General features: G+C 31.7%; 1 protein-coding gene across 2 annotated transcripts; it reads right to left on the bottom strand.

The window, feature by feature from the left end:
- Positions 1-14,316: 14,316 nt before the first annotated feature.
- On the bottom strand, positions 14,317-71,654 carry LOC118070045 (ETS domain-containing transcription factor ets-5-like). 2 transcript variants are annotated; one of them, XM_035088460.1, is made up of 4 exons: positions 71,399-71,654; positions 70,491-70,730; positions 15,284-15,563; positions 14,317-15,199 (listed from the first exon to the last, which is right to left on the bottom strand). In XM_035088460.1, the coding sequence occupies exons 1-4, from the start codon at positions 71,475-71,477 to the stop codon at positions 14,914-14,916; spliced, it is 885 nt and encodes a 294-aa protein (XP_034944351.1). In that variant the 5' UTR covers positions 71,478-71,654; the 3' UTR covers positions 14,317-14,913. The 2 variants fall into 2 exon arrangements, with proteins under 2 accessions (XP_034944351.1, XP_034944352.1); XM_035088461.1 differs by having other exon boundaries at positions 15,284-15,548.
- Positions 71,655-72,089: the final 435 nt, after the last annotated feature.

Here is a 72,089-nt window from a genome sequence, read left to right as displayed (position 1 = left end):
AATAATATGCGTAGATCTTTTTGAATGGGACGACATAGAGACGTTGATAGTTTTTATTTCTGTCAAACTTATGCACGTATTCCGAGACATTTAGTACGAGATGATACAAATTTTCTCGTTCTATTCCGTCAAGATGATATGAATCTGAAGCATATTTATGATGATCGTGTAAATACAGACATGTCATTTACAGCATTTCATAGTTATAGACAAAGATAGTAAAAAAAATTGTGGACGTTATAGAAACGGATTTGATTGCTTCATCAACATATGAATTAATCAACAGAAAGGAAACAAGAACATTCACGTAGAGATCATTAAAGTAGCAATATGAAGTCAACAAAAGTCCAGAAGTGAGCCGTTATTTTGCATCAAATTGCTGAAGCTAGTGATGCAATACGGCGAAAACATTAAACGATGAAACATGGTCAAGAAAATACCAAACGGGCTATGAATGAAATGTTCAAACCCGTTATGACTTCTCTTCAAAAATTAGTCGCGAAAACACTAATTAAAAAGGAGTTTGATGCAAGTGTTAGAAAAGAATAACCCATGAGTTTTCAAGTCGATGACAATGCTGTTAATTATAGTATGTATGGAGATCTTATAGCTGGAGATGAATCTTTTACATCTGCTCAGAGTATGCCAATGAAAGAAATATCAGCTCATCAAAGTGCACCAATTGAAGAAACATCGATTCCAAACGTGAAGTCAAGGAATTGGATACGAAATTTGGAATGAAAAAATTAAAAAATAACCAATGAGTGGTTGGTAATGCTGGAACGAGATTTGATGACAAATTCATTTATATCGGCAATAACAAATATGAAAGTACCCCCGGGCTCTTATAATTATCATTCATGGGATCACTCAATCCAACAATCACAACAGAAAGTTATAAGAAAACTTATAGACAGACTTAAGAAAACACTTACGCATACCATAAACATGATTACCCCGATGAAAGTCTCAGAGAAGCTGAATATTTAAAAAAGTATCGTGATATTATTAGCGAATATTTACCGAAACATGGAAAAGGTTTGTCTCGATATATGACAAATCACTATCGACCATTGTATTGTGTTTATTGGGGTGATCCGAATGAACTTGTTGATCGATTACGTTTACTTGTTTCCTCGCGTGCTGCTGGAATTATATATGAATCTAATACTGATCAGAGAAAACTGAGAGATGATGAGTGCTGATATTTTTGGACGTCACTTGAACACAGATGCACAAAAAAGTGCTATCCAAGGTCCACCCGGTATAGGGTTTGAATTAACAATCGACAATCAGTATCATATGAATAAAAGAACATCGTGCAACCTTGCTGAGCCAGTAGATCTGGATAATTCTGTATTATTGAGAGTTATTGAAAAAAAAATTGTACTTTTGAAAAAATTCATTGAAACAGAATTACTTCTTCTAAAAGAATCAATTTAAAATTTAAAAAAATCATTTAAAAGAAATACAGAGAAAATCTAGACTATTGATGTTAGAGTTGAACAGAATATAGAATCATCCCAAGCATATCGAAAAATTTTAAGAGAAGAATTGAATAAAACAATTGAACTTCATGAGCCAGATCGATTGCGTGCATTAAAAAGAGCAAATCGTAAACAAGCTAGTTATAAAAACGTTGGATGAAAATATACAAAAGTTCCTTGCTCAACACTCAATAATAACATGAACAAGGAAAACAGACAAATTGCAGAAGAACTTTATAGACAAGTCAGAAATAATTACCAACGACGCGCTGTGGATATATTCGGACTATTTGTGTCGGTATACAGGAGTTTGGAAGCATCATTTGAAAAATTTTTCTTAATATAATTATTATGAAAATCATATAGAAATAGTTTTGATAGATCTAAAATTGTAAAACCTATGTAAATTGGCTTATTAAAATAAACTTTAAGTCGTCTCATCTCCATTATAACCATATATTTGTCAAAAATCGTAACACTATGAAAATTTGGTTTTTAAATGAGAGCTCTAGCGCCGTATCGGCCATCCCATTTAGTGACTAGTTTGACATCTCTGTACTTTCTTACGTTTTTCATAGTCTTACCGAATACAGCGTTGTTCATGAGTTTATAAAAAATCTTTTCAAAATCATTTCTTGCATTTTTACGACATTCAGTATTTCTATCTATATACGGTTTGAACCATCGAGACTGTTCAAATTCTAATGCTCGATGATTTTTTGTTCATTTTAAACCTAACTCTAAACGCTGTTTGAGATTTTGATTGTTATAGCCTGGATTTGTATTTTTTTTTATATTATTTATATTATTAAAAACTTCAACAAGAAAACGGTGGAAGCAAAGGAATAGAAGTATCAGGAACACAGAGAAGAAGGAAGGTAAGCAGGTAAAGGAAACCTACAAAAAAATCAATAATAAGAAATAGAGACGCAAGGAAAAGGGTCTACGCAATGACAGCTCAGGTAAAAATCATGTGGGGCTCATAGAGCTTCGAGGTACATGCTAAGTAAGCACAGGTAAATCCTGCGTGGGGGAGCACTAGAGCAAAAAAGATGCGCCAGATACTAATCAAAAGGAGAAGGGAAAAATTGTGTAGATGATTGGAGGGTATTAGGGCTAGGCCTAAATAATTAAATTAATTAAAACTTTGGATTGGAGAATGCCAATCTAGAAGCTTCCACAGGATGCGCGAAAAGCACCTTAAAAAGCGCGGACTTGGACACAAGAGACACTCTCTTCCAAATTTTTACTGGGCACGGTGCAAATCCGAACTCAGCTTGAGATATTTTTTTTAAACTGAGAATACTTTTTAATTAATTCTTGATTCAACTCTAAAATTCGAAGATAAATTTTTGGGCTTGAAATATACTCATTTGAGATTAAATAATCCTACTTGGATTTTCTCTCAAATAAATTGCATATTTAAAGTCATTTTTACACGGAGAGAATTCTATAGTAGCGTCAATTATACTTGATTTGTAATTTTTATCATCTGAAATGGTAATTGAATTTGTAAAAGTCGAAATCTTGAATATAATAATCTAATGATTGTAATTAATATCATCATTAGATAGAAATTACAACAATGAAGCAATTGTACGACTTATTATCTGGATAGTAACGTTTACTATCCGAGGTATTAAAAGTTTTCAGAAATAAAAATGACACTACGCGATGAACATGAACAGTACTCTTTTAATAAATATTAAACATTGAAAAATAAATTGTATAGTACACACTTATTTGTTGATAATTTCACGTATTTTTTAACAAGTACGAAGTTTATAACAATTGCAATTTTTATTAATACTTAAAAGAGCTAATGTAATAATTTTTTAACACCTTTTTTAATAATAATTTAAAAAAATTTAATGAAATAATTAACATGAAAATTAATTTTCTAATTGAAATATCCAAATGACTATTTCTTTATTTATATCCACAATTTGGTAATATATGTTTTATCTTTTAAAATATTGAAATAAGTGATTGTACAATGGTCTAAATCAGAATATGATAGAAACTTCCACGAATTCTAGCTGTTATTAATAACTTTAAATGACTGAGTATGGTCATTGAAATAATAATCCTCTAAATATTGGGTGAGAAAAAAAATTTGGTTATCATTGACCATTAATATTTTTTTGACTTTATAAAATAACGGTCCATCTTCTGCTGGTTCCATTATAATTGAATTATTTACAATTCTTGTGTTTTTCAAATTTATCCATGTAATTTCCTGAACAGGATCTTGAATATCTTTTGGTAAAGATCCAGTAAATCCAATAGTGTCTAGAATGTCTTGAATCATGATGTATTTTTTAGAACTAGTATTGCTGTTAAATTCTAAATGGCAACCAACAGTGAAACGATGATGTAAACGTAATTGGTTACGAATTGCCATTGTATGACATACATTGACTCGATTCTTCGAACTACGAGATGATATTTTATTCTCTTGATGCTTACTCTCGTTTCGTATCGATGAAATTTGTGATAAAATAGCAACTTTCTCAAAAATCCTTGGATAATGAATAAGAATATGATGTTTAAAAATCCATAGGTCAGGAAAAAGTTTATTGTGGAGTTGTAAATAACTAGTTATATAGAAACTCAAATAATTATGTGTACCTTTAGATACAACTTTGCTACTAATAATCTCAATTATAATCTTGAGGTATTTCAGCTGATTCCAATATTCATTTTCATCATCAATAAGATCACCCAGAATGATGCATAAATTACGGACCAATGTTAGCATTTCTAGTGATGACATTGCCAAGCATTTATTTTTTGTTAGGTGATTCGGAAAAATTTCAGCAGGCTTATTTTGATTAAAATTACTTCCATAATTGAATCCCTGTATCCGATCATTTAGTTCTTCAATTGTAAATAATTTCTCTTTGTAAATATAATGATGTAATATTAGTGCCAAGTCATGAGGACAAATCCCCTCCAAAAAATCATGCATCGGATCAACTGATAAGTTTTCTGCTACATGAAAGTCAGCAACTTTGTTGAAGATGCTTTCTTTCCGAATTCCACTCTTAGAGATATCGTTCAATGATATTTGAGCTTTATAATTATCAATATCACGCAGAGCACACTGATTTTCGTGTGTAATATTGGAAAAATTAGATCGTTCCGATGTACAAAATCGACAAGAATATTTTGCATGAAAGCTTTCGTTAAATCCAAGAAGAGAATGCAATCCTAAATTATCTCCAAGTACTAATGACAATTGGAAATACACTTGAATGGAACAACTAGTTAGTTGGACAGTAATTCCTTTACTTCTTAAATCATTCAATTCTGTAATGATTTTGTTGAAGAGGATGTCATCACTCACTGCACGTCGATCCAAAGTATTGAACAATACGTAAAGAAAAATATTTTCCAATTTTGATTGGTATTGTGGCGGTATACTTGGTAGGTTGATGTAGACTCCACCGCACTTACTGATATCTTTATGGCTACCCAATGGGTTGTTTGTCTCAAATTCATCAAAGTACAAAAATAGAGGAAAAACTATTTTCCCTGCAAATGAAGATCGCTGTTTTTTCCATAAAGATCCTTGAATAAAATTAGAGATTATTTTTGTTTCGCATTCCAACGAACGCATGTAAACTATTGTTTCCTCTAATATACCAGAAGATTCAAAAAAAACTTTTAGTACTTTAGCCAAAGGAACTTTTTCAGCCGTTATTTTTATAGGAACTAGACGTTTTGTTCCTTCAACATTTTTAAATTCGTATCTTTCACCTATTTCAAAAGTTTCTGGCATAATTAAAGTCCCATTTGCTTTGAAAATTTTGAACTGTTTCCACTCCGATCCCACATGACTGAATGGATTTGACATAATTTTGAAAATTTTGTCAATTTCATATTTGGCTAATTGTAAATTATCAGTACTTGAATCCATTATTTTTCCTATATTTGTAGATGAACAGCTTACAATTTTATTAAATAATTCAGTAGTTAAAGAAATTATAAACTGAATTTAATTTCTTGGAATATCGTTCATTTTATAGAGTTCAGAAATATATAACTGAACTTGATCTTCGATTTCTTCTTGAAATGATAGAAGTTGATCATTTGATAAAGTATAGTTCATTGTCGTTTTATAAAGTTTCCTTTTACAAAATTATGACATTCACACTTATCTTATAAGTCTTTGAGTCTATTGCACAATCACACATTCAAAGGAATTCTTTGATTATATTTTAAAATAAATTTAATGATAACACTTAAACTTATTCAATATCAATATTTTTTATTGTTTCTTATACTGGAAATAAACTTTTCAAATCACTACATAAACCGTACAATGAAGGCGATATTTTTTCTCTATCGATATCATAAAATGTTTTTTGAATAAAGTTCCATATATTTGCAATCGGCAATGGATACTTGCAATCAAGAGTAAAAAATAATTTGAAACATAAGTCAACAGCTTCAACATATGAATTTACTGAATAACTAGTTTCATCTATATAAACTTTTATTGATGTGATATCGTTGATATTATTTTTTATGAAAATAGTTGGCTGTAATGTTTCATTTTTTTTCTTTAATTCCTGATGCAACTGCCGATGCTTACTTTCAATTGTTTTATTTTTGTATTCTTTACGAACGATCCTTGACTAACTTTGTCTTTTTCGATGCACCCTTCTAATGATTGTATGGATGCTTTATTTCGTTTACATCTTCGACCAACGGGAATAAGGTATGGTAATAAATAAAGAATTATCGCAGTTTGGTGATCTGAATAAATTATGCGAATAATTAAAAGTATATTCGTTTAAATAATATCAAGAAATATTACTAAAAATTCTAATGTTAATTATTTAATCGTTGAATATTATTACCGGAATCTAAATGGTGCAATTGAGACAAATAATTTTTATCATTTCCCTTTATATTTTTAAGTTCACTTAAAATTTGAATTAATTTATCCCGTACGTACGGCCAACGTTGAACGAATAAGTTACTCTGCTTCGGGTATAATTGTTCAAAGTCGCTCTTTATCTAAGATTTTAAATGAAAATGTAATTGATTATTTTGAATTATTGTTAAAAAAAATTCAGGAAAGTTACCGAAAATTTTCCGTTGTCAGACTGAAGATGGACAAACTCTTGGAAATAAGAAAAAAGAGATCTGCAAGGATCTTTTAGGTAGGCTCGTCGTGCTGGAAAAGTTTCCAACCAAAGTTTCAGCAAATCTTGCAACTCAAGAGTTATTCCAACCTTTAACCTTTGTAATTTTTTATTTATTTTATCTGTAATAATAATCGTAGAAATTACAAAAATTTTCATCTTGCACTTTAAAAAATCAAGGTTGATCTCCAAATAAATAAATTAAAATAAAATTATAAATCACATAAAAAAGTCCACGCTATTTTAGTATAATTACCCGTTTCAACAACAGTTTGTTGTATACTTCTAATTTCTCCAGCTGTTTTTCTTTCTAACAATCTCTCTTCTTTTAGGCGTCCTTTGGCATTATTATATGCATCCCACAATCTTCCTGATGCTAATAATCGTTTTTTATTTTTTGTGTATGATGGTATAAAGTAGTTCTCGGTTAATTCCGTTGGAAAGTGAAACACTATTAGATCAGTGTACTCCAAAAATTGCTCACTGGTGATACTAGAATGAAAATGATAATTTTCTAGTTGTTTTCGTTAAAATAATTTATTAAACTAAGACCAAAGACAAAAAATGAAATTTACATGAATTCTTTTAATTTGTCTGTGCCCTTGAGTAAAAGTCAAGCATCAAATGTTTAGAACAATTGTACAGAAATATGATGACAGTATCTCATAGGAAAAAAAATTTTTGAAAAACGAAATCAGTAATAAAGAAATTTTAAACTTGTGTTGGGATGGAGAAAATAGCGTTGAGGATAATAAAATAGTCAATGATTATTGTTAATAATAAGAAATTGTGTTCATAACGATTGAACATTGTTCATAACAAATGATTATCGATTATAATAATATTTGAATAAAAAATTTTTTAATTGTTATAAACAATAAAAATAGAGATCTATGCAATATATTTGAATTCTTCTAACGCGTAGTTTTTTCTTTTGCTAAAAACAAGTTACTAACCGTACGACATGAATGGAAACTCATTTTTTTTGTTTATAACAATTAAATCTGTTATAAACAATAAAAATAGAGATCTATGCAATATATTTGAATTCTTCTAACGCGTAATTTTTTCTTTTGCTAAAAAAAAGTTAATAATAAATAAATTCGAAAGCCTATTCTAGAATGAATCGACAGTTTTTACGTGGACGTCTGTGTGTGCGTATGTGCATATGTGCGTACGTACGTTCGAAATTATTTTTCGCCCCGATTATCTCGAGAACAAAAAATGATATCGACGTGGGACCAACTGCATTCGACGCGTAATTACGTAACTTAGAACTGGAAAAGTTTTCAGGAAAATCGGTAAAGCCATTTTTTTGGCAGAATCAAAAAACTGGAAAAAAAGGAAATTACTTGAATTTTGCAATTTATAAATTATACCATTTTTTAGACAAAATTTCAAGATCATTGCAGAAATATGAATATTAAATGATTGGAATACTTGTATGGATATATGATGACAATATTTCATCGAAAAAAAAAAATTTAAAAAACAATATCAGCAATGAAAGAATTTTAAACTCGTGTCAGGATTGAGAAAACAGCATCAAAGACGCTATAATAGTCAATAATAATTGTCAATAATATGGAATTGTGTTTATAACAATTGAACATTGTTACTAACAAGTGATTATTGATCATAGTAATATTTAAATAATAAGTTTTAAATTGTTATAAACAATAAAAATAGGGACCCTTTCTATATATATGAGTACTTTTAACGGATAATTTTTTCGTTTACTAAAAAAATGTTACCAACCGTATGCCATAAATGAAAACATACTTTTTTCGTGTATAACAATGAAATTCGTTGTAAATAATGAAAAAAAGGATCTATGAGGTACATTCGAATTCTTCTAACGCACAATTTTTTCTTTTACTGAAATAAAGTAACTAACCATATCAAATGAATAAAAACAGACTCATTTCGTTTATAACAATTCCATTTGTTATAAAAAAATGGAAACGGGTTCTATTCAAATTGTTTTTTTATTTTTTCCACTGAGAAGTTGGTCGTGTGGACCTTTCGGGTCGCACCCAGACCACTGCAGAGCACTGATATTTTCAAATTGAATAATTAACTTCGCTAACTTTTTTCTCCGTAGCTCATCCAAGCATTTATTTTCATTGAAATAACGAAAAAGACCTTTACCTTCGTATGTCGATTCCAAAATTTCGTCTAATTTCTGCAAAATACAATAGTGATTCTTATCAATATATCTTGAATGAATTTGTACAATTGAATTATTTTTTCACGTGGAGAAAACGACTTCAAAGAAATTACCGTAATTCTTGATGAATCTTTAGTTGGTGCGAGATGATCGTGATTTTGACTTTTTTTTGGAGTAACTTTTGTGTTATTTTATAAAAATTGTTAGTATAAATTAATTGAACAAAAATGAATGAGTTATAATGAAAAATAAATGGAATACAAAATTAAAATTGTTTTGGGACAACATACGAGATTTTTTACACAATTTTTAATGTTGTTGTTTCTCATATCTGTCAATGTATTATCCAATAACGTCACTACATCATTATCGATTAAATCATTATTTACACCGTCAACATTAACAACCGGCAATGCATTTTCTAACGTGGTTAATAAAAAATTGTCAGTATGTTGGAGTTCGAAATCATGTACATCTGAATGATTCAATACTTTTTGTATCTAGAGGAGACATTCATATAATTTCATTATTTAACAAATAAATCGTGAATAAATTGTACTTTAGTAAGTAAATAAACATTATTTGAATTACTTTATTCCGTGACTCAATTCCCTCGAAATCATCACTTCTACTGATTCTCTTTTTTACTCCTTTATCCATCTCTAAATTCTTTTTTCTAACCTGTCACAAAATCATATTATTTCTAGATAATAAAAAAATGGATATTCATAAAAAATAATTCGTTAAAAATACTCGAAAAAAATTTTGTAAGCATTTTTATATAGTTAGTTAGGAGATTTGTACTTAAATTAATAATAAATTCATACTTACGTCGATATAAAATCAAAAATAAATGACACTCTAGGTTATGCTCACAAACACTGTTGAGATTTCAAAAAATTAATTAAACGAATTGACTTAAGATTGCAGCGCCAAACATTAGGGGTAGAAAAAAAAAACAATCTTTGATGGTAATGATTACCATCATTGATCGTAGGATTCATAAATGTAGTTTTTAAAATTTATTATTTTGATCATAAATTTCATTAGAGTCGATCATTAATTGAAATAATAGCATTATAGTAAACAAAACCAAGTTAAGTTGGTTAATTTTATAATAACAAGTATTTATAATTGCAATTCATTAAAATAAAGACTACAATCTCATATTAGCATAAGTGATGATAAAAATGATTACACAAGTAGTAAGTTATTTTATCAACATTGTTGATTTAATAATATAGATTGTATTCGCTATCATTGAAATTCGTTATTGTATTTTTACAATAATCTGATGGTAGTGTTAATCATAAAATTCTCTCCGTGTATTTATCTCTTAACGAATATTATTAAAACAAAAATCGGGAGTGTAAGAAGAAAGAAGATCAGTCAACTAGAAGGCTTCAACGAAGATTTCCAACGAGCCAACGACAACCTTTCACCAAGACAGCCATAAAACCATAAAATCATATACAACCTTCTGCTACCTAGCTACCCGTTAGCCAAGCTGTAAAACAATTTAGTGAGTAAAAAGATGACAGAAATTAAATAAAGAATTGACTATCATAAAAACAAATCTCTATCTCTCTTTGAGAAAATTAAATGCACCAGTGTGGTTTGTAAAGCACTAAGAACCTTTCCTATTTCTTTAATTCTCCATCTAAAGTATATTCTGCGTAGTCTCCGCACCCATGGTAAGTAGAGGACGATTGGGTCTTGACTCGAAAAAGAGACTATTCGGTTACTGAGACGTAACATTGATAATGGATCACATTTCTAGTCTTAGGATAGAGAGTTGTTGCCAATTAAGATTGTTTGCGGTTTGATGGAATGCAATGCTCTGGACACAAGGGCAAATCTTTGTGAAGATCATAAAGCTCTTTCATTTGCTACCAAAATATTTTAAGAATAGCTGGCCTTTTGTAGCTAATTCATTTAAGAGATCTCTATAATTGTCTTGTTAATAAACTTCAGTTATGTGTGATGGCAAAAAAACGTTCACATTCTGGACTTTATCACCAAACATCTAAGAACTGCATATCCATATTTTTTGGTTTTGACCAGTCGTAATTTATAGCCTTTGTAGGTTGTATCGAAAGAAAGTTCATTTATCTTAATAGCTGGTGTGAAACCTTTCAGAGTAGCAGATCGTATTACTTGAAATAGATCCTTTTTTCTACGATCAACAGAAAATTTTCTTGGAAAGCAATTGTTGGCTTTCGATTGAGCGTACTATCTAGTATTATTATTGCTTTATTCATTATATAAGAAATTTAAAAAATAGGTCTAAGCACACTGTGTTTGTGCTAACCAGACGACTTTCCCATTAGTAATTTTTATAAGAAAATCATTGTTATAAATAATTTGTAATTGTTGATAGTCATATCTTGTCATAAATAACATTATTTTGTTAAAAGAATCCAAATTAGTGCGATATACGCATTAGTTAGTCAACAAACACAATTTCTAATTGCTTATAACAAATTCGTATTGTTACAAACAATATGTAATTGATGAAAGTCATATTTGGTTGTGAACAGCAATGTTTAGTCAATATTGACTTTATTTTCGAATAAAATTGTTGTCGTTTCACTTATAAGTATTTTAAACGGTTAATCTTTTCATTTATATATTATTAGTTTCTTTGTTATGAAAAAAAAGACCGCGACTGAATTTGTTTAAATTTCCGAGAAACGTTTATTTGCCAACATCTCTTCTTCCCACATGCCTTGCATTATTATTGAGATAAACTTTTATTTTTTCAAACTCACTCCATTTATGTATACTCCGTCTGGTTTCGATTGGCTACAAATACAGGTCTCTAAACTTTTTCATCGCTATTTCTCCTTACTTCATTTATGTAGTATGAAATCGAGGGATACGGTAGTGTCTCGTGCGCCCGCCATAAATCGCCGCCATCTTGCCCTTACTTCGCGATAAGGCACTACCGTGTCTCAATACAAGTTATGGGATAATCTTAGCCGGTTATAATTTTTAGAATAAAAATATTTTTATTATTATAAAATAAACATGGTCTGTACTATTAAGTATTATTACTGCACTATTCATAATATGAAAAATTAGAAAAAAATTTCGTTCCGCAAAAATTGAGTAAAATGAGAGTTTATTCATGGAGCAATCGTTCGTTTTTTTTTTATTAAGTTCGTGACCTTCCTAACGGATTATAAAGTTGGAAACAAGTTAATTTTGCTCAAGCGCGAATATACGAATAATTAAAATATTTTTTAACAATTTCATTTTTTTTCTTAATATTCCCTTATAGATGATATGTACTAAAAATCGTGTAATCTCATCAAAAACAGCCCCCTCCTTCTGGGCTGTACAAAAATGTGCGCCGAGCATAAATAACGACAACGATGAAATTACAAAAAGTCCTAAAATCATTAAACATCAATTATTTGAATCTAAGAATCAACAACATTTAAAATGAACTGATTTTTTTGTTTTTTTTCTTCTGTTAAGATTTTATAGAAGCATAAAATTTCGATTATATTGAAAATATTCAAGTTAATTAATAAGTATTTTTTTTTATGTCATTCATGAGAAGTGGCAGCCAATAAAATAACTAAAACAACTTTTTTTTTCTCTAATTACTATTATTACTTAATCAGTGTATGTCATATACAAATCTTTATTAGTATTTATAATAGAAATGGTGGACGTGATTTTGTCAGTTAAAAATTTTAAATTATTTAATAGTTCTAAAGGTAAGCATTCTTGAGTTTTCTAATTACAAAAATAAATGGAAGATTCAAAAATATAAAATATTAATTTAAAATATAAATACTAATGCAATTTCGATATTTGCAGACAAAAAAATTAACGAAATGGAGCAGGCTTTTAGTTGTTGGCTACAAGGAGATCCAAGTGATCTTTCAAGTTCATAACAATGATAAAGAGAGTGGACTTTGCTTTGTTTGTCCACCCTCTTGGAATAGAAAATCAAAAACAAAATGTAGTGATTGTATTCGATTTATTTGTTGAAAAGATCACACAATAACTCTTTGCAGAGAATGTCAAGAAAAAATATCAATATATGGAGATGAAGCGGAGTAATTATCTTTTTCTTTTAAATGTTATAATACTCGTCGTGAGCAATATTAACTTTTAGATAAATATGATTTTAATGTTAACTACCCAGAATTCAAAATTTCATTAAAATGTATTTAATGAATATTGAAGTTAATGTGGAATATTGTTATTGTGAAAGACTGGTTATTTAAAACAAATATTATAAAAATTATTTTTTAAAATGTTAAAAACAACTTAATTTATATTATTATTAAAATTTTGTAACAGTTTGATAAAAAAATTTCAAATAAATGTTGAAAAAAATAAATTCTAAATATTTGTTTAATTGTAGTTTTGTTCTACACATCTAGAGTAGCGGTAGATACTCGGCGCCAAGTGCACATTCACCTTTTCCCTCTCTCTCTCTTTCTCACTAGCGCGCTCTTTCCCCCATGAGCGCCAAGGCTACTGACTACTCTATACACGAAAAATTTTGTGTGACGTCATCAACGCATCTTTATATGCAAATATCTTTATAATTGCTACATATTATGATTTCATATTTAATAGGTAGTTATCTTATATCATGAGCTTCCAATTAAACGTTAAACGAGAATTTTTTATTAATTACTAACGGAATTATAAATAAGCCACGCCCCTAACAGCGATATTTCTGCTATTCAAGATTTTTTCGCTCGCTGTTTCACTCTACTTAATCGAGCGCTCTATCATGTGTTCTCTCTTACTGAATGTGTCTTTTGTTACTTTCTTTCACATTGGGCTCCCTACAGTGCCCTCTTTCTTGCGTTACGTATTGTTATCACTCTCTTTCACGTTGAACTCATAATATTTCCTTCTCTCTTGCCTAACCAAGAGACATCTATGTTCTGAATAATGAAAAATGTTTCCCGCGTGTTGTACCGCACAAAACAGGTATCTAGGAATGCCTGTAAAAACTGGCGCCAAGTCCACATTCAAGTAAAATTAGTATAAATGGAAAAAGGTAAGATCAAAAAAACATGTGAAATCAAGTAAAACGCCAAGTTAGCTGCGTCTTTTTTCATAATTTTTTCAAACTAGCAATGTACTATTGACTTATAAAATTTCAGTTAATTTTGAAGTACAAAAAAAAAATCTTCAAAACCAAAAAACTATGAACTGTTGAAAGAATTCAAAAAATTGGGCCAAGTTCCATAGTTTTTTGGTTTTGAAGATTTTTTTTTTTGTACTTCAAAATTAACTGAAATTTTATAAGTCAATAGTACATTGCTAGTTTGAAAAAATTATGAAAAAAGACGCAGCTAACTTGGCGTTTTACTTGATTTCACATGTTTTTTTGATCTTACCTTTTTCCATTTATACTAATTTTACTTGAATGTGGACTTAGCGCCAGTTTTTACAGGCATTCCTAGATGCCTGTTTTGTGCGGATCATTTATTTTACCAGATTTTTTTTATTGATTTTTAAAAATAAGATTTTTCATTTATAGGAAAAATGAAAAACTTTTCTTCTTTTCAATAAGTACTAAAAATTGAAATCAAGTAATATTTAAACTGTGCGCCGAATTGCTATTAAAGGAATTGGCAACGTCGGAAGAAAATTAACCTTACGGCGATTTCCCGCGGCGCGACCGAACAAGGTCGAAATTTGGACGCGACCGACGAAGGGTTAATATTCTGAATGTCACAGTTTTTCTTACCTGGCATGCATCGTGCGTGTGGCTCTTTAGGATGAAGTAGCTTCACTCCTTTTCAATGATTAAAAGGTACTATTGCAAATTTTTTTCGTAGAAAATTCGATTCTATACACAGAAAGTATTCTTATTTTTTCTCCTATTTATCACGGTTTTCACTACATAAGCGGTACAAGGTAAAAAACGCACGTTGCAAAAGTTTGACATTGTCTAAACAATAGTAATAATTGTGTCCGAGTAAACATATTTTGCACAAATGCTCTCCTTGGTGAGTTTTACAATAATCCAGAATCAAATATTTTTTACCTCCATAGAACGATTGGTCCCTAGTAAGATAGGGCTTAAAATTAAAGTGACTAAACTATAAGAAGAAATTTATTTTTTGAATTGAATCGAAGAATATCGTGGATATGACCAGCAATTATATGGGTCTGGAGGTCTAGATGACGTCTGTAGTCCTCCTGAATGCTGTAATGATGATGTGGTGCTATAAACATGATGAGTATGATGATTATGACGTACAGAACTACTTTGAGGTGTCTGAGAATCAATTGTCACTCCAGCTTGAGTTTGGCAAGCTATCATTAGACCATGAAAATCAAATTTGTAAGCATATCGCTTGCCCTGGACTTTGGTCATGATATTTTTATCGTAGTAGTACCTTTATTGATCATACAAACCAATTAATTGATTCCATATATTGACAATGACAGAACGATTCAAGAGATGAAAAAAAAATGTTTACCTGAGAGCTCGAGAAAGTTTGTCATAATTCATATTCGGCTTGCTTTTACGTTGTCCCCATCTTCTGGCGACTTCATCAGGATCAGTAAGTTTAAACTCACCATTAGAATCCCCCCATGCTATGCATGAAGAATTGGACGAATCTGATAGAAGCTCAAGAAGGAATTGCCATAGTTGTACTTGTCCTCCACTAACCGTTCTCGATGTGGCAGAATTATTGGAAGAACCAATCAAAGAGCACGTACGTTGGAGTAGGCTGAAGCTTTCTAGAACACAACCCACTTTGTAGGAATTAATTCAAAATATTCATTTACCGGACTGAAGAGATAAATAAAGGCTATTTTAGAAAATTCTCAAGGTATTTATTATTATTTACTTATTACTTTCAACATTTCATTAGTTGACAAAAAATTTTTTTAACAATTAATTATTAATCTTTTTCAAAATTTCAACTTATAATTCTTGTTTTTACAATCCTACTAATTACAATTATCATTATATCAAATAACTATGAAATCAAGTATTCTGTACAAGGAAATTACGCCAGATTTGGAATAGATTTTTTTCAACTGATAACTAGCTCGAGTAAAATTTAATAGGCCCAATAAAGCCCTCGAATAGAGAAAAAGAGCTTATATATTATTTATGTATATATCACGTATATATCATTATATTATATTATTATTATTATATTATAGCTGATATTAGTATGAAATTAATCGGAGCCTGAAATATTCTCGAAAACTTTTTAGAGTTCGAATAAAACGTTTTGTGGCTCTAAGATATAATTTTCACTTGAATCAGCTAAGTTGTAAGGCTAAAAAATAGTATACACTCAAATCATGCCATCATTAGGCACATCCGAGAAATAATCCTTTTTAATTGGGTATGCATAACATATTGCAACCCAAAGCACAAGTATAGAGAAATTTATCAGACTTGTAAAAACTAAATGTTAAAAAATATTTAAAGACAAATACAAACATTGATAAGATTTTCAAAATATATATATAAGCCATGATATCGATCCTTAATTGGCTATCATTCTTCTTAATTTGTGCGACTGATTTTTTCAGAAAATTAATGGAAACGATGATTTTTTTTTTTGTGTACACAATTTATTTATAGAAAAAAAAAAAAATTACATTTGATTAATATATCATAATATTTATATAATTAGAAAAATATAATATATAAATTTTTCCAATATATTATGTTAGTTTTCTCATTCGCGCACTCAAGGGTTTATATTCTATTATTCGATCATGTAAGATCAAACAATAGGCTGATGTGTTAGCAGGAAAAGCTTTTGATGATTTGAACTCCAGTCGAACATCAACTGGTCCTAATTTTAAGGATTTATTTTGTTTAAAACAATCGATTACTACAAGTGGTGGTATATTAATAAATTTTTTTTCCGTGAGCAAAGGTTCTGCTTCTTTATCATCATATATTGTTTGAAAATCTTTATACATATCATATAATAAGGCAAATTGATTGTGACTTATGTCAAAATTCATGTTACGATATGGATAGCATTGTGAATTGCAGAAAAGTTTTACATCCCTTAAATCACAATGATCAAAATGACTTGCATCTTTCGTAGCATCATTTTTGCGTGTAGTTCGAAATCCTTATATAACATAGCGTGGATTTTCCAGTTAAGTTGATGTTTTTACGACCCATACGTGTTTGGTTGTATTCGGCAGCTTTGGATATTCATATAATTCCCATGATCTGAAACCCACTGAAATCGGGTGGTTTTTTGCAATATAACTTAACAATTATTCTACTTTTCTTATGTCTGCAACAGCGACATAAGGAATTATCCATTCAATTTTTATAAGCGTAATCGTCTCTTCAGGTTCCGCTGCAGCTTGTACAATTGCATTAAGATCGGTATCTGAACGAGTAAGTATCAATTTATGTTTGGTATTGAGAATTATGCGATGATAATCTTCAGCAAATCCCAGTAGCATATGTAACGGTATCGCAACATCATAGTATCCATTATCATTAAATGATCTTTCATTATTAGTATTGTTACAGTTTCACCACGTAAATTAACCAATTGACCGTCTTGATCAACAATGCGCAGTTGTCAATTATGTATTGTCTGTACGGTGATTAGAAGATAAATGATGTTTGATGGAACTTCAATGATCTTATATCCTGGTGGAACTGATGGGAAAAATTTGTGAATCGTATGTATCAACTGATTATTCATGTATGCTCCGGTAGTAATGTCACATTCGATCCTCAATGCATTAATTTTTACGATAGATAATGGTGAATCTGATGTGTGAATCAATTTTGGTGAAATAAGTCGTGGACTAAAGCCGAACAAAATACCAATAGAATCATGCGGTTTGAAATTTATTGTTGCATTTTCACTGTAAACTTCACTGTGTAGTTCATTATTATTGGGCTTAATAGAAATTGATAATTGAGTATCAGCTTTCTTCAAATAATTTTCAATGTCTTCAATTTCATAGCTTCCTGTGGGTATTTTAATACTTTTATCTTTACCATTGAGTGTATAATAAAATGTATTGTTGCCGTTGTCGATGTTTGAAGTGGAATTGAAAGTTAACAATTCCACAAGTCCTAGGTTATATTTTTTCGATGATGATAATTTAATTGGTGGAAAATAGAACGCTTCTAGCATGGACGTTTGTCCAGACAATGTTAACGTGAGTGAATCATCCATGACTGATGCTTATTGGAAAGTTCATATTACTTTTATACTTTCCTACGTAAAAAATTTTAAACACAAGTGTCCGTAATTATCTGTAATGTAATCTTGATTGCTAATTCATTTTTCCACGGTGTAGATTTTGGTAGATTATTCCGCATAAAAATACCACGAAAAAGGGTATTTACATGATTTTTGCATATTTTTGAAGTTCAATATCAGTCAGTGCACGATGAGGTAAATTTAAAAGTTTCGTTTTTGCCGGTTTCAAATACAACCCTAATTCTCTCTTGTGCGATTTTAGATGTAAACCTTTACCCAAAGCTATTGCTTTCATTTTCTCGTTGTGTCGTATAGCTTCTTTTATTTGACGTTTGGCGTCTCTAGCATCATTAATTGCTTTTGCAATGCCAACAGCGCCACCTGCTACAGCACCAACTACACTCAAACCTGCAAATAGAGGTATGAGAGGTAAAATCCCTCTCACTTTTTGCGGCATTGATATAATACATGGAACTTTGATTTTTTCTTTTCCACCAGAATGTTTAACTTCATTGTCCTTTTTGTTTTTCTCTTTCAAACCCATTTCTAATTGCGATATAACTCTCATGACGTTGGTAATTCCTAGAGCAGCAATTCGTTCAGCAACAATATCTGCGTCTCTCGCGAAAACACGTTTCACAGATTTTTTAGCAAGTATTTTATTAGCTGCATCTCTAGCTTTCATGTTATCTCGATTTTGCGAATATAAAATATCGTGTTCTTTACAAGCAGCGTCCAATGGATTGATTCCTGGATCTCCACGTGCTAATCTCTCCTTCAATTTAGTTCGTGGATCATAATAATAATATCCTGGTATATAAAGTTCAAATGGCAGTTTGTTTATAAGTGTGTTAACAATACCAGCACCTCGTTTTTTGATACGTCTTTGCACTATCATTGTTCAAGAACGACTAACTCGACACCCATAAAAGATGTAAATTTATAGCTAGAATGTCATTTTACATCGAGATGGAGTTCAATCAACAAGACATTAAGTTACCTGTAATTAACTTTGACCTATCACGAGACACAAATATCAAACGTCATGGACAACTTTGACCAAATAGTGTCCGTGGTGTTATTTGTGGCCCATCAAATTGTGGAAAGACAAATACTCTTTTAGCACTTATTGTACATCCAAATGGCTTACGATTTGGAAATATTTATTTGTATTCAAAATCATGCCACCAACCTAAATATCAGTTTTTAAAAAAACTAATTGAACCAATTAAAGGTATTAAATTTAATGCTTTTAATGAGCATGAGGAAGTGGTAAAACCAGATAAAGCAAAACCGAACTTAATCATGATTTTCGATGATGTAGCATGCGAAAAACAAGATAATATGGAAATCTATTTTTGTATGGGACGACATAGAGATATTGACTGCTTTTATCTTTGTCAAACTTATTCACGAATTCCAAAAATTTGGTACGTGACGATACAAACTTTCTTGTACTTTTCAGACAAGATTACATGAATTTAAAACACATTTACGATGATCATGTAAATACTGACATGACTTATTCTCATTTTCAAGATATATGTTCAATGTGCTGGAATAATGATAAATATGGCTTCTTGGTAATTGATGAAGACAGTGATCTTAATAATGGGCGATATAGAAGAGGATTTGATTGCTTCATAAGTATAAATTCATCGTGAATACATTAAACTGTACATTATTCATGTGATTGTCGAAGTGTCAACATGAAAACTACGAAGCTGCAACAAGAAATAAAAGTATTACATCAAAAAGCGAAAGCTAGTGATGCAATACGCCAAGAGCATAAGTTGATTAAACTTGTAAGAGATATCACTTAACAAACCATGAGTGAAATATTTAAACCCATGGTGACTCCTCTTAAACAATTAGCTGATAAAACACTGCTTAAAGAGGAACCTCAAGAAAGAAAAATAAAGAAAGAAGAACCTAAAGAAGGAGTTGAAAGCAAGCAAGAAAGCCTCACACCTGATTATGAAATAACTGATGATGAGTCTTATACAACAGCAACAATTACCCATCAAAGTACTCCTATTGAAGACATACCTGTAGTAAAGTATTTAAAGATGTTCGATTCTAAGCTCTTGTCCGAAGACTTAGATACAAAGTGTGGTATAAGAAAGTTAAAAGGTAATCGACTGATGATGGGTGATTCTGAAGTCAGGTTCGACAATAATTTTATTTATATTGGTGATAAAATTATTATTTATGAATCCAACTGATCAATCAAAAGTAACAAAAGAAGATGAAAACATATATGGCATAATTATCAGTATGACAAATGCCTATGGGAAGCATTATCTTCCCGACAACAGCATCAGAGTAGATGAGAATTCAAAAAAATTCACCGACATGATCAGTAAATATATATCAAAAAGTGGAGAAAGTTTACTACAGTATATGATTAAACATAAACAAAATCATCCTATCGATTATATTTATTGGGATGAACTCAATGAACTTGTAGATCGACTTCGTTTACTTATTGCATCTCAAACTGCTGGAAATTTCAGTTATACTAACGAAATTTTATCAGTTTTAGAGGAATTACGTGAAGCTAAAATGATTCATTAATCTGATGTATTTTAGACAGCTACCCATTCTTTGAAGAACTTTTGAAGTGAGAGGTTTAAGAATGAGTGGTGACGTTTTTGGACGACAGTCAGCAAAAAATATTGTGAAAAGTGCTGTTCGTGGGCCTCCTGGTGAAGGATTCAAATTAACTGTGGATCAACAGTTTGAGATGAGTCAGATCGATTACGTTTACTGAAAACGACATATCGTAAACAAACTGAAACTATCAAACAATTGGAAGAAAATATTCGAAAATATCTTGCTCAACAGCATCATAAACAAGGAGAAAAAAAAAATAACTGAAGAGCTACATAGACCGGTTAGGAGAAATTATCAACGACGACATGTTGATAAACGTGGGCTTGATGAAACTTGGCAAAGTTAATCTAGTTGACATGACAGTATATAAAACTTATAAAGGTCATCAGTATTTATTGACTGTTATTGATGTTTTTTCAAAATACTATCAGGCTGTGCCCACAAAATCGAAAAATGGTAAAGATGTCGCTTATGCAATAAAATCTATTCTATCACAAAAAAAAGTGCCAAAATTTTTGCATGTTGATAGAAAAAAGGAATTCTACAACAGAGATTTTGAAGCACTTATAAAACAATATAATATCAAAATGTATTCCACATTTAGTAATCTTAAGGCATCTATATGTGAACGATTTAATCGCACATTAAAAAGTAAAATGTGGAAACAATTTACGTTGCGAGGTAATTACCAGTGGATAGACGTCTCACCACAATTGATTACATCACATAACAATAGCGAACATAGAACCATCAAAATGAAAGTGATTGTTGTTGTTACTTCAGCCAATGAGAAACGATTAAACAATTTTCTGATCAACTGTTTTTGTAAATGCTATGTATTATTCTTTATTGACAGGTAATAATTCCATATGACCTTCAAATAATGTAGCCAATGATTTAATAAAAAAATGTGAGTCATATCCTTAGAGGTTAGGAAGAATGACTGGAATGATGCATGAGTTTTAATAATTTGAATTACAATTAACATGAGCAGCGCCTCGATAATTACCTGTAAAGTGGCAGTGATCATGTACTTTCGTTTCATCGTGTAAAAATAGTTTATTACAAATGTGACAGATTTTTGCATTACGAAAATCGTTTAGTTGTTGGGATGTTAATCGTTTTATTGGTACTACGTTTTCTAGGTAAATTTTGACAGTTTCAGCTTTTTTTTTTAATTCAGTCATGAACCAGTTTATACAATTAACATTACAGTTAAGATTAAATTGACATTTTGAATCATGCGTACAGTGCATACAATAGGCTACACTACATGGAATATGCTTTTAATTACCTTCATTATCAGGTTCAAGAATACTCTCAAGATCGGCATAGACAGCAAATGGCACAGGGTCTTTAAAATTAAAATTTTTAAATTTCATTTTAACACCTTTTTCAGGAAGTAAAATTTGCGTATTGTTTATATTGATACAGTCTTTTTGATGTTTTTCAAATGAAGTTTCAACCTGAAAATGGTTGAGTCATCGATCACATAAAATTACTCGACCGTCATGCTTAGAGGTTCGATTTCCAACTAATCTTGAATGATCCTTCATCAGACAAAAATCGAAAATTGAGTTAATGTTTTCTTTATCATCTTTTTTAACTCGATTCTGAACCATTACCGGATGAATACATAGTTCATCTACTTTATAATGTTTACTTAAATATAATGGAATAATTTTACAATCGTCATCCAAACCGTACACATTTATTGCTAGATTGTTAAGATCTCTGAATTTTGGAACATCATGTAGAGTGATAGGACAGTTAATACCTCCATCTTCTAGCACACTTTTATAATGTGGATATGAACTTGTGCTTGTAGAATTTATGTTAGCTGGAGAAAGTGCTGCAGTAACTGCCCAAAAGAAACAGCATTTATCATTATTTTTAATGTTTAATACTGCTTTTTTTTGTTGTATAAATTTTGGTAGAGGTACAAACGTAGATTGCCCAGCTGATAAAGGTTGATAATGATTAATATTGACTTGCAGATATTCAATTTTTTCAATTGACCAACCAGAATCTCGTTCTTAAAAATCTTCGACTTTTGTGAGTAGTTTGTCAACAAAATTTTCCAAGAAATGTTTTTTTATGTCTGTTGACGGCAAAATTGCTTCATTTTTAACACTAATTTCTACAACTGTTCTATCATTTGTTCGATTACTGAATTTACAAGCAAGGACAACGTGAAAAAGAGATAAAAGTAAGGAAAATATTATGCAGTCGGCCGACTGAGTAAAACGTTAACGTTTCTAAATGAAATAAAATAATTCGATTATTTTTGACACATGGCCCCTTCAACTCTTGCATGAATCACAGCTTCGTAGCGGAGACTAAAATAAAAAGTATAGACAAGATGAGGAAGCGGTAGCATAGCGAGGGTAAAAAAAGATAGCAGAGTTATGAAGAATTTTTTCTTGTTGTCGAATTCTTTTCTCTATCTGTAATTTGATGCTGAGTGATGTAATCAAGGTCTCTCTATATAGATTTAAATCAATGTCGTTAAATGATTTTCCACCATTGGCCTATTCGAAAATTATTAACATTTAGCCATGGTGTAGATGCATAGGACAAAATATTTAGTTCATTTCTGACTGTGAAACCAATCAAACCATACTAAGTAAGTAGTGACTTTTCTTCATTCAAGTATAAAAAGTGTTTCTTTTTTTTAGATTTTATATACATTAATATGATTATTTATTGAGTTTAATTGTGAATTGCATGAATTGTTGAATGATAATTTATCAAGTAGGGAAATTTTTTTAAGTTTAAAAAAAATCTATCATAATCGTTATTACTTTCTAGAAAAAGATGTATACACGGAGGCCTGGTTCGACCTACCGACCAGCCTCCTAGAAATTATGATTTTAATGGCATTAGAAAATCATTGAGAAGCAAAGGGAGAAATGGGGGGGCGTTACCCTCGCATTTTGTGGCGTGACGGCTACCTGCCTAACATTCTGCGGTAACGTCATATGGTTCCGGATGAAAGGAGGCATCTCCGTCGTGCCACTACCTCCAAGCCAGGAAATCATCATTGTCGAAAACAGTGATTGTATCATACCTCCTCCTCCAGCGATTGTGTCATCGGAGGATAGTAAGGTAGAATTTCTACCTCCTTCACCTCAAACAATTGATGATGACGATAATTATGATGATGATAGTTATAATACTGTAAGTCGTGTTTTATGATTAGCTTTTCTAGTTTTACTTGTATGAAAATAGTTATTAAAGAAAATGATTTCGATTCTTGCAGGTAGATTAATGCTACTTAGGAACCATCATTCAAGGGATCATTTCTTTCTATATATATTCTAATTTAGACATTTAACTTGTGAGAGAAATTTTTTTTACTTTGAAACCTTTTCTCATTATTTAACATCCTTAAGATACATCACCGCCATTTTTTGTCTACGGTTATTTTTTTGCTGATAATTGAATTATAAGCGAAGTCTGCAATTTGTCAATATTTTGCAACAGTGCAAAATATAATAAAAAATATATTTAGAGACAGGAATTTTGAAAAATTTACACAGGTGTCGTCGACCACGGAAATTATCACCACGCGAAGAACGTAAAATTGTGTGAAAAGTAGAACAAAACCCCACAATAACTGCATCGGAACTTTCGTCGAGTATGATAAAAAAAAAGTACATCCTAAAACCATTTGTAGAATTATTCAATGAGCCGGGTAGAGCAGTAGAATTGTCAGGAAGAAACCCTACGTCAGTGAGGTGAATAAGAAAAAAAGACTAGCCTTCGCACAGGTGTTCGTAAATTACGATTCAGAATTCTGAAATAATGTGATATTTTCGGATGAGTCAAAATTTAATATTTTTCACTCGGATAGTCGTTTAAAAGTGTGGGGAAAAGCCAACACCGAATTGGATCCAATGCATATTAAGTCACCTATCAAACATGGCGGTGGGAATGTCATGGTATGGGGGTGTAACGCAGCATCAGGCGTTGGAGAATTAGTGATTATTGATAAAATTATGGATAAACAATCGTACCTCTCAATCTTGATAGTAAATTTGGAAAAATCTGCCGATAAACTGGGAATGAAACCGGGTTATTATTTTCAACGTGATCAAGACCCTCAACATACCGCTTATATAGTGCGTCAGTTGCTCGCATATAACGTTCCTTATATTTTGCAGCGTCCTCCACAATCACCAGACTTGAATCCCATAGAGCGTGTGTGTACTAATAATAAGTTTTTGTGAAATTTGCTGAAGTACGAATACTTTTGTCCTAGTGTTAATAACTTTCTTCAATACGTACTATTTGTAACTGAAAGTGAAATGAGACTTTTTGTACATGGTTGATTATGTTAGAGTATAAGTAAAAAATATCACTGCACACATTTGAATAAATCAGTTACCTTGAGATTTTTTTCTTATTTTGTTTAAATTTATTTCCTGTACGAATATTTTTGTCGCTTACTGTATGTGTAAAAATTATGTAACAGGTGATGTACAGACGCCACATATGGCTCAATGCGAAAAAAATCGTTTCCAACAATGCGCTACAGTCCTCTTTTAAAGTCAGATATTCGTACAATAAAAATACATATAAGAGATGAATTCGGACAAGCTTCACCATTTGAACACGGCACGTTGACTGCAACGTTACATTTCAAGAAATTGTGATAAACATGTATCAAGAAATTGCCTATAATATTCCACAAGACGGGTTTGGGCATGGTGGATACAGTGGTATTGGCCAAATTTACATTGAAACAACTAATAAGCGTGGTCATGGCATCGGCAGTTTTTTAGGGGGCTTCTTTAGATCTGTGCTGCTTTTTCTAAAAAGTGGCGAAAAAATTATAGGTGATAAAGCTTTGAAATTAGGTTCAAATACTGCCGACGATTTTCTTGATGATGGCGTATTATCCAAAAAATCCGCTCGAGTTCACCTACAAGAGTCTGGATAGAATTTAAAACGAAAAGCCTATGAAAAAATTGATAGTTTGATAAGAGGCTCAGGCTATATACCGCTAAGTTCATTCCCAAATCAACAGTTGTTAGCTCTTGACAGCCGCTTAAAAAACATCAGTTCTCAAAAGAGACGGCAACGCTCTGTAAGAAAAGTCAAAAAGTCAAAAAAACAGGCCAGTAAAGGAAAAAAGAAAACGAAAAAAAGTAAAGACCTCATGGTTAAAAGAAATAAGACAGAGAAGACAAAAAGGACCACGAAACACTCTTGTTAGATATCACGATCTGTAGCAGATATATTTAAATAATCATAATAGCTTTTCTTCATGTTCACTCATCAATACATTGATCTTGCACATAGTATGTTAAATTTAAGAGTCAAAATTACAGTTCGTAAGGCCTTATAGGCTGATCCAAAAACGACTTTAGATATTAATGTTGGCCCGATAAATACTTTTATGCATCCTATGTTCAATCAAATTGATGTCTATTTTAATCAAAAATGTGTGTCACCACCGAATAATTTATATGCATATAGAGCATCTATCGAAACAGTTTTAAATTATGGTCGCGACGCAAAAAATTATCATCTCAGCACTGTTGGCTGGTTTCAAGACACTTCTGGTAAAATGGATAGTGTTACAGGTGAAAATGAAGGCTTGAAAAAGTATTTTGCTTTTACATGCTCGAGTACCTACAAAAACTACCGCTAAATATCTTCTAACATGTGTGGAAGTTAAGGCTGTTTCTATACATGGAATTGTTCATGGTGAAACTATCGGCAATTTTATTATGGGGGAATTACCACGCCCAATAATCATAAGATTTATTGATAGCAAAGCTCTCAATAGCGATCTAAAATTGAATACTTTTAATTTTTTCCATTATAAAATTCATTATTTATCTTTATGGGTCGATGGCCGTCAAATTTTTTCTCAACCTCTTCAACCAGATTTTACTAAGAATCCTCTGTATGTTGATTGTTATCACACACTGTTCTCTGGAGCAGGCATACATTTTCTCAATAAAGGAAACGACATTAATCGCACAGACTATCCAAATGGCTACTTCTTATTTGCTTTCGATTTGACACCTGATCTTTCTGCAAATAGCAATGCACACTGGAATTTGATCAGACATGGCAGTGTACGTCTAGAAGGATACTTTGATGACGCCTTAGCTTCAACTAAAAACTGTATTATTCATGCTGAATATGAAAATATACTTAAAATTGATTTACCGCGGCAAATTATTGTGGATATTGCTGGCTAAGTATATTTTCCATAAAGAAGAGACATGTTGTTCAACAAAGAGCTCAGTATCGAGCTAACCGTCTGGCGTGTGGCACGTTTCAAGTAGTAAGCATTATTTTTACTCAAGATGAAGTTTGTAATTGATATTCGAGGATTTTTCAATAACGACACTAATTTTCTACCAAAAGAAATTGCCGTGATTATTCCAGAAGCTAATGTTACCGGCCATTGGATAATTGCTCCTTCTGAATGAAAACATCAAGCACTTATCTTATTGATATCACAACATGGTATTCTATAGTAAGAAAGCTCATCATCAATCAAGGCTGTATACAATAATTTATGGGCTATTACACAAAATGCTAAGCAGATTTATGCACGCGGCTTCATGCAAAAACGTCCATTGGAAACGGTTGTGCCTAAAAAAAATTATAAATATTGACGACATGTTTGATAAACCGTCATTACATGTCCCGTCAACCGTGGAGATTATTTTTTCATATCACTCCGCTCTGACGTACGTGTTCACAGGCCACTGTTCACTGACAGCTGCTTATTATTACTGTAGTTGGCTACAAAATAATTCATCAATGTGCAAAATTCAAATTGCGACGATAATAACTGCAAAGTATGTAATAAATACGCTGTAAATTATAGAAGCTCTTCAATACATTCCGGCTTATACAATAGGTGTATATCCCGCAGGCAAGATTCCAAAGGTGTGAACGAAACCGACAGCATTTGTAGTTAATACAGATGGCCACGAACAACCGAGGCAATATTAGGTTGCCGATACTTCCGCCACTCTGTCAAACATCTACAACAGAAAGATTCTCAAGTGTGCTGCCAATATTGTATCATGCTTTTGCATGCTATGTCTATCAATTATCCACTTAGTGACTTTTTATCTTTATTCAGTAAAAAACATTTCGAAAACGATGAAATTGTAGGTGAATAACCTTTATGACAAAAAACGCTTGAAATATAATGAAAATGCATTTATGGGTAAAGGGCTTAAATTTAATCAAATACGTTTGGGTTATAATGAAATTTACTGGCCCGAAATATATGGTCACGCAAGTGCACTAGATGTAGAAACTCTAGCCCTTCAACTTTTCGAAGAATTCTGTGACGAACATCTATCACGAATTTCTAAAAATCTCCAACGAATCAGCATTGATGAGATCAGGAATGCTCTAAGGGGCACAAAGAACTGGGCTGCGCCTGGGCCAGATGCAATCCCCACCTTCTGGTTGAAGAAATTGACATTATCTCACCAGCATCTGGCTCGTATTTTCTGACGAGGAAACCTTACGATGTAGTCACCGTCGATTTAGCTGAGGTTTCTATATCATAATCTACGCCGAAAATTATGAACTACGTATTTTTTTTTTTCGCGGAAAAACGTTTCCAAGAGGTGAAAATTACCCCAAAAGTTGACACCATATAAAGCCGATTTTTATTTTTCACATATTTCTAATCAAAATTTTCCAAAACGACCTGATACGTTCAAAACAACATACAAAATGATGAAAAATACCGTTATTTACATATTTATAAAACTTGCGGATATATATTTTTTTTTTATCAAAAATAATAAAAATTCTATAACTCAGAAACTATTGATTATTTTTTAATGAGACCAATTTCAATCGAAAGATTATAAAAAATTACGAGACACGTGTCTGCAACTCTTAAAATGACATCGAAATTAATGCCAAAAAATATTCCCTTTATTCCTAGATTCGTATCAAAATAGAAAAGATAAATTATTCATTTATTTGTACGTATTATATAAAAAAAGAAAAAAAAAATCATCAATAAATTTAGAAATCCACTTTTAGATTAAGTACTAGATACTAAGACTAAGTGCGAGTCTCTACTCTCTTACTACTCTCTACGCTAGATCTCGTGTTGAGCGTAGATCCGGCAGTAATCCATCTTATATGTATATATTTGTCTATCGGTTACTTTGATACCATTTTTCCCTATATAATATATTGTTTGAGGACATTAGGCTATTTCGGGGACAGTCCTCGTAAATTTTTCCACATTTTGTATACTTCGAGGATTGTCCTTAAAGTATACACCGTCAATAATAAATTTGGTACGTTTGTCCAGTAAAAAATGTTTCCATCATTCGTAACAAATTCACTGTAAAATACAGTAATAATACAAAATATGTAGCACGTGTTACGGCAATTTGTCGTAAGTAAAATTCATCTTTTTTTACTTTTTTTATATATTACTACATTCCTAACTTTATGCTCAATTACTGTAACCTCAAGCTAAAATATTCTTCTTTCTTTTTAGATGATAAGATTATTTTGGCTGAAATAATATCAAATATTTGTGAGGAAGTTGATCATATGCAGGATACATGGGAATTAAAAAATAACTCAGCAACATCGTTTTTACAAGTATCACAGGTATTTTCAAAGGATGTGAAAGAAAATATTCTATTTGTCGATGAAAATCTTTTACAAACATCACAATCAGAAGAGCTTATTCAATGCTTGGCCTTTGATGATGATATCAACATTCCAAAATCTGTTTTGAAACAATCACGGTTCAAGCGGTTCGAAAGAGGTAACTGAAATTTTAATAATAATTTCAATACCCTAAAAATTTCTTAATGACATTATAATTTATAGTGAACAAAGAAGACAAGTCCTAGGAAGCTGCGATGAAGTCAATGATTTTAGATGCACCTTTCAACAAGATTTCACCAATCTCAGCTGATGAATGTTCCCTACTAAATGTTAGAAGTTCAGAAGAACCCATGCTACCTAAGATAACACATATCATCAAGTCAAATGTTGAGCAGGATCAATATGTATCAGTCGCAATCGACGAATCTCTCGATAACAATCCAGAACATTAGGCTTCAGAACAACCAATTTTCAGTAGCACACTAATAGAGAATCTTAGTCCTACTTTTAACAACAAATTACAGGAACTTTATCAAAACTGTAACATAAATTTTCAAAATAAATTAGATATCTTATTCTTGGAACTTGATGGACAACCAATCGACCATTCTCTCCTCGACCTGAATTTAGAAATTTCTCAACTTAGTCAAGTGCAAAAATTAAATCGAGAATTCCCAGAATGTAATTTAATCATAATTAGTAACGTTGATCCATTCAAACATAATGTTCTAGTAGAAACAAAAAATTTTTATGGAGTTAATGAACGAGATATTGTCCAAAGTACAGAAATGACTGATATCTTAAAGAACATCGAGTTTGAGAAAGTCGTGAACAGCGAGAAAACGATGAAGCCAAAGATTGTTGCCGATGAGAAAGTCAGCATTTTATTGCCAAAGAAAAAATGTGATATTGTAAAGTATGATCTTCTACATTTAAGTAAAATAAAGAAGAGAAAGAAGAAGAAAAGACAGAGCAAGTTCAACAAATATTACAAAACTGTGAGAAATTTTTAGTGAACCAGAGAAAGAAAATAATACTGATAGAGAAATTTAATCACCTTTTAGTGAATCAGGAGATGATGGGGACGGTAATGATAGAGATGAGTATGAGCCTGATGGTGATGAGGATTCCTCTGAATCGGAACATGAAGAGAATCGTGAATTTAATGACGATGATGAACTTGACGCAGATTTAAAGACGAAACAAACGTTTTCTAATTCTCTGAATGACACAATTGCTGTTGACCAGAACTTCAAAGCGTCTGCTCCAGATAACAGGGAATTATCAGTAGACTCAACGTCATGTATAACAAAAAAACATTTTTGTGTATTTTGCAAAAAATTTCAGGCTAAAATAGCTCGACACTTGCAATTGAAACATTCTGACCAAGAGAAAGTAAAAAAATTTATAGCACTACCAGTAAACAGCCAAGAAAGATAACAAATTATTTCCGTCATCAGAAGGAATGGTGATCATGTTTATAATAGTGATCGACAATTTAACAATGGAAAATTGATTGTGTGTCGATATCCAGCTGCACATAGAGAAAAAAAAGCTGAAGATTTTATTGCGTGTGGTAATTGTAAGGGTCAATATTTGAAGCTCGTCATTCGCCATCATTGGCGTAAATGTACAAAACAGAATTCAAGAGCACAAAGAATTGTTTAAGTTCAAGGAAAAAAAGTTAGTGCAAGGCTTCATGAAAGAGCAAATGCTGATGTTAGATATGACTTTTTGATTGAAGCTGTTAAAAAAGTTGCAATTTCCGTTTCCAAATGGACTATGATACGACTGACACTTAAGACATAACTCTTTTTCGTTATTACATTCTTTATTAAATTGTAATGTTGAATAGCATAAATATTTTTCAGTTTTTATAAATTTTCAGGAACTATCTTAATTTTAAGGTAATTGCTTCCATTAATTACATAAGCAGTAAGTAGATATGTGGTTCTGGAGTACTCTGCTATTACCGGCGTTATCGGTAATTTACCACAAGAGCCGGCTTACCGACTGTGGGCGTAGTTGCCGATTTTCCGCCCGATCTCGCTGTACCGATATGCGTCACCGATCTAGGTGGCACTGCTGTTTTAGCGGGAAAAATTTGAATTTATTCAAAATTGTTTGCCGGTAATTGTTATTGATCTTAAACGGTAATTATTACCGATCTATTCCACTAGATGGTGCTACTGTGACAGAAAAAAAATTTTTAAGAACTTTTATCGGTAACTATTACTAAGCTTTTTTACTGATGGCGTTGTTATTTTGATAATTTAAATTAAATTATTAAAAATTTACATCTAATTATTATCAATATTTTTCATTGTGTGACACTGCTGTTGTGGTGGGTGAAAGATTTAAATTTTAGCAATTAATTGATCGTGTGTTAGAGCGTGCAATGAGTAAATGCCAGAAAATATTTAAATTGAAAAAATTTTTATTTTCTAATCATTGACAGTATTTTAATTGTATTACATTGATATAATCAAGTGTACTTTTTGTTTGATCAATTACCTTGTTTTGTAGAATCCTCTGGGATGTTGACTTTATGTATTTCGGAGAATTTGAAAGCATGCCAGTCTCCACCAAAGTATTGCAATGCCAATTTATCTTTCTTTATAAACTCCAGTAAAACGTCATAAAAATTTTATCTTCAAATGGTTGTGGTGGCAGAGAAACGTTGAATTCATTATTTAAAGTCACTATGACTGGACCCCCAGTATTTCACCGATATCAACTTTGTCACTTTGTATTTTTTCGATGTGTCTAATTTTGTAATTTCTCTTATAGGTTTTTGAGTATTTTTTGCAGTACTGGCGATAGTATCCATATTCACGTCACTCATCAATTTTTTTACTTAATGTTCTTTAGTTCTACTCGATTGTGTACGCTTAGATTTGTATTCAATGACTTCTGTAGCTGAACTGACTTGTTGGAAATCTGTTCTGTTTATATAGCCCTTACTCTAGCAGTCGATTTTTAAAAGACATTTTTTAACAACGCAATTTTCCTTGTTACTTTTTGAAAAAAAAGTACGTCATATGTTAATTCCCAGAAAAATATCATTCATAAATGTAATTTTTATGTGTTGTTTCATCTCTTTATTAGCTTTTCCAAAACAAATGACGTCATAGAAGTTTCTTTCTTTTGTTTATTGCAATATTAACAAATGAAGAGTTTTTTAGAAAAGATGTGACGTCAGAAATTTATTGCGTTTTAAAAATTAAATAACGTACGTTTTCAAAGTTTTATTATACAGTTCGGAACCCTTGAACTGGTAACATTAAACCTTCATAATAAATATCTTTGTTGATATTCAGAGATCCAAAGCTCCCCCAAATCAATTTGTAGTGAAAAAAGTTGCAGTGATTTTTATCAAGGGAACATTACGAAATCATATGTGTTTGTTTTTCAAAGAACCATTTAATTGGCAATTATTATCGCAAAAATTTCAATGAATCAATCAATGGTATACTCGCAATTACCATGGACTTCGATGGGATTCTGGTGATATATCATATAAAGAGATGCCGAGTGTAATTATTGAAGCGATAGGCAACGCTAATTCATATATGTAAAAGGTCTCGAGAAGAAAAAGTGGATGCATCAATTTGTGAATAACCGGCAAACTGTGATTAACTTGGAAGGTTTGCAATGTCCATCATTACACATGATTCCAGATTTTCCAAGATGGAAATATGATTTCTCACGTCGTAAACCAAGTTTAGCTTCAAATTGTGCATTAAAAATGTACTGAAAATGAAGGTGTGGTTCAAATCCAACTCAATCAACAAATTGCAACCAGTGCTACGAAAGCTCTACATAAATATAAATTTTGATTGCTTATCGCTGAATGAGATTCATATGTTACCAGAAAAGTTTCTTATATATTCAAAAAAAAAAAATTGAAGATATGAAAATTGAAGAATAAAAACATAAAAAACAAATTGAATCATTCATAATCTAATTTTCACGTACATGCATTTTACTACAAATCATATACGTATCATGTCTGATTTTTTAATAAATGTATTCAATTGGATTAACTCTATGTATGTAATTTTTTCTGCGGTTATTTAATAATTAACTAATAATATTTATATAGAAAACTTATCTTAGATTCAAATTTACTTTAAACCACCAAAAGCTCGGGTGAATTAAAGTATTCAATGAACCATTTAATTTTTTAATGTTATCTTATATATTCTGAAGAGTGTGTTTCTAATTAAAAGATATGATATATATATACTATTATAATTAGTTTAAATATTATTTCTATAGTTTGGTATCATTTTCGTTAATTTGAGTTTTTATAAGTTTAATTTTCTATGTTACCTATGTATTCAAAAAGATGTGTTTCTAATAAACAATGTAATTTACTCTAAAAATTACTTTATCATTATTTCAATAGTTTGGTTTAATTTTTATAAGTTTGATTTATGTTATCTTATATACACTAATAAGTGTGTTTCTTATAAATGTTGTAATTCACAGATAATAAATTACTTTTTAGTTTTGTAGAAAGGTAAAATTTAAAAAAAAGGCCTATTACAAATACATTATATTCACATTTATTTTCACAGAGCTTTACATTAATAAAAGTAATTTTTTTTTATTTATTGACCTGCATGTCATTATTAACGTTACTAAAATTTTATATACTGTTTTATTAAGAGTGATTTACTGTCATAAGATAATTGTTCTTTATGAATACATTTTATCCAAGAAATATTTGAAACAAAACACCTCTTATTTTGGATAATGTGCCACTTTATCTATTCTAGTCAATTGACAATGTTTCCCATGATAAAATTTCCACATACTTATAAGTTTCATGATCTTCTCGCGTGATATAGTGTATAATGATTTTAAATTTAGAACAATTCAATACTTCTAGATTAATATAATTTTTAATTCCCAATTTTTTCAATGTAGATTCTTCGCAGTTACCACCTTTATAAGTAATCATCAATCTTTTCTTTTAAGCTTCTTCAGAAATTGTCAATAAAAATTCATCAATGTTTAATTGATCTTCATCATCTTTTCATTACTGAATTCCATTCCGTGAACATTATGATAACAGAATCTCGCTGTTTTTCTATCTTTGGATGATAATTCTTCTTCTTTTATTCCGAGTTTATAAAAATTAAATTGAACTTCGACAGTAGAAGCATTGATTTATCCTAGCTCTTTACACGTAAATTTACCGTTCACCATAAATCTATCCATATCGATGATGTACAGAATTTTTCTTCCCATTTTTTTATTTAAATTCTTATTAAACGCTGAATCTAATTTTATTTAAATAATATTTCACTACGTGTTTTCACAGGAGAATGAATTGATTATTTCCCAAATCACTTCAGAACTTGTCACTTATAAGTAGTTTTTCTTTAATGTTGATGATGTTTATAATCGAACGAGAAAAATATTTCTCAGAAAATGACGTCACATAAAAATAGTTTATCAGATAGCGTTGAGGGGTGGTTTTTATCATGTGTGGTGACGCTTTAAAACAATAAAATAGTTTCTTGGAAATGACGCCACTTAAAAAAAGAACTATAAATTTAGATTGCGTATAAGAGTAGTATTTCATATAAATAAATAACTGGCGGCAATGTTCGTACATTTTTATTTTGAAAGTCACAACGTGAAGATGTGAATTTTAATATACTAGTGAATGAAAAAATCAACAAGATAAACGAATGAATAACGCTGTTTATGGGAAAACTATGGAAAATGTGCGTAATTATAAAGATATAAATTAATTACAAAATGGGAAGGAAGATGGGGTGCACAGAGTCTAATATCACAACCGAATTTCCATAGCAGTATTTTTTTAATGATGAGATGGTTATTATTGAAATGAATCAGCTTGAAATAATGTTTAATAAACCAGTTTGAAGCAGGCTACAGTTACAACCATCACATTTGATGACTACAAAAAATACCTGTTTGATTATACAATTTTAAACAAAATTGAATATCACATTGTTAATAAGAAACATGAAGTATGTACTGTTCCTAGATCAAAAAAAGCTTTGAGTTGGCAAGACAACAAAAGACAGTTATTAGAGGGAACTACTGATACTGAACCATGAGGCTATAAAAAAAGTAATACAAATTTGTAATTTTTATATTCTTTATTACAATAATTACGAGTTATAAAAATATTATAGTCATAAGTTGTAGTCATAAGTTACAATTGTCATAGCTCATGATCTCAATTGTTATTTTCATGAGTTAACCTATCACTATTATAATTTTTCTGATAATTATAAGTTTTTTGTCATCATCATTACAAGTTTAATTTTTGTCAAATAAACTACATATCATTTAAATTCATCCAACTATTGTGTTTATTGCTGAACCCCAACCACTTTACATATGCTTGATTTCCGCGTTTTTTTAGAACTTTTTCAACCAAATATACATCAGGATTGGCTGGTTTCGATAGTCAGTCAATTTGTAAGTCACTGGATGTGTATTTTCAACTTTGTTAATGGTAAAAATTTTAGTGGTCCAATTGGGAGTGTAGCCTTTCTCAAATACATATTCATATTTACTAATTCTAACTTTGTCGCCCACTTTAAACTCATTTTTCTTTTTAATTTTAACAACTTTTAGCTTTCTATAATCAGTATCGAATAATTGCTTCTCATTTGCTGAAGTTACATCCACAGGTTTCATTTCAATTTATTCTGAACGTTCTCCTTCAGCTGTTTTATAATGTCGGTATGTTTTCTATCTGCCTCTTTAAACGTATTCAATTGATCGAATTGATAAAATTCATTTATTTTATCCAATTCAGCCGTCGAATTTTGTTGTGCAGTTTGTAATGATTCCAATCGCTGTTTTACTTGCTCACCGATATTTTCAATTTTTGCTTGGAGATTTTATATCTCTTGTGTTAAAGATGTTATCGTATTACTGATATTAGACTTAACAACTTTCAATGATACAGCATCATTGGGATCTACTGGATCAGCAAGGTTGCACAATATTTTATTATTTATATCATATTGTTTATCGATTGTTAATTTAAAACCATTACCGGGTGGACCACGGACAGCACTTTTTCGTGAATCATTATCTACACTCATCCTCTCTCTTTAAGGGATAATTGATCAATGAGCATTGATATTGAGCGTCTGATTAATATATAATTCCAGCTTCACGCAGTTCCTCAATAATTGACATTATTTCATTGTTATGGCTAAAATTACCAGCAGCACGTAATGAAACAAGTAGACGCAATCGATCAACAAGTTCGTTGGGATCACCCTAATAAACATAGTCCAGTGGTCGATTATGATTTATCATATATGTCGGCAAACCTTTACCACTTTTCGGTAAATATTTGCTGATAATATTTTGATACTTTTTTGAATATTTACTTTCTCTGAGACTTATGTCCGGGTGATAATGTTTATGATAGGCGTAAGTGCTTTTCAAAATTTGTCCATAAGTTTTCTCGTCACTTTCTGTTGTTATATTTTGATTAGGCGATTCCATAAAAATCAATTCTAAGAGCCCAGAAGTACTTTCATATTTTTTATTACCAATGTAAACAAATTTATTATCAAATCTTGCCTCGGAGTTACTAATCATCAGTTTATTTTTTAATTTTCTTACACCAAACTTTGTATCCAATTTCTTCACTTAATGTTTTTAATCGAATTTTTTTAGAAATGTGATACTGCAGGTAACTCTTTTATCGGCGAACTTTGATGAGGAGCAGTAGTAAAAGATTCATTATCAGTTATTGCACTATTATCCAGATCATAATCAACAGTATTATCATGTGTTATTTTAAAGCTTGTAGCTCTTTTTATAGAATCTTTTTTGATTAGCTCTTTTTTTTTCACATTAAATTTTTACTGTTTTTATCGGTGTCTTATTCACTAATTGTTGTAGAGGAGCTACGACAGGTTTAAACATTTCGTTCATAACTTGTTGCGTTGTTTTTCGTTCATGTTTGATAATTTCATGTTAACATCGTATTGCATCACTTGCTTTTGCAATTTGATGCAGAATATCAGCTTGTTTTTGCATTTTGCTCAACTTCTTACTAACACTTTGATGACTGCTACACAAATGTTCTTTATATCTTGTTGTTGTTTAATTTATATATTAAATTAAACAACACGATTAATTTCTCTATCTTTGTCGATAACGACGAATCCATACTTATCATTCCAACATTTAGAACAAAGTTCTCGAAAGTCAGAAAATGACATATCAGTGTTTACATGATCATCATGAATATGCTTCAAATTCATATTATCTTGTCGGAAAAGCACAAAAAAATTTGTATTATCTCGCACCAGATGTTTGGGAATGCGTGCATAAGTTTGACAAAGATAAAAGCTATCAACATCTCTGTGTCATCCCACACAAAAATAAGCACGCATATTATCTGGTTTCTTACAAGCTACGTCATCAAATATCATTATTGAATTAGGTTTTGCTTGATCAGGTTTTACAACTTCTTTATGTTCATTAAAATGAAAATAACTCATACTTTCTACAGGTTCAAGTAATTTTTCTAAAAATTTATATTTTGGCTGATGTATGGATTTCGAATATAAATAAATATTTTCAAATCGTAATCTATTTGAGTGTACAATAAGAGCTAAGAGAGCATTTGTTTTACGGTAATAAATTACCATGACGTTAAATTTTTATAGTTTGTGGCACAACGTTGTCGAAATTCGACACCGGTAATTGAGTTCTTTGTTGCTCGAACTTCATCTTGATGTCAACGGACGAGCTAGAGTATAAATACTTGTCTTTTATAGAAATAATTTCCGGATGGCTCGGGTTATAATACAGTACAGACGTGGCATCGGCTTAGTTAATACAATCATAAATAAATTGCCATTTGAGTTACACATTCCTGGATATCAGTATTGTGGACCAGGAACAAAATTACGAAAACGATTAGGACATGGTGATCCTGCTGTAAATCCATTGGACGCAGTGTGTAAAGAGCATGATATTCCGTATTTGAAAAATCGAGAAAACGTAGAGGCGAGAAACGCAGCTGATAGAGTGAATTTAAGTGAAGGAGCTGCTGCATTAGGAGTTACTAGTATCATGAAAGTTAAATTAAAACTTGGAATGGGTTTGAAGAGAGGATTGGGAAAAGGTTTAAAGAACAAACCCCTGAGACAGATTGTAAATTCTGCAAAATTAATGATAAATTCCGGTGCAGATCCCATAAAATCTGCATTAATAGCTGCACGAAAAGCAGTAAATACGACTAGTGGAAAAAAGAATGTTCGAGTTACTCGTGTATTACCTGAACCTACAAAAGTTGGCGGTGCTTTACCACTCATAACGATATTTGCTGGTCTAAGTGCAATAGGAGATTAAGCTGGTAGAGCTGCAGGTATTGCAAAGGCAGTTAATGATGCTAAAGCTGCTCATCGTCAATTGGATGAAGCAAAACGTCACAATCAGAAAATGGAAGCCATAGCCTTGGGTAGACGTTAACGTTCAAACGTCAAAAACAAGGATATGGTCTATATTTAAAACCGGTGGAAAAAACGTATAGAGCTACCACATCGAGCATCAACAAATATCGATATTTTGAAAAATGCAAAAATTATGGAAATTCCATATTTTCGTGGAGTTTTCATGAGAAATGATTCACCGAAATCTAAACCATGGAAAAATAAGTCAGCTATTATTAACCTTGATGATAAAGATGGACCTGGAACTCACTGGGTAGCATATAAAAAACGAGGAAATGAAGCAATATATTTTGATAGTTTCGATAATTTAAAACCTCCACCTCACTTTCAAAAATATCTCGATGTTAGTAGCATACTATATAATCATACAAAGTAACGAGATCATTAAACAACAAATTGTGGATATTCATGTTTAAAGTTTCTCAGAAAATAAATTGAAGACATCTGGGGACTTGGTATGGAATTTAATCTCAATAGCTATATAATAGGTGAAGATGAGTAAAAGTACTTCAGTCATGGATGATTCGTTCACAATAACGCTGTTTGGGCAGTCCTCCATATTAGAGGCATATTATTTTCCACCTATTGAATTAACAAGGACAAAAAATTATGTACTGGGTCTTGTTGAATTATTAACATTCTATCCCAAATATTGATAATGGAAATAATAAATTTTATTATAATATAAATGAACGAGATAAAATCATTGAAATACCAACGGGAAGCTATGAAATTAAAGATATTGAAAATTATTTGAAGAAAGCTGATCCTAAATTGTCAATTTTCATTAAATCTACAATCTACGATTCGTTTCCATGTGAAGACTGTGAAATAATGGGTATTGTTTATAAAAGGATTGTCGGAAGAAGCTATAAATCTGAGTTACCATGCCAAAAAATTGCCAGTTAACGACGAAATCTCGAACGACTAAGTCGTCAGAATATTTCGTTTTTAAAGAGCTTGGGTCTGAAGCCACGCATACAAAAAAAGTCAAAGTAAAGGGTGCTGTTTTCCATGTTTATTGTTATGGCTGCGGGAAAGGAGACATTAGCTATCAACAGAGAAGTTGTTTTTGATGAGTCTATATCACATTGTGAATTATATGCTCATCAACCTTATGCATCAGCTTCACTCAACAACAATGATGAAATCCGGATTGCTGTTTAACATCAAGATTTGTGCTTATTGCCTTGCAAGAGTTCTCTTCATATTACTGGAAAATTTACGAAAACTCATGACACTGCTGTAGCATCGACAACGAAATTAGTAAATATGGCATTATGTTACTTATTTGAAGAAATACGATATGAATTGAATGGCATTGAGATTGATCGCAATAAAAATGTTGGTCTTACAAGTGTCATTAAAGAATATCTGTCACTTTATCCAAGTCAATTGAATTATTTGAATAATACAAGCTGGATTATAAAATAATATTGCCTAGGATCCGTCAATAACAGTGAGCTTTCGATCATGAGAAACTTATGAATATCCATTGTTACCAAGAACAACAAAAAACGTCTGGATGGTAAAAACATCCACACCAGAATACTATTCGATCATTCATGATCGAATTGTTGAATACAAACCTTTGAGTGGACAATTGAGAAAATTATTATAATAGAACGAAAATCTGTTTAATTCAATCTTCAACCGAAATTAATGTAATGCATGCATGGACTTATGCTTACAGAGCAGTCAGACAAGGATGTTGGGTAGAAGCAGCTCGAGATAGAGAAAGATTCGAATTACGAATAGAAAAATATAATATCATCATTAATCTTGTATTATTGAGAAAAATTAATTGTATAAATAAAATGGAACAAATTATGTAAGAAAAATTGTTTTTTATTTTTGTAACAACACATTTTACAGAAACATTACATTCTTAATTACACATTTTGCAATCCTTAACAAATGGAACAGGGCCATCATTTTGGTCATCTTTTGGTGGTTGATGCTCGTAACATCGTCGATACATTTTAAAATCTTCATCTGATTTCCATTCATTAGGCAGTTCATCCCATGCAGCATCGATATTATTTGCAGCGTCTTCAATGATGAATTCTTTTGTTAAAAGTTTTAAATCTGTTGGATTCCGCTTCAGTAAATTCTTGGTTACTAGGTCAGTTTTTATTAGTCTAGTATCATCATCAAAAATCGAAGTATTCTCAAGAACCCATTAGTTTAGTTTTTTCACATTTATAAGTGTACATTTAAATTGAGGGTGGTATAGATATGGAAGTCTTATATTTATTCCTTTCTTCATAATTCCTTCGTAGTGTTGGTCGTGATGTGGGCACTTGATTTTGATGAAATCATTATAAATTGTAAAATCTTCTGTTTCCAAGTTAATAATTGGAATATCTGTTTTTATCAATGACTCCAGGAAATATTGTACTTCATAATCTCGTACAAAAATATAGCGTACGTTGTTCAATGTCTTTTTGAAGTACTTGTCTAATGTTTCATATAGTGTATCACCAATTTCCCATGAAAGTCAATGATAATATTTTTTACCAACCCCAACGTCCCATACTTCATCAATAGATAATTCACCGTAATCACATGGTGGTTGAAATGAAAAAATTCACAAATTTTTTCCAATTCTAGCCATTTCCATGGAGCTAACTCATTTACAATCATTTTCCGTTAGAAAAACGATGGCCTTTTATAGCAATAACAAGATCCATGGTGATCACTTGTTCTCTCTACGAGACTAACTTTGAACGCACAAGCTCGGTCGTTTATATTAAAATATAAGACGCAACATGCAAGTGGAGAGAGAATGAAATCTATACTTTCGACCGTTAGGTTCTTGACGTCATTATTCTTTTAGAGAGGTTTATCTGATTTAGATGAATAAAAGAATGTTCTTATGACGTAATTTCTCCGAAAAGCTAACAAAGAGGTTCAACTGAAAAGATATGACGTATTATTCTGAGAATCGTAAGACAAAGGAAATTGCGTTGGGCTAGGAAATATGTTTTGGAAATTGACCGCTAGAGTGAGGTTTATATGTAAGACAAAAAAGAGTACCGACAATTCAGTTTAGTTACAGACATCATCGAATTCAAAGCTAAGTGAGCATCTTCAAGTAAAGATACATTTAGTAGTGCATTGTTAAATAAATGTGGATTACATCAAAAGCATCGCTAATAATACACAAAAACCTGAGAAATAAATGGCAGAATTGGAAACAACAAAGCCGTATAGAGTGACAGGGCTAAGAAAAGTAAAAGCAAAGCAGTGTGATGCAGTCATTGCAACATTGGATGACGAATTCATTGTTTTCCCACCGAAAAAACTGGTTGAAGCATTTAAAGATAATGAAACTGCATTCAACATGTTCCTGGGCTTTATCAAATGCGATAAGTGAACACTTTACTACTTTGGTGAAGAATAGAATAACTTCAAATTCATTGAATTATATGAAGACAACGTCTCAGAGGATTCCACAAAGCAAGACAATTGATTTGACAAAAAGTACAATTTATTGCATTCAAAAAAATCGTAAGCAAATTTATAATAATAATTCTAAAATGAATTTTTTTTAAATTTAAATGGTTTTGACATTTACTTGTAGCACCCTATAACACACGACCAATTGATTGCTAAATTTTTTTCTAAAATTCAAATCTTGCACCCGCCACAACAGCAGCGTCACATCATAGAAAATGTTAGTAATAATTAGACGTAAATCTTAAAAAACTTTGTTAAAATTATCAAAACAACAACGCCATGAGGTAAAAAAGCTTAGTAACAGTTACCGATAAAAGATTTTACAAATTTTCAAACACCCCAGTAGCGCCATCTAGTGGAATAGATCGGCAATTGTTACCGCTTAAGATCGATAACAATTACCGGCGAATAATTTTCAATAAATTAAAATTTTTACCCGCCACAATAGCAGCGCCACCTAGATCAGCAAAAATTATCTACTGCAGTACAGTACCATCTGGCAGGAAAATCGAAAACTACGCCCACAGTCGGTAAGTTGCTGGCTCTTGTGGTAAATTACCGACAATGTCGGTAATAGTAGAGTAGTTTAGAACCCCCCCTCGACATTTCTACTACTATGAATATGTTCTTTAAATTAAAACCGTCGGATTATTTTCAAATAGGCTTCTAGGCAATTTCAAAAAAATCCCTATTAATGATTTAATATTGAATGAAATGGCTATGTTATAATGACACAGAAAATGATCGACTTCGTTAACATTCGTTGTCTATCCGCAAGATTCTATTTTTCATTTTAATTTGAAGAAAAATTGAGACAAAACCGAAAAACATTATAGTAAGATTCGAATGAACAATCTGTCGCTCTATAGTCTGAACTACTTATCAGTTATCCAAAGATACTTAAGGATGAAATATTTTTTCTAACATACGTTCATAATTCATTAATAAATTACATATGCATCATTTCTACTTTACATATGAGAAGATATCTATTCAATAGATAAAAAAAACTTGTAATCGTATTATAGCACAGTATTCGTGTTGCTATTGTGTACTTTTTTAAGTACATAGTATTAAAAAGTTTAAAAGAATTGTACATTTACGGGTGATGAGAAAATCTCAACTTGTGAATTAACCTAACCGTTTAAGGATAGGGATGATTGTGCCGGAACAGAGCAAACGGAAGTCAGGTTTTATAACAAAATAAAATATCTTTATTTTCAGCACTAACAGGTACACTAAATACACTGACAAACTTGAGTTGTTCACTAGGAAGACTGAATGTCGCTCAAAATCACTGAATGTCTAATTTTAATTACTGAAGGTGAATTGAATGTCTAAAAAATACTCAACTTGGTGTGTTCAGTATTATTGACCTCCCACACGAGCTCAGCACGCTTCTCAAGTTGAGCAAGAATATGATTGTGCACGTGGCGTTAGCCTATCAATGCAATGCAAAATGAATTTGATGAAATGTCTTGAATTCACAGTGAAATATCGTGAAATATTACTTGATTATGGATTTCGAGTAAAGCCTGAATTTTTCTGATGATTTACACTAGCACTAGTACTGATGATTGACTCAAAATTGTAAGATTTGTTGAGAATGAATGAGAATGGCGTGTACACGTGAACGAGAACAGCGAAAGAATGGCGACAGGGACTTCATTAGTCAAAAGGGACACTCAAAAGTAGTCAAATGAGTGACTAGGTAAAGAATTATTGATTATTAGGTCGATTGGTTATCGACCCAGTCCCAATATGGCCGCCGAAGTTCCTGTCAGCTGGCAAATTCAAAATTGAGAATTAATTAATTCTCAACATGCCGCCCGCCATCAGCAACTGGTTGATGATTGTCTTCTGGTTGATTCTGCTGCTGGGCTTCAGGAGTTGGGTTGATTGGTAGAATAGCTAGCTTGACGATTGGTCTGACCAACGTCGTTGTTGGTGTCTTCACCGTTGCTACTCTTGGAAGCCCATCTTGCCCTGGGTGTAGTTGAATTATCCTCACGAGTGGCCATTTCGTGGGGGGAAATCTTTCATCAGTTAGCAAGGCTAATGCACCAACTTGAATTGTTCTGTTCCTGAAAAACCACTTAGAAATAGCTTGTAATTTTTGTAAGTAAGATTGTGACCACCTGTACCAGAACTGCTGTGATTGTCGTTGAATCATCTGCCATCGATTTTGAATTGAATGTGCAGGTTCTGAGGTTGATGGTTCAGGAACAGTGTCGAGTGCTGACCCAATAAGAAAGTGTCCAGGAGTGAGTGCTTGAATGTCTTCTGGGTCATCACTGATTGGCTCTAGAGGTCTTGAGTTGAGAATGGCTTCTATTTGTGTCAGTAGTGTGGTGATCTCTTCAAACGTGAAGAGTGATTCTTTTACTGTTCTCGTCAAATGAAATTTAAGTAATTTCACTACTGACTCCCACTTGCCACCCATGTGTGGTGCTGCAGGTGGGTTGAATCTAGAGATGACCTCATGTTCTCCGGTGAATTGTGTGAATAATTTCTTGAGTTCTATATCAGCTCCAATGAAATTTCTGCCACAGTCAGAATAGATTGTCTGGCATAATCCTCGTCTAGAGGTGAATCTCCTGTAGGCAGCAATGAATGCTTCAGTTGAATAGTCGCTAACTGCTTCCAAATGAACTGCAGAAGTTGACATGCAGACAAATACACAGACCCAAGCCTTACGAGTCTTGGCTCCTCTGCCTGATGATGTTTTGATTGTGAATGGCCCAGCATAATCTATGCCAGTATGAGAAAATGGCCGTGAAGGAGTGATACGTGATTGTGGCAATTGGCCCATGAGTTGTTGTGCTCTTATGCCTCTTTGTCGAGCACATTCGATGCACCGAAGAATGAATGTTTTTACTGGAGCTTTTCCACCCATGATCCAGTAACGTTGTCTGATTGTTGTGAGTGTAAGTTGAGTGCCACCATGTAGTGTGGCTAAATGATAATGTCTAATAATAAGAGTGGTGAATGGTGAATGTCGAGGGAGAATTGATTGATGTTTTGAATCATGACTCAACTGAGCATGCTGAAGTCGTCCTCCTACTCGTAGAACTCCTTCTGAGTCAACGTATGCTGTGAGTCTGTTGAATGAATGGTTTGGTGGAAGATGTTGATTGTTGGATAAAGTCCTGATTTCTTGGTGAAAATGTGCTGCTTGAGTAGACTTTATCCAGAAGATTCTCGCTTTTTCGATGTCAGCTGTTGTGATTGATGCTAAAGGACTGGTAACTGAAGAATGTCGAAGTCTTGAAGTGAATTTGATGATTAAGGCGGTGATTCTAAGTAGTTTATTGAGTGTTGAATATCTGTTGACCAAGTCCCATTGAATTATTGTATCTTGAATTGCTGCGATGAGTGAAATTCCAGGACGAGCTTCTAAGTTGCAAGCCTCGTCAGCTGGTGGTGAATTTACTGGCCAGTTTTCTTGATTTCCAGCTAACCAGGTGGGTCCCCTCCACCATAGCGAGTAATCTTTTAATTGATTGGCTGTGATGCCTCTTGAAGCACAGTCCGCTGGATTTTCCTTGCCGGAAATGTGGTGCCAGTGCGCGTCCGCAACTAGTTCTTGAATTTGCACTACTCTGTTCCTGACAAAGTCCTTCCAGCGTCCTGTATTTGAATTGATCCATGAATGTGTGATTGAAGAGTCCGTCCATAAGTGAATTGAATGTATGTTCACTCTGTGGAGTGTAGCTCGAACATACTTCGTGAGTTTCGCTAGAATTAACGCAGCAGTTAACTCTAGCCTGGGGATCGTGATTTGTTTGATTGGTGCTACTTTAGTTTTCGCACAGATGAGTGTGATTTTGGGCCCTGTGGACGGTGAATTGAATTTTAAGTAGATTGCTGCAGCCATCGCAAGCTGTGAAGCATCAGAGAATCCATGAATCTCGACAGTTGAGTGTCTGGTTGTGTGAATCCATCGGGGAAGTGAAATCTCATGAAGTTGAGTGAATTCTTCTCTGATGATCAGCCAGCGATTGTTGATTGATTGTGGGACTGGTTCGTCCCAGCTGAGGTTGTGTAACCAGAGTTCTTGAAGAAGCATCTTAGCTCTGATTGTGATTGGTGACACAAGCCCCAAAGGATCATAAATTTGAGCTACTTCTGAAAGAATGAGGCGTTTTGAATATGTTGACTCATGAGTGACTGATTTTGATGTGAATGTGAATGTGTCTGAGCTTGGATTCCATTGAAGTCCAAGAATTTTGTAGTGCAGTCTTCGAAGGTGATTTTTTTGTTGATTGCCTGATGATTGTGACGTTTTTTGAAGAAGTGATTGACTGTTTGATTGCCATTTTGCAAGGGGAAAGCCGCCCCGCCTTGCACAAGTTGATTAATTCCTCAGCAACTTGAATTAGTTCTTCTGGAGAATCTGCTCCTCCAAATATGTCGTCGACATATCTGCCTTTAATGATTGTCTGAGTTGCTTTTGGATATTTATGGCCTTCATCCTCTACTAATTGCAGTAACACACGAACTGCTAGATAAGGAGCTGATCTAGTGCCGTAGGTTACTGTTGTGAGTTGATATGGGATGATTCTGTTGTGATTGTCTAGCCAAAGAATTTGTTGAAGCTTCCAATCTTCATGATGAACCATTATTTGACGATACATTTTTGTTATGTCGGTTGCGAATACGTATTGATGTTGACGAACCCGAAGAAGTACGTCGAAGATGTCTAATTGAATTTTTGCTCCAGTATGAGTGATGTCATTCAATGAGATTCCAGTTGACGTCGGGCTGGATCCATTGAAGACTACTCTGAGCTTGGTGGTAGTGCTACTTGGCCTTAATACCCCATGATGAGGAAGAAAATATGGATGAATGTCTTGAGATTCTGGATTGATTGTTGGAGCAGGTCTCATATGACCGAGTTCTTCGTATTCTTTCATGAATTGTCTGTACAGATTGCTGTATTCAGTCTCGTTGGTTAATCTCCTCAACTGACGCCTCAAACATCGATACGCAGTTGTATAGGAGTCCCCAAGAGCTGAGGGTGAAGAAATGAGTGGGATTCTAACAATATATCGTCCTGATGAATGTCTAGAGTGAGTTGATTTGAAGAAATCTTCACATTGTTGGTCCAAGGATGATAATTGATGTTGATTTGACATAGGAACTTCTTCTTGGACCCAGAATTTTGTTAGCAACTCTTGAATGTCTTCATGGTTCGTGATTGTAGTAGCATGATGAATGTGATAGTGATTGACTGATGAATTTGGTGCTACTGGACCAAGAATTAGCCAACCAAAGATAGAAAGTTGAGCTATAGGAGCTGTTGGAGAATGAAATATGATATTTTGTTTGATGATTTGTCCATAAAAGTCAGCTCCAAGTAGAATGTCTATCGATTGTGGAGTGTTGAATGTTGGATCAGCTAGCGTTAATCCATTGAGATGAGGCCAATGATTGTTGGGATAATTACATGGCACTTTTGGAATTAAAGCTGTCAACTGTTTCATTATGTGAGCTCGAATGTGTACTGAATGATTGGATGATAATGATTGTAGCTCGCAGAATGTTACACCTTTTGTTTAAGTGAGCTTAGAACTGCCCACTCCTCTTATGTTGATTGTCTGATGGTGTTTTCTCAGTTGCAGCAGATTGGCTAGATGAGAAGTGATTAGTGTTAGCTCTGATCCAGGATCTATGAGCACTCGTGCAATGTACCTCCCTGAATGTGAATTGGCTCTGACTTTAGCTGTTGCTAACAGCGTTGAATGATCATGTAGATGACTTGGAATTGTTCGACTCGAGCAGATTGCTCTCGTCGGTGATTGTCTGCTGAGTTGAGTTGATTTAACGTCACTTGATTGATGATTTTGTGTGCTGATAGCACTACTAGTTGAATGTTGATTGATTGTCCTGTGGTCATTCTGACCTTTTGATTGTCCTAGATGATTTTGCTGCTTCTGAACTTGTCTTTTGGACCATTCCAACTGAACCCTCAACCCTCCTGAGGCCGAAACCTCACGTGCTAAGGTCATCCAGTCAGTTTGACCCTCCAGAGCAAGTCCATCAGCAAGCTTGAATGTCTGTGAATTGTTTGAATGTTCTTCGAAGACTGCTTCGCCTCCTCATTGCTGTGAAGTTGAAGGCTGAGTGTCTGATGATGATTGTTGTGATGATTGTGTCCTGGAAGACGCTTGATTGTTGTGGTTTGATGATTGTCTGAATAGTAGTGAATGGAACATTGTATGATGTATAGAGTTGCACTCCTTACATCTGTTCTTGTTGGTGCAAGCTGGTGTGTTGTGTCTTCCAAGACAGTTTCTGCACAGCTTTTTACTGTCTACAGTCCTCAATCTCTGTTCAAGAGGCAAAGCCCTGTATTCTGGGTAGACTACGATGAAATGACCGCCATTGCAGCAGTCACAAATGAATCTACGCTCACTGGTGATTGAATGCGAGGAGCGTTGTTGATTGTCTGATTTGATGCGTGGCTCCAGTTTCTCCAAGGTACGAATCCGAGCCAGCAGAAACTCACGAAACTCTGAGTACGTAGGCATCCGCTCAAGATCATTGTCCTGAGTTTCCCAGAGCTCACGAGAGTGTTGGTCAAGATGTTTGAGAATGTGAAAGATGAGAATTGTATCCCAATTCTCAGTTGATTGTCCCAATAGCTTGAGTGAGTCCAATGAATTGTCTACGATGGTGAGTAAAGATGATATCTTGGCTGAATGAAGAGCAGCTCTTTTAGACTCAGCAAACTGGCTGAAGAGTTTTTCCAGGTGAACATTGATGAGCCTCTTGCGATTCTCGTACCTGGATTTGAGTGTCGACCATGCCTTGGTGAATGATTCCTTCGTGTGAGGAAGGTTCTCTACCAGAGAGAGAGCTGGACCTGAAAGAGCTGATTTGAGATAATTAAACTTGATTACCTCATCCAGACCAGGTTGATTGGCTATCATGAACTCAAACTGATCTCTGAATGACAACCAGGATGCACTGGTTCCATGAAATTTTGGTACTGATAACTTTGGAAGTCGGGCTAATGCTTGTGCTACGTCAGATGCACCACTGGTTGATGTTGATTGTGCTGGAGGCTCCTTGGAAGCTACCTTAGCAGATATCATGAAGAAGTCTGAGACTAATTTGTTGAATGTCTCGAAGACATCATCCGCAATGTATGGATGATGAAGTTGAGATGGTGGCCAAACCTCCTCGAGCACTTGATGTTCTGAATTGAAAGACTCATGTAACGCTGTTAGTTGTTTTTCCAGCGAGAGTCTTTCTTCTTTGGTGATTGTCTGTTGCTGGTCCGTGATTTTTTGAGTGAATGACTGGGCTAAGCGTAGCCGAGCCATTAAAGACTTGATTTTGAACATTAGTTGAATGGGTAGACCTGGATTGGGTGGTGTAACAACCCGAATGATGCTTTCGGTAGCTGATCTTTTACTTGGCTGAGCTAATGGATTATCCATTTGATCGGTTGGACTACCAAACTCCTCTGCACCATCGTCAGGAGTCACGCTGATTGTTGGTTGAGGCTTCGAGGTCGTGGACTCTTGGTCCTCACTCTTCCTGTCTTGATCGGCCATTTTGTGCACTTACACACTTGATTGTCTGAAGCAGTACACTGGTAGCACCAAAAGTTTGTACTTCAAAACCGAGAGCTCTGATCCGGCTCGAAGGACCAAATTAAATGATGAGAAAATCTCAACTTGTGAATTAACCTAACCGTTTAAGGATAGGGATGATTGTGCCGGAACAGAGCAAACGGAAGTCAGGTTTTATAACAAAATAAAATATCTTTATTTTTAGCACTAACAGGTACACTAAATACACTGACAAACTTGAGTTGTTCACTAGGAAGACTGAATGTCGCTCAAAATCACTGAATGTCTAATTTTAATTACTGAAGGTGAATTGAATGTCTAAAAAATACTCAACTTGGTGTGTTCAGTATTATTGACCTCCCACACGAGCTCAGCACGCTTCTCAAGTTGAGCAAGAATATGATTGTGCACGTGGCGTTAGCCTATCAATGCAATGCAAAATGAATTTGATGAAATGTCTTGAATTCACAGTGAAATATCGTGAAATATTACTTGATTATGGATTTCGAGTAAAGCCTGAATTTTTCTGATGATTTACACTAGCACTAGTACTGATGATTGACTCAAAATTGTAAGATTTGTTGAGAATGAATGAGAATGGCGTGTACACGTGAACGAGAACAGCGAAAGAATGGCGACAGGGACTTCATTAGTCAAAAGGGACACTCAAAAGTAGTCAAATGAGTGACTAGGTAAAGAATTATTGATTATTAAGTCGATTGGTTATCGACCCAGTCCCAATATGGCCGCCGAAGTTCCTGTCAGCTGGCAAATTCAAAATTGAGAATTAATTAATTCTCAACAACGGGACATCAAAAAAAATTAAACTGTTGAATTTGTCTAAACAAAAAAATTCTTAATGTTTTATCTGTAACCGCGGAATCAAGAATGCACTATTTAGAAATTCTAGCTCTACAAAGTGATTAAAGACAGAAAAATATGATATAAGGCATAAGGAATCCCCAGTACCTACAACGATCCTCTATGGCGCATGAAATAAACTATGATCGATTTGTTACATTCTTAAACAACATTCATAACACAGTTTACGTCCTAATTTATTTTATGCATCAGACAAGAATGAATAATAGAATATTTTTTTTCAGCACCATGGGATTCGAACGTACGGTCTTTCGCATCGCAGTCTGATTCGTTTAACACTAGTCTACCAGTCCTATGATGTCAAAAGTTATCTCTTATGTGCATTTATCATTCATTAATCACATATATATGCATCATTTCTGCTGTTTTCAGTATAAAAAGATTAGAAAATATATTATCAATAGAAAGTAACATTCGCAATCATACGATATTGGAGTATTTGTGTTGTTATTGTTTATTTCATAAAATACATGATATATAGAAGTTCTGGGGAATTGTAGCTTATGTGACACCTCGACGAGTCATCCCAAATATTGAATCTTGAAAAAAAAAAATTTTTACGTTTTATATGTAACCGCAATATTGTAAACACACATAGTAAATTCCTGCTCTTCAAACAGATTCAATACAGTTCAATGTTATATAAAAATATAAGAAATTTCTAATATCTACAGAGATTTTCTATGTTGTGTGAAAGAAACTATCATTGATTTATAACATTTTTGACCAACATTGATCATACATTTTACGTCCCTTTTTTTTGTATAATAAATAAATAATGAGATATTTTTTCTATAGAAAGGAACCATTCGAAATGATATGATAGCATAGTATCATTGTGGTCGTCGTTTATTTTATAAATTAACTGATGCACAAAAGTTTTGGTGATTTGTACATTTTTGTAACACCATAAAAAAAATTCAAACTGTTGATTTTTATATGTAAAAAAAATCGTGTTACGTCTCTTAAAGAAGAACAGTATTTCTTCAAGCAATTTGTGTATCAAGATCAAATTATTTCTTGCCTTAATTAGTGAAAACAAAAAAAATTGGTAGAAAACATCACGGTGAGATTTGAACGTATGATCTCTACCATCGTAGTTTGACTTACTCAACCCTAATCTACCAGTCCTATAATTTACAATGTTATCTCTCATGTATGCTTATAATTTGTCAATAACATACATATGCATTGTTTCTGCTGTATCCAGCTTAAATAGATTGTGAAATATATTTTTTATAGAAAATAACATTTGCAATCATATGATATCGCAGTATTTGTGTTGTTTTGTTTATTTCATAATGTACATGATATTGAAAAGTTTTTAAGAATTATACATTTTTGTAACACCATAAAAAAATTCAGACTGTTGATTTTTATAAAAAAAATAAAATTCTGTTCTGTCTTTTAAAGAAGAACAGCATCTTGTTTAGCAATCAATGAAAAAACAAATAAAAAAAGTTGAGTGGTGATTGTGGGATTTAATCATAAATACATATTCGTTGTAGCCTGACTTTTTTGCTACTAGTCTATGAATATTATAAGGCAAATAGTTTCTTTGGTACAAATTCATTTTGGTATAATATTTTTAAGGAAAAGAAAAAATGCAAAAAAATCATTTATATGAAAACTTTAACGAAAGTTGGACACAGCACATCTATCATCAGTATTATGATAAAAAAATTTTTTTTTTCATATATAGTCTCTTGGCGTTATCATACTCAAAACAATATGAAGCCATTTTTTTCCATTTTTTAGAATTATGTATAAAATTAGCACGAATTATTCATTTATGTGACTTATATATATGAGTTACATAGATGTACAAATGGAAGAAAAACGCAAATATCCTGCAAACTATTAAGAGTATCTCTATATCCTTTGAAGGACCTTGTAAAAAGATCAAGACACACGTTATAAGCTATCAAAAACATGGTGTCACATAAATATCCAGATGACGTCCATATATTTATATATATTGTAAAATATTTGTGTGTCGGCATCTAATGACTATTAGACTAACAACAGTTTGTTAGCTCATGGAGGTCATGAGAAATGTCTATCACGAATCCACAGCACACTTGATTGTCCTGGTCATTGGCGCCCTCGGAGGGATGAGCGACCGCTTTCTGACAGAGCTTCGAACAATACCAGTCTGCCGTAGTCAGGCTGAGATTCTCGCAGCTCGTATGCAGAAAGCGGTCATCCTCGGTTCTCTCCTAATCTTGAGACGATTGTAAAAATTTTGACTGAACGGCTGCAGCCCCAGCTCACCCTCAGACCTGAGGGAGTCGGGTGTCTGCGGGATAATCTCGTCTGGTCAGGCCCCAGGTGAATCGGAGCCCTGGGATCCCTGGCCAGACACCTTCGACGAATCGCAAGATGATAATAATAATAATAATAATCATAATAATAATAATTTGGAAAATCATAATTTAAAAAATAATTCTAATAATTTTGTTAAATCGGTCTCAACTTCTTCAGTTAATAATAGTTATTTAGCTTTTGCAAAACCGGGAAAATTTGATGGTTCTCAGACGTGGGAATCTTATTTCCGTCAATTTGAGACAATCGCTCGTCTACATAAGTGGACAAATGAAGTTAAAGCATCGATTTTAGTGTCCTGTTCAAAGGACAAAGCTCAAGTTATTTTAGAAAATTTGAGTTGAGAAGTCAATCAAGTGTTGATTATTGCAGAGTCTATAAAATGCCATTTTAAGCAACATTATTATGCATTTAAAATTCGTAAATATACAAACAAATACAAATGTTTGACGTGGAATGAAGTGAGAACTACTTTTGTTATGAATAAGTTACGTAGTGGTAATGAAAACGAATATACATGTATGTAAGCGTTGGTTATAAAATTATATTGTACGTATAAGTTACTATATTTGCATTTGTTTATCATTATATTGAAAGTTTAATTGTATACTTTTTTGTAATAAATAAACCATCAATTGCACTAATTACTGTTTTTTAAATGACAATAATTGATAAATATAAGTTACCTTTGGATTTATGTTTGCATGCGAATTCTCATCTTATAAAAAATTCTACATGAAACTATATAAAAATCAGCAATTCTTGAAATTTTCTTTATAATAAATGTAGCAGTAAGCACTGAATAAATTAGTACCATTTAAAGATGTCCATGATTTTTGAACAGATAATTGCTAAGTATCAATAATAAAAATAGAAGGATGTATTACACTGCTGTACATACAGGAGTACATATAGGTACATCGTATATATGTTTTCAGTTAGGATAAATCAGCAAAAATCAGTGCCAATCAGTCACTTCCTGATAATTTGCAGTGGTTTGCAATGATTTACTTTGACTAATCATACACATACACCGTATATATATATACACGGAAAAAATTACCTAGGGTAGTAAAGTAAAAACATCTGAATGTATGAAATAATCCTTTGATGTAGGTATAATTATATTTAATTGATGTATCGAATAGAAAGTAAATTTCTAAATTTAAAATTTTTTTTCTAGAAATTTATACCAGCCTGCATAGAACTTTACTACTTTTTTGGTAATTTTTACCAGCTATCTTTAAATCTTACTAATTTACGTAATGCCTACTACTACATTTATTACAACGACTTTTTCAAGGAATAATTATTTTTATATAGTTTTATATAAAATTTTCATGATTTTAGCAAAGGATTTTCTTTAGTTGCAAAACAAATTATCAAAAATCCCATCATGAAATATAAAAATAATTCACGTTTTGTTATGCCACACCATGTTATTATTAAAAAAAAATTTTATATAATTTGACTCTTTTCTAATAAACTTCAAAGTACAATACTCAATAAATAAAGTTAACGGTAAACGATTTCTTTAGAGAATTATTATATTTATGAGTAGCTTCTACAATTTTATTGTGCTCTATAAGAATTTTTCTGTATTTATAATCGAAAAAAAAAAATTATCTGAACAAATAAAATCAACAATACACTATTTCTTTTAAGAATTATAATATTTATGAGTAACTCCTACAATTTTATAGTGCTACCGAGTAAACACTGAATAGAACTGTAATTCTTATCCTTACCCTTATCTACTAAGGCCTTCAACGTTCTGGAGTAATGGATGTAACAGTATAATAATAATTGCCATAAAAAGTTGGAAACATTTATAATTGCAAAGAAGCATTCAATTTGAACCTAAACATGTTGAAGAAATAATATATTTTACAATAAAACATGAATTTTATTGATATTATAATAGCGCACAACCTGTCCTCTCTAGTTTAAATGTATGCAATATTACAGTATTATTATTATATTCACGCCAACAGATGTAACAATAAAGAAATTAAGGAATATATTAATGCTTAACTTCTGATTGAAATAGGCTTGACGTGTAAAGAATGTAAAGTAAATTTTACTGTATAGGCCCAATGTCCATATTTTTACTCGCTTGTCTTATAACTACTACTAAAATTCCAGTTGGTCGCCCTCTATTTTTCTCTCCATGTATCTATAGATGTATTGACAAACGACAGAATTTGTTTATAGCAACCTGGGACTGGTTTGTTTATTAACTTCCCAGTGGGAAGTTATAGTAATGGGTCCGATTTTGCGAATCCCGAATTTTGACATATCTCCATGTTTTAAGGTCCCCAGAGTCGAATACGATCGTTTTCCAGTGGACGTCTGTATGTGTGTATGTACGTATGTGCGTTCGGAATTATTTTTCGCCTCGATTATCTCGAGAACAAAAAATGATATCGATGTGGGACCAATTGCATTCGACGCGTAATTATGTAATTTCGAACTGATTAGATTTTTAACATGATCGGTTGAGGCATTTTTTTTGCAGAACCAGAAAACTAGCAAAAATGGAAAATGACCTGAATTTCTCAATTTATAAATTATACCATTTTTTAGACAAAATTTTAACATCTTTAAAGAAATATGAATGTTAAATGATTAAAATACTTGTATAAAAATATGGTGACAATAATTCATCGAAAAAAAAAATTTTCAAAAACAAAATCAGCAATGAAAGAATTTTAAACTCGTGTCAGGACTGAGAAAACAGCATTAAAGACGCTATAATAGTCAATAATAATTGTCAATAATATGGAATTGTGTCCATAACAATTGAACATTGCTACTAACAAATGATTATTAATCATAGTAATATTTAAATAATAAGTTTTAAATTGTTATAAAAAATAAAAATAGGGACCCTTTCTATATATATAAGCACTTTGAACGCATAATTTTTTCTTTTACTAAAAAAAATGTTACCAACCGTATGACATAAATAAAAACATATTTTTTTCGTGTATAACAATCAAATTTGTTGTAAATAATGAAAAAAAGGATCTATGAGGTATATTCGAATTCTTCTAACGCACAATTTTTTCTTTTACTGAAATGAAGTAACTAACCATATCAAATGAATAAAAACACATTCATTTTGTCTATAACAATTCCATTTGTCATAAAGAATGAAAACGGGTTCTATTCGAATTGTTTTTTCATTTCTTCCACTGGGAAGTTGGTCGTGTGGACCTTTCGGGTCGCACCCAGATCACTGCAGAGCACTGATATTTGTAATTTGTGACTAACAAGGTGGTCACCGTTGATTTAATTGAGGTTTCTCTATAATAATCTACGTCGGAAATGATGAATCATGTATTTTTTCTCTTCGGTGGACAAACGTTTTGGAGGGGTAAAAATCACCCCCAAAGTTGACACCCTATAAAAGTGATTTTTAATTTTCATATATTTCTAATCGAAATTTTTCAAAACGACCTTATACGTTAAAAACAACATAGACATATTTTAATCATTTACAAAATTGTAACATTATTTTTTTGCATTCATCTTCAATACTGTAGTGAATGGATATTTTCGCATCTTGTATTAATTTTAATTTTAGTTAATAGTCATTATTTTGTATGTGTATAAAATCGTGTGCTTGAAATAAAAATATCATTTTCTTTTATTAAAAAAATTGTGTAACACTCAATAGTTGAGAATGACTGTAACTTTCTAACGTTATTCGGTTACTTTTAACAATATGCGGAAATATAATTGAAGAGTCACTTTTAACAAATATCATTGAATGCAATACTCATCGTATTGTTTCTTGTAAAATTAACAAATTCATATTATCAGAAATGATCAAAGATCGTAAAATATCAAAACAAACATCAGAAGTGTTCGTTAACGATGTAAAATCGAAAATTCAATCATATGGTTTAGACAACATATATAATCCAGATCAAAGTAGCTTTTAATTAGAAGTATATTTATGAAGGACTTTAAATTCAGAAACAGGGAAAGTAATAGAGTCCACAGTTCAATCAGTTTCTTCGATAACTCACAGTTATATTATGCAACTGACTATATGAGCTGATGAACAACTCCCTACTTCCTTTTTTCTTGTGTTAAAAAATTTAATTCAAATATTGTATTATATGCTATTTTCTGGTAGTTTATATACTAATTTTTTTTAAAACACTGTATTATCTGGTTAAAGGATGTATCTTTTCCGAATGTCAAGAAAAAAAGTTTAATTTTGATTGATTCGTGGACTGGACATTGTACTAAAGCTGTCACGTCTGCCAAACCACCGGATAAAGAAATTGAGATAATGATTATTCCTAAAGGGGCTACTGGACAAATTCAACCATTAGATGTTTTTGGGTGTAGAATATAGAAAAACTTTGTAAGACATTTTTGAGACAGTGTCTTATCACGAGGAGATGATTTAAATTTACACTTGAGAAATTATATTATTAAATTGCAATCACTGACTCACAATCAACTCTCGTCTTCGGGATACAAAAATCTTATTTGTTAATAATGGTTTAAAAGTAGTTATAAATTTTTTTAACCAGATAAATTTGCAAATCCAGTCGATTTTGCATTTGGAGATAACTGTAAGTGTCATTGTGAAATTCTAGGATGTAAAAATACTACAATCATCCGTTGTGCATGGTGTAAAAAATCATTGTGTCTTGAACATTTCTACAATGATTATCATGTATGTAATACGTACAATAAATGAATTATTCATCTTCTTCATTTTGATACAACTCTGGGCAAAAAGGGAATATGTTTTTCATCGATTATGATGTTATTTCGAAAATTGCAAAGACGCGTTTCTCGTAATTTTTTATGCTCTTCCGATTGAAATTGGTCCCATTAGAAAATAATTGAAAGTTTTCAAGTAACAGATTTTCTGTTTTTTTTAATACAAAAATTGAAGTGTATCCGCAAGTTTCACAAATATGTGAATAAAGATTTTGGAAAATTTCGATTGGAAATATATGAAAATTAAAAATCACTTTTATAGGGTGTCAACTTTGGGGGTGATTTTCGTCCCTCCAAAACGTTTGTCCACCGAAAAGAAAAAATACATGATTCATCATTTCTGACGTAGATTATTATATAGAAATCTCAATTAAATCAACGGTTACCACCTCGCGAGGTTTCCTTGTAAGACTATCACAAATGAAACGTCATATCTTCGATTCTTTATTTGAATCGATCATTTAAATAAGCTTTCATCTTTTAGTATCTGTTGTCCTCATCTTATATTTACCATGCGGCGCTAGAAGTGGTTCATCTCGCATTTAATACGTGATTGTAATAGTTGTAAACTAGTTACAACAAATTGGAAGAAGGCGAATACATCAGGGAGAGAAAAATTTACGAATTACCGAAAGGAAGATATAGTGTCCGGAGAAGATCTTATTGCTTTGAAGATGCAGGGCATGTTGAGAAATTTTATTAAAGAGATAAGAATTTTAATTAATAATAATAATAATCTTAATGAGATGGTTTTATTTTGAGAAATTAAAGAATTACTGCACAACCGACATTCAAGTTCTTAAGGCAATTTCTAAATAATTGTATACCTAATTTTACTCCAATTTCCCTGATTTCTAGCACAAACTACTATCGAGTTCAAAAGTAAAGTCCTCTGACTTGAAAGGGTGTAGGTAGGACAAAAAAAAGATAGTGTAAAAAAAAAATTTTGACTTATGGGAAATACAATTCTACACATCGTGTCCAAATTTCGTAGCGCTAAAAAATTTATTCCACAAGTTATAGGAGTTAAAAGAGAAAAAAATGATGATTTTTGGGCAAGTTTTTTAAACCTTCAACTTTGATTGTTCATAACAATTGAAGGAGTCAAGATAGAATGTTGCCGATTTTTTTCTAAACACTTCAGACGTTTGGGGAAAAGATAAGCCCGGAAAAATTAAAAAAATAATAATAAATAATTGAGATAATTAATAGAGAAGTGATTAGCAGTATCTCAGCTAAAAATAAAGATAGAAGAACGACACAAGATTTGTTTTATTCATAATAAGACAATGAATAACAAGATATATATGCAAAGTATAAAGAAAGAAAATTTGCAAAAATACAACAATTTAAAAATTTATAGCAAGTGTTTATGACGTCGATAAGGATTACTACCGGACAGTCATAAACCTTTTCTTCTCAAGTGTGTGCATAAGATCAGATGAACAACCATATTGTTAACAAAAAAAACTTATTTTAGTATGAAAAACAAGGGAACTTTTTGTTTGTTAATTACAGAATCATGACAATAAAAATTTCCTGCATTCTCAATAACAATATTGACTTTATATTATAAATATTAAGTAAGTTTTTTTCTTAATTCTTTTTAAAATAGCATTTTTAAACATAACATCATTTCTTGCACTTCTAAAATTTATAACTTTCTTATTTAAGAAAATTAAAAAATTAAAAACGGCAGAGTTATGAAAAAATATATGATCTTTTATTAGATATCATTAAAAATATTAATTAAGCATAACAAAATCAGTAGGCAATTATAAGAGCGTCAACCGAGAGCAAAAGGCCCATTTTACATCATTCTTTTAATTTCAAAAATTTATAACTTTTTTATTTGTAAAAATTAAGGAATAAAAATTGGTAGGCGTATAGACAAATTCATAATCTTTCATATGAAACCATGAAAAAAATATTAATTGAGCGTATCAAAGTCAGTGGGCAATTATGAGAGCGTCAACCGAGAGAAAAAGGCTTCTTTAACATCATTTTTTGCTCTTCTAAAATTTATAACTTTTTTATTTATACTTTTTTACTCGTGAAAAGCAGTTCATTGTAGACGCGAGGTTTTATTTTGACAGAGAACAAGAGTCCATCTGATGTCACCAGGGTTGTTCAACGAACAGCAGAATGTCTTAATATTTCTGAGCACAGTGTCACATGAATTTATAGTGAATTCCGAAGAAACGGTACTGTCAGCGTTGCAAAGAAAACTGGGAGACCACCAATCGTTTTCGATGAATTTATGCAGGGACTAGTGCGTCGTAAAATTCACGATTTTTACGTAAGGAAGAAATTTCCTACAGCAGCCGCATTGTACGAAATTCTTTTCAACGATGTTCCAAATTTGCCGGAATTCACTTTATCCACGCTCAAAGGTGGATGAAAAAATTGAATTTCAGCTACGTGAAACTGTCAAAAAAACCAGTGTGGATGGAAAGCTCGCAAATTTTAGCTCAGCGAGATGAATTTTTGCGGAAAATAAAATTTTTCCGTGAAAATGATCACAAAATTTTCTACACAGATGAAACATGGTGTGGAGCTAATCATTCTCGGAAATACGGATGGGTCGAGAACCTTGGGTCCAATATTGAAAAAGATAATTTTGACATCTACAGAGAGCGGGTGCAAGAAATCGATGGCCAACGTGGAGGATTTGTCACGCCTTCTGAATCCGACAAACGCGTGATAATCCTCCATATCGGGAAATGTTTCATTGGAAAAACAGGATCAGCGGACTACCACGATGAGATGAATGCACATCATTTCGAAGAGTGGTTTATATCAGTTTTGGAAAAACTTCCACCAAAATCTGTGATAGTGCTCGATCAAGCCGCCTATCACACGATGCTTCACCCGGATTATCGTAGCCCAATAACAGCATGGCGAAAAGGTGATATCGTAAAATGGCTCAAAAAACGCAATGTGGCCATTCCCGAAGATACAGAGAATTTTGGAGATCTCTCGAAAAATGAGCTGCTTGAACTGTCGGGTCAACATTTTTCCCAACGAATGTACAAGTTGGACCAAATTGCGCAATCACTTCGTAACGGCGAAGTGAAACTGTTGTGGTTACCAGTGGCACATTGCGAATACAATGCCATAGAACTTGTATGGGCATATGTAAAAAACCACGTGGCTAAAAAAAACAAAACATTTAAAATCAATGACGTGCACAAACTTTGTGAGGAAGCCATGATGAATGTGCCAGAAACGTTATGGCCAAAATGTGTTGAGCACGTTGAAAAAGAAGAAGATAAGGCCCGAAAGCGTGAATCGGGGTTAGCAGCAACGAATTCATGATCAACCGTGAATCAGACACCGACAGTGAGAGTGAAGACAGTGTTAAGGACTGAGGATGAAAATTTACATTGGAACTGAATGTGTTACTGTTCTTAAACATTTTTAATGGTATCCAATAAAAGATTATGTATTTAAATATAACTCTGCCAATTTTGATTTTTTAATTTTCATAAATAAAGAAGTTATAATTTTACAACTTGAAAAATGATGTTAAAAAAGCCTTTTGCTCTCATAATTGCCCACTCACTTTGTTATTGGAAATTGACATTTTTAATGGTATCTAATAAAAGACTGTATATTTTTTCATAACTTTGTCAATTTTTATAAATAAAAAAGTTATGAATTTTAGAATTGCAAAAAATGATGTAAAATGGGCCTTTTGCTCTCAGTTGACGCTCTCATAATTGCCCACTAACTTTGTCACTTTCAATTAATGTTTCAAATGATATCCAATGAAAGATTATGCATTTGTATATACCTCTGCCAATTTTTATCCCTTAATCCCTATAAATAAAGAAGTTATAAATTTTAGAAGAGCAAAAAATGATGTAAAATGGGCTTTTTGCTCTCGGTTGACGCTCTCATTGACTCCTTCAATTGTTATTAACAATCAAAGTTGGATGTGTAGAATTGTATTTCCCACAAGTCAAAATTTTTTTTTTACACTATCCTTTTTTTTGTCCTACCTACACCCTTTCAAGTCAGAGGACTATACTTTTGAACTCGATAGTAGTTTGTGCCAGAAATCAGGAAAATTGGAGTAAAATTAGGTATACAATTATTTAGAAATTGCCTTAAGAACTTGAATGTCGGTTGTGCAGTAAAATTGGCCACAATTCACTGACTTAGTAGAATACAAAGCTTACTTATTCACACAATTTATCAAATGTACATCTAGTGAAGCAATTGGATATCGGTTTAATCCATACCATAACCACTACATTATACTTATAGATTTAAGTTTATCGTTAACAACAAATTGAGCAATTTATTAACATCCAGGTTCCACTATAAAATTTTATCATAAGCCTAGTGAAGTGGGCAGGTAACAGCTAGTTTATAATAATGCTCTTTTGTTATATCTATTCGAAAATTAATTGTTTTCGCATTCAATCATCTAAAATATTATTTCATTCATGATTCCTAATAAAATCCATTAAAATCGGTATGTACCACGCAAAAAACACTTCCTACTATTTATAGCAGTATTATTTTGTTATGACTATTTCACAAAGAATTATTTCCTCATGCAATTGTTGACATTTTTATATTAATAATTCCTAAAAAAAGTTCATTTAAATCGAGATGTAACACGCGTGAAACATTCTTAATTATTGTGAAGATGGATGTTTCTTGGTTAGGCAAGAGAGAAGAAAACATTACAAGGTTAACGTAAAAGAGAGTAATAACAATACGTAAGGCACGAAAGAGAGCACTGTAGGGACCCCAACGTGAAAGTAAGTGACAAAAGATACATTGAGTAAGAGAGAACACATGATAGAGCGCTCGATAGTAAAGTGAAATATCACTGTTAGGGGCGTGGCTCATTTATAACTCTGTCAATAATTAACGAAAAATTCTCGTTTAACGTTCAATTGGAAGCTCATGGTTTAAGATAACTGCCTATTAAATATGAAAACATAATATGTAGCAATTATAAAGATGTTTGCGTAGAAAGACGCATTGATGACGTCACACAAAATTTTTCATGTATAGAGTAGTCTGTATCTCCTGCTACTCTAGATAAGAGTAAAGTCTAACGATATTTTTTATGTAAAATTGAAAGACCTTTCATTGTTATAAGCAAAAAAAAAAACACAGAAGGAACACTCTTTTCTTGGTGTTTGTTATTATTTTATAGCTGAACTATAATAGGTACACCCTAATAATAAATAACTTTATTGTTGGACGGATAAACCGTTGAATTTTTACTAAAGAAGCTGAATATAAGAGGGAAGATTAAATTAATAAATTATTTCATAATTCTGAGCCTAAACGGATGTGCCAATATTCCAGTCATGCCTAATTGAAAAGTCTATTGAACATTGATCGATTTTGTTGAATTTTTACTGAAGAAGTTGAATATAAAGGGAAATTTCCCTTTATTGAAAATTGAAAAATGTATGATCCTATAATTAAAAAATTGTTTAAAACAGTGAATAAACGCGAATTATTCTTCGCATCATGTCTCGATTACCAATGCGTTGTTTGCGAGATATGTAATTTACAATATGCCAAAAACTGTTAAATTTTTATAAACAAAAAAACACATTTATTAATTCAATCTTAAAAAATAATTGATAATTGAAAAAAATGATAATAAAAATAATTAATTATTAATTTATCTTGAAAATAATTAAAGTCAATTCAATGCCACAAACACTTTTTTTGAATTTTTTAATTATAGGATCATACATTTTTACATTTTTAAATTAAAACAAAAAGTCAATGCTCTTTAGAAGTACACAATAACTTATCAATTTAATCTTCCCTTTTATGTTCAACTTCTTTAGTAAAAATTCAACAGTTTATTAGTCCAACAATAAAGTTATTCAAAGTGGGCATATTAATTTTTATTTAAAATTGCTCTGTCTAAGACTTTAGTCATGGAATATTGAAGAAAAAATGTAAATATGAAACTTTATAAAAAAAAAAAACTCTCAGTCGGAAATTACTCGGAGGGTATCGGTCTGATTCTTAAGGTATGGACCAGGGATTAATGCAATTGGGTATGCACTGCAAATCTCGATTTTTAAACACGTGTTGTTTTTATACATCTAAGTATGTTCAAAATGCCGTCGTTCATTTAGTTAGCATTGTCGTAATTTCTTACGCGTTTCCATGTGTGATAGAAATAACTATAATGTTAATCAAATGGGTTTTGAGCACTCTTAGATGTGTCAAAAGAGCATGGCTAGCAATCGAGACTTGCAGGGTAGATGTAAAAATCTAAGAAAACTTTTGTATGTCGAATTTCAAGACCTTTGATTTCTGTTTAATACTCTTCTTTGACTGCAATAGTTGTCGAGAAAATTACAAAGAACTAATTTTCAATGACTCTTCTTTATACAACAACCTTTGTTATAAAAATTGGCGAAATGACAAGAGTATGTTAATTTTATGGCATTCAAATCTTGGCAGTAGTTGAGTAATTGTGATCCAGCACTTATTATATAAATAAACACATAATTTAGTGGAAATTCGGCATGTATGAAGTAAAAGAAGTTAGCGCCACACAAGGAGTGAGAAAATCAGCAGGACTCTTGGAAACTTTTGTTAAGTACCACCTGATGTGTTCACTAGATTTGTGAATGTAATTCCAAATAAAGACGTATACTGTTTAATATACCTATCTATTGAAAGAGAAAATCGTGGTAGTAGTAGCAGTACTTTGTCGTCGTCTTATCTCGCCATTAAATTCCGGTATTTCGAAGAAGAACGATAAATTTATTATAAACTGGGTGGTCGAATTCTCCTTTTCCGACATGTATATAGACTGCTTTTTTGGCGACCGATTATGTGTATAGTCCAGTCAATGTGCAGCAAATAACCGGGTTATTAAAAAATCTCGTGGCACAATTCGAGATCAGGCTCACTTTATAGAGAAGAGGACACTGAATTTAATGAACCTATTTCTGGGCAAAAAAGCCAACCGTTCCACATTTTTTTAATTTTAAAATTAATTTGTCCGATGAATCCGTGTATTTTCTGTAATATCTCTTAAATGAAACGAAAATCAGGCTTACTTGACGGAAAATAAGTTTTTCCTTTCAGAGACATTCAATTTACCACACTGTCTTCATTTTGAATTTTATTTTTGAAATATTTGATCTCAAAAAGTTAAAAAAATCATTGACCGTGGCAGCCATTTTTGTTAATTACCACAAAATTTTATCGGCATTATCAATCGATTAAAAAACTGATAAAATCAGTAGATTAAAATACTGTAGTAACGATAAAATCGGTGATTATAGTTTTCCAAACGTTCTACTACTAAACACTCAAACTTTTTCAGATTTGCAGTATTAAAAACTTTAGTAACAAACTTATTTTTGATTTTGTAGATAAAGTATGAAAAATGAAAAAAAAAGTTATTGAAAAATTGTAAATTTTTGAATTTGTCATCAAAAGGTTACTCTATTTTGATCTCTATCTCTAATAATTTAGAAAAAAAAAATGATAAAAAAGACTTTAAAAGATGAAAAAAGTCACTTTTAGCATTTTCTACTTCCCATTAGGAAGTTATTGTAATTGGGTCAATTGATAAAATTTGTATTTTCATCAAATCTCCACATTTCAAGATATTTGCAAACATACTGACATATTTTCAATATGATGAGTGTGTGTACGTATATACGTATGTATGGATGCATGTATGTACGGACGTCAGCATTTCTTCCGTTTTCGATATCTTAAGAACGGACCGAGATATAAACTTGAACCAAAATTAATTTGAAAAATATTATTACAAAAAAGATCTGAGAGGAATCAAAGCAAATTTGGTTGAGCTGTTTTTTTCCTATATCACAATAAATAATAAAATAATGAAAAGATTAGCAATGTAAAATACTTTTGAGCCAAAAACTAAAAATTTTATTTGGAAATTAAGTTGATATTGACTAGACATTATTGCGCACAACCAAATAAGACTGTCAACAATTACACATTATTTATAACAATATGAATGTGTTATAAACAATTCAAAATTTTATTTATCGATTCACTAATGCGTATATCACAGAAATTTGAATGCTTTCAACAAAATAATATCATTGACGATAAGATATGACTTCCGACTATTACGCATTGTTGATAACAATTTGAATTTGCCATGAAAAATTACCAATGGAAAGTTTGTCGTGTTAGTATTGACACAGTATGCTCAGACCGTTTCTTTTATTTTTATTGTTGTTTTGCAGCTAAACTATACAAGGTAGAGATGAATACTTATAACCAAGAGTAGTATAAAGAACTCCTCCGCTAGTATGCATTAATTTCAAAAGATTTACTGTAGAGATTAACGAAAAGAGTATTTGTGCCAAATGTCATTATTTAAAAATGATTTTTACTTTTGTTTAACAACAAGTGAAATTTCGCAAAGTGCATTTTTTGACTTTTCACAGCTTACGCAGCAAGAACCTTTAATTTTTTCGAAAAAAAAGAGCTACCTTTTTTGTAAGAATCGAATTCTCTACAAAAAAAAGTCGACAAGAGCATATATTTATTTGTTATAGGTAAAAAGGTGCAGCGCTCTAAACGCGCACATCAAGACTAACCATTTTTGGCGTTCTGGTGAAATGTGCCGTTGAGCGTCTTCCAATTAATTAATTGAAAAAATATTTATTATCCTTTTAATAATTTCAAAAAATTATGGAATGTTCAGAATCGTCTTCTGCGTTTAAGTCTAGCTGTATGCATATTTTTTTAATTTCCTGCTTTTTTGATATAAAAGAGTCATTACAATTAATAATCTTCTGATATTACTAATTAGTCGTGATGTGTGCGTTTAGAGCGCTGCACCTTTTTACCTATAACAAATAAATATATGCTCTTGTCGACTTTTTTTTGTAGAGAATTCGATTCTTACCAAAAAGGTAGCTCTTTTTTTTCGAAAAAATTAAAGGTTCTTGCTGCGTAAGCTGTGAAAAGTCAAAAAATGCACTTTGCGAAATTTCACTTGTTGTTAAACAAAAGTAAAAATCATTTTTAAATAATGACATTTGGCACAAATACTCTTTTCGTTAATCTCTACAGTAAATCACCATAAAAAAATTTTTTCAATTGTCTTAAAATTAATTAATAAGGAATTCACACTGCTCTTGGACTATCAAGGACCTTCTTTATGTAAAATTAAATGATCTTTAACTTATAAGTTAACTTCTTTTCTGTATCCCACATAGTTCAGTTACAAAATGAAGATGAAAATGTTCAAAATTTCATCATTTATTTAGCACTGATAATCAACTTTCAGTCGTAACGCTCACCGTTGTAAAAAATTGTTGGATGAATTCTGTCTTGTTGAACATGTAACGAATACATATGGGTCCTCCACATAACGTTAATAAGAACTCCGATGATAAAAATTTTGCAATTCAAAAAATTTTCAATCTCAAGCACTTGATAATCATATTTAAAAGCACCACAGTCATTTTTTTTTACTCTTAATAATACACAGAATCATTGTTTAGCGAGTTTAATTTTTAATCAAGAGCCCCAACAAACAAAAACGGCTTGTTATAAATGATCTTGGAGTAGCTTTCGTTTGATCACAAATAGTAAATTTTTTCAAAGTGAATTGACTTACAATACTTTTGGTAATTGTATACAAACTTTAATTTGAAAAGAAAGAACATTTTTTAAGATAAGAGTTAATCATATAAAAAATTGTATCAGATGAAACATGTAGTTTGATGGATACTAAGAATCTGAACGACCTTTGGTCTCGCGAATCATTTCATCCCTTATTTTATCCCCTCTACAGTCGTAGAGCTTCTCGACGAGGTTACCACAAAACTTAAGATAACATCTCATATAGTATCTTTCTAACGATTTCTCTATCTAAACTTCTATATTATCTCATACCAAGAAGAAAATCATTCTTTTTAATCTGGCATGAAATTTGGGGGCTCGAAAGGAATTTGGTAAAATAAAAATCAATTAATTAAAAGAAATACCTATAGATTACTTTTAGTTTATAGAAGTATAATTTTCAAGAGAACGATTAATATTTAGAATCATATTTAATATTAAGAATGGTGCTTTAACTCTTTCAGTCATGCTTGTACATTAAGAATATTTTGATCATTTATGTTTTAGTAGAATATACTAATTATATTTTGGTTTAATTTATCTTTCATCATTTGTATTTTAGTGTAATTCAACAGATTGTCGCTATATATAGTCGCAATTACATGCTATAGCATAGATTTTAATTTAAAAATTCCGAAAGAGGTGATTGGTGACACAAACCACAAAGACGGAAAAAGTTAATATCAAGAAATTAATAAAACATTACGTAAACTAAACCAAGATCAACTTTTTGTTATTCATTCGAAAACTATAATGGATATAGAAAAAGATTCAAATGCAAATTGAAAAACATCAAATTCTAAACAAAAAATATCATAAAATTTTATTTTCTATCTCCTACAGTTTAGTTGCAAAATGATGATAAAGATACAAAAATTTTAAAAGTCAACGAAAAATCCGTCTTTAATTTTTATCGTGATTTTGCTGCTAAACTAAGAGAGATACAGAACAAAATTTAAATATAAAATCGATGATGATTTAATTTTAAATAAAAAAGGTTCCTAAATTTTGTTTACCATCTTGTATAGTTCGGCTGCAATGTAACCATAAAAATAGAAAAATTTGAAGAATTTAAAACTAATCACTTTTTTTCCTTTATTACTACTTCACGGCTAGAAATTCAAAGGCCTTTTTCATTCCAAACTCTTTTTCATATTTTTTACAGTTCACAAGATTTTTACAAAAAACTGGAATTGTTGTGCCTCCAAATCTTTTGAAAAACAAAGACGGAAAAAGAATGAGTAAAAGTAATATGCTCATTATGTAATCGAATAAAACTCATATCATTTTTCTTTGATATTTTTCTATTTGACTCTCTTTTTTTCTATCATTCTTTAGATATCTTATAGGTATCTCAAAACTGCGCATAAGATGTTTCTTACATATCCTTCAGTAGTTTTTCAAATATCTCTAAATGAAGATGTCTATTTACTGCTGGGTGGCATATATATTAATAGGAAAGGTCAACTTTTTACTCTCGTGGGAAAAGTCATTCTTGCAACATGCTATTTGATTATAACAACTATCATATTTACTTATCTGCGACGCCAGGAAATTCATATCAATGCAAATATAATGACCAATTTTTTCATTAAATTTGGTTCCTGGGGAGGTGGTAATGGATGTTCGAGGGAAATAATATTACTGCATCCCGCAGTGAGCTTAAGGTGCTCTAAGATACTAAGAATGGCTGTAATCGAATATAATAAATGCAGAAATGAGAGGAGTTATCATACATTACTTCGCCCAACGCATCTTCTTCTGTCTAGTTTATACTTAAGTCATGTTACTTGGGTAATAGAATTCTGTCTCTTACCCCTAAACATTTGATGGTTTATTCATGAAGACTGTCGCCAAGATAACAGTCCGATTCGTTTAATAAACGGTCTCAATATCCTTATACTACGTAAACCATATACACATCATGGCTTATATAATATTATTCAAGGATAAATTTTTCACCATGAGTTTAACTTAAATCTCTTGGTAGTTTAAGAGAAATTAAATTTATTCCATGTTTTATTGACATTAAAACATTTATTCATCCAGTTTTTCATTATGTTTTTAATAATAGTTATATCAAATATTATGTTATAAATAATTAATATAAAAAGAAACATTACAGAAAACTGTAGAATAGTGACATATTTTATTATTATTTTCTTAAAATCAGTGAGAAATACAAAAAAAATTTTCAATAAAAGTTTTAGATTTCACAATTTTATATGTATTATAATTGATTGTCCATTATTCTACTAATTTAAATATTAATGTAGCTCCAGTAATTATGTATTAATTAAATCATGAACAATTATAATACATTTTTAAGTTGACTGTATATAAGAGAAATTCATCCATACTTTCAAGAAAGATTTGAGCCTATCTTTATTTTAACGCTAACATTGCACTTCAGCTCACTTCAATCGTGTAAATACCTTTCTCTTTCAGGAAATAGATTAGGCCCTTCGAGACATTGTAGGGCATAACTTAATCATGAGTCACACTGCAACGCATTCCAAAATATAAATGTAATGTATAACGTATTATATATTTCAATTTCTTGATATTCAAGTTTTTTTCCATTTCCATAACCAGCATTGTTTTAACCTGCTCGTCAGCGATAAAGTGCGTTCATAAAATTTTAGATTGAAAGTAACACTTTAAGGGTGAAAATATCTTCAGAGCGGAAAGATAAGTTTAAAAGGCTAAATAATCTTTTCAGTGATTCTAGGATTGTTATAAATTTTCTATACAGACATTGAATTTATCTCGCGATTTTTGCTTTTTTAGATGAATCAATATTTTTATTTCAGATTTTTTTCAAACATTCTTAAAATAGTGAACCACTTTTTAACACTTCATTATCGAAATTCTTATTTTGTAGCTGAAGTATGAGAGATATAAAAACGCCTCAAAACAAAAAATATAGGTTTTCAAATCATCAAAGTGATTACAAAATGACAATAAAGACAGTAAAATGAGAAAAAATCTATTTTTATCGCTATTTTGCAGCTAATCTATACGAGATAAAGAATAAAGCTAAAGGACCGTTTTTATGTAAAATTAAATGATTTTGAAGTTTTCTTCGTATCTCTTATAAAAATCGAATAAACTTACTTTCATCTTCTTGTAAAAGATCTGGACTATATACACCAGTTGCGTGAAGTTTAAGATATCCCAAGTGTCGAGCAAGATATTTTCCTCCAGGGATTTTTTGCCATTCTTTTGACGAAACTTCTAAAAGCTCCTTTCCATTTAATGGTAATTGATCTGGTAATGGCAAGGGGTCAATAGCAAATGTTTTTGAACACCAAGTCACCCACGAAGCGATATGGTGAGCATTCCATTCTGAAGGATCTGGGAAAACAGATTATTGATATTCTTAATAATGATAAGTTGTGACGTGAGTGTGATGTTAAAGTTACAAAAAAAGCTTGGAACAAAAGTTGAAGATCTTCGAATTTTCTACAAAAAAGGTCATTCAATCCTTTAATCCTTTATCTCTTATAGTTGAGCTGAAAAATGACATTAAGTATGGAAAATTATTGATTATTGCGAAAAATTAATTTTTAATATATTTTTTTTTTACAATTATTGTAATTTCATTGCTAAAAGTCATTAAAATTTTTTATGCAAAGTTAAAAGACCTTTAAATTTTTTTTTCCATGTTCTAAATAGTTTAGTATTAAATTGACAGTAAAAGAGAACGAATGTTCAAAATCAAATTTCCAATTGTTATTGTCATTTTACAGCTAAACTATGTAGATTAGGGGTCACAGTGTGAAAACTTTTTTTGTAAACAATTTGATGACAATTGATTTCTGTTTAAAATATTTTTTAATATATCCCGCAGTTTATAAGATAATCGTGTATAACTAAGGTTAAAGTACTCTTTCATATAGCTGTTTTTATTACCAATCGAAACTGTTGCAAAACATAAAATGAGTACTCAGAAAATGATTTACAAAATTATATTTCAATTCTACTCGAGTCAAGCAAGTAAAAAATAATACAAGTTGCCTTACTTGATGGCACCATGACTTGTGTATTTGTATCCAGATCTTCATTATGATGATATTCATGTATTTCTGTGAAAACTTCCATTATTTAAAAACAGTGAAATTTCATTGCATCTTAAATATAATTTAACTACACTTGAAAAAAATTAATTTTTGAGTATCCGTTTTGAGGCTGAAGATTTAACAACGTCCAAAAAATCGGTGAAAATTGATTATTTTCATGCATTTTTTGGTGAACACAGTATCTGTCGATGATCCTCAAATGGAGAGGAAAGAACACTGAATCCAGATACTACGTAAAACATGTTTGAAAGTAAGCGATGATTCACAGACATAAGAAATCAGTGACTCGATGAGTTCTTAGTAATTTAATCTTTTATTTTTTAATTCTCTTTAACATACAGCAACTAAATTGTCTCAATACTGATACGAAAAAATTATTAAAATTTAAAAAAAAGTGTACTAGAGTGTTTATGACAAGTCAGCATTTTTCTAATGAATTTTTTAGCAAAAATGTTTAGGTGGAGACTTTGAGGTGCTCATTGCAAATAAAAGAGACTAGAACCAAAAAGCAACGGATACCCCACATGATGATATTGAAGATCAAAAGAAGGTGAAGAAAGGAAAGATGCGTGTGTCGTTAATTGTGTAGTAGTAACAAAATAAAAGAGTGAATGAAAGACATGAATCAATGGTT

This window comes from Chelonus insularis, unplaced genomic scaffold (genome assembly GCF_013357705.1).
Source record: "Chelonus insularis isolate UGA/USDA-ARS -01 unplaced genomic scaffold, ASM1335770v1 contig_50_pilon, whole genome shotgun sequence".
Classification (NCBI taxonomy): Eukaryota; Metazoa; Arthropoda; class Insecta; order Hymenoptera; family Braconidae; genus Chelonus; species Chelonus insularis.
Note: the sequence above shows the minus strand (reverse complement) of the source record. Positions and strands in the feature narration are given on the sequence as shown.

Excerpts from the sequence above, each read along its gene's own strand:
- LOC118070045 (XM_035088460.1), bottom strand. The coding sequence starts at position 71,477 with ATGGAAGTTTTCACAGAAATACATGAATATCATCATAATGAAGATCTG. Across the intron at positions 70,731-71,398 it reads ACAAGTCATGGTGCCATCAA|ATCCTTCAGAATGGAATGCT; the intron begins GTAAGGCAACTT and ends CTGTTTTCCCAG. Across the intron at positions 15,564-70,490 it reads TCTTTTACAAGAAGATGAAA|TGGGTTGTGTTCTAGAAAGC; the intron begins GTAAGTTTATTC and ends ATTCCTACAAAG.